Raw genomic sequence first — 72089 nt, 5'->3', positions numbered from 1 at the left:
ATATATATATATTTGAAAACTGTATTTTGTGTTTATTCAGGTTGCCTTTGTTTTATGTTATTTCTCGTTACAATATCTCAAACTATTTAGTATGAAAAATACACACAAAAATAGAATAAATCAGGAAGGGGCAAATAATTTTTCACAGCACTGTATGTTAAATACAGTGTTCACATTCAAATGTATGTATAGTATGCAAGTAAAGAAAACTGTCATTCAGCTGAAGCTTTTATCCAATGGCACAACATTATACAGTGCCCATTACAGGGACAGTCTCCATCTACCAACCTGAGGTTAGATGGTTAGTTCACAGAAAGGGTACAATGGTAATTGCTCCTGGACCACTTCTTAGTTTGTTTGAACACCTGTAACTTTTCTTTATTCAGAACACCTCACCACTCCGAACAACAAATATAGCTACATAGAGTAATATAGGAATATAGTGTCAAACAACAATACAGAGTAATATGGTTGTAATTTTACACATTTTAATTTTTTGTGGAATATATATATATATATATATACACTAATGAGCCAAAAAATTATGACCACTCACAGGTGAAGTGAATAAAATTGATAATCTCCTAACAGGGCCACATGTCAAGGTCTGGGTAGATTAGATGGTACGTGAACAATCAGTTCTCATAGTCAGTGTGTTCAGTTTAGGAGAAATGGCTAGGAGTAAAGACCTGAGCGACTTTGACAAGGGCCAAATTGTTATGGCCAGAGTATCACTGAAATGGCAAGGATTGTGGGGTGCTCCCAGTCAGCAGTGGTGAGTATCTGGCACAAACCAGCAGCAGGATGTTGGGCGCCCAAGGCTCATCGATGCACGAGTGCAACAAATTTCCATCTGATCCAAACTGATAGAAGATCTTCTGTAGCACAAGTCACAGAAAATGTTAATGATGGTTACAGGAGGAATGTGTCACAACACACAGTGCATCGCACCCTGCAGCTTATGAGGCAGCGTAGTCGCAGAGTCGTCAGAATGCCCATGATGACCCCTGTGCATGCTGAAAGCACCTACAATGGGCAGGCAATTGTCAGAACTGGACCTTGGAGCAGTGGAAGAATGTTGCCTGGTCCGATTAGTCCTGTTTTCATTTACATCACGTGGACAGCCATGTACGTGTGCGCCGTTTACCTGGGGAAGTGATGGTACCAGGATGCACTGTGGGAAGACGACAAGCCGGTGGAGGGAGTGTGATGCTCTGGCCAATGTTCTGCTGGGAAACCCTGGGTCCGACCATTCATGTGGATGTCAATTTCACACCTGCCACCTACCTAAACATTGTTACAGACAGGTACACCGCTTCAAAGCAATGTATACCCTGATGGCAGGTGGCTGGGTTTTGGCGGCACAGGGAGGACCATATTAGGTAGGTGGTCAAAATGTTTTGGCTCATCATTGTATATATACAGTTTATACACCAATCAGCCAAAACATTAAAATTACCTGCCTAATATTGTGTAGGTTCCCCTCGTGCCGCCAAAAGAGCGCATTCAATAGTATTCTGAGATGCTATTCTTCTCACCACAATTGTACAGAGCGGTTATCTGAGTTACTGTAGACTTTGTCAGTTCATACCAGTCTGTTGACCTCTCTCATCAACAAGCATTTCCATCCACAGATCTGCCGCTCACTGAATGTTTTTTGTTTTTGGCACCATTCGGAGTAAATTCTAGAGACAATTGTATGTGAAAATCCCAGGAGCAGTTACAGAAATACTCAAACCAGCCCATCTGGCAGTGAGTGTGTGTGTGTGTGTGTGTGTGTGTGTGTGTGTGTGTGTGTGTGTGTGTATGTGTGAGCGTGTATTTATCACTTTGTGGGGACCAAATGTCCCCATAAGGATAGTAAAACCCCAAATTTTTGACCTTGTGGGGACATTTTGTCGGTCCCCGTGAGGAAAACAGCTTATAAATCATACTAAATTATGTTTTTTGAAAATGTAAAAATGCAGAAAGTTTTCTGTGAGGGTTAGGTTTAGGGGTAGGGTTAGGTTTAGGGGATAGAATATAAAGTTTGTACAGTATAAAAACCATTATGTCTATGGAAAGTCCCCACAAAACATGGAAACACAACATGTGAGTGTGTGTGTGTGTGTGTGTGTGTGTGTGTGTGTATGTGTGTGTATATATATATATATATGTGTGTGTGTGTGTGTGTGTATTCTAGTCCACTGTACTTTTATGTATGTGTTTTTGTGGGTAGAATTGAGCCATTTAATATTTATACACCAAACATTGAAATTGCCCATATTTCTGTTATGTAGCTTTTTTTACACTGTCACCCAAAAGTCCTGCTTAATTTTAAAGTGTGTAAACCTGTGAAGAATTTAATGAAAAATATTGATATCAACCATTTTAAATTTAAATTATTAATCAAATTGTCACTACAGTTTCCTTGAGAAATAAGTAGTTTTATTAAGAATTAGCATCTAGAGTTCACCTGATATTTAATAGTTGAATTTTTTAATAGTTGACTAATCGAGCCCATTAGTTCAGTCAAATTCAACTAGTCGACCAGTCTTTAGACACAAGAATGAAACTGTAATTTGGTCAAATGTTTACCTTTTTAACCCCCATGGCTCCCAATGGTCCCCGGACCCCAGTTTGAAAGCCCTCGCTTAGGTGTCTCTGGCCTCAACACTGTCCAAGGAATTTGTAAATCTTCCTTTCATTGAAGCGGCACTCGCTGTACCAACCGTGGATAGCAGAAAGTGATTGCGAGAGTTCCAGGTATGTGGATCAATCCTTCCCTGCATACTGGAAAACAGCTCCAAATCCCCACAAAAAATGATTTACAAGCACAGGCCATCTGTTTGTTTGCTTTTGTCTGCCTTGGAGCGTGATAAAACACTCTCACTTTCATCTGATTCCTAAACAAGACGGCGAGATATAGAGAGGGAGAGAGACACAAAGAGAGAAGGAAGGGAGTGATTGAATACAAGAAAAAAATCATGCCTCTGTGCAGAGAAATAAACTCACCCAGGGATAGGAATACCCACATGCTCACAAATTAGTCGCTCATTTGGAGGAAATGACAGAGTCTATCAGGTGTAATCAGAAACCTTCCTGTTCATATTTTATTAAGCGCTAACCTCAGTCAAACCATAATATTTCAATATGTGGTCAGAAATGAGATGTCAAGTATCACTGTGTATATTTTTAGATGAACGCCCATATACAGTATACAGTGGCCCCAAAAGTTATTCGGACTCTCGGAGCCACAATTAAAGATGGATGAATGTCTTTGCATTACATAACAAAAATTAAAACCAAGTGTAACTTATTTTTAAGAAATATATTGCAAACGAGGTGCAAGTTATGGGGAGAGCAGCGAGGCGATGGTCTGTGTTCCTTGACTGCAATCGGTTGCAACATGTGAGGAAGGGCAGCTGGTGGAGATTCTGGTGCCCCCTAGGATAAGATGTTGCCCCACTAGGGAGTTTGTGCCCTATGCAGACTGAATAATATGCATTTAGTGGGTAGTGGTACTGATCTAATGCATTGACATTCATACATTTTAAGAATAGCATAGGTGTCCAAAAGAGTCCAAATACTTTTTGCATACTGTTTATGATGCAGTGGATACTATGCCAGCTATTACTTAGGATCCCCCCCAAAGTCATGTGCATTTGTTGAGCTGAATCACGTCAAGCAATGGAAACTTGTTCTCCAAAGTGAGTTGTTTGGAGTGGTGTACTTGTGTTCCATACACTGCAGGCGCTTGGGGTTTATCCTTGGCATCACCTCACCTGCAGATAAATAACATGACATTTCTGCACAACAGGGTAGGCACTTTCGGAAACTTTTAGAGGCATGCTGGAGTGGAAAACTGTACTTTCTGGAGAAGGGTTTTATCTGTGCTATATTACTGCAGGAAAAGTGCTGTCTCTTTTTTGCCATTCTGTATTTCTCTATGTTCATTCCAGAGGAACAGCTGCCTATATGGTTTTCTCCTCATTTACTGTGAAAAGTGGGAGCTGTGGTTTAGGCATGGTTGGAGATCGGCCCAATAGCCCCTCATCTGAAAGATTCCATGAGACAGGCACATTTGCCATAACCAAAACGCCATGTGAGGTTCAGCCAGTACACTGTTCATATCATCACCTATCTTCTGTAGTGTTCCTGCTGCTCTTTATAGGAAAGAACCCTCAGATGCTGTAAAGGGCTAATGATGATAATGCTAAATGATGGATTCTATTGTCCATATATAAGTGGATTATGCTCTACTTACAAGTGAGGGATTTTTATAATATTTTATATTGTAAGAGCATGAAAACATTTAAAGCATACACAGTGCTTTAAGTGATGATAGCCATTTCTCTAAATTCCGCCAGACTTATGCTGCCATCAATTATCCTACTTCCCAGTTCTGAAGTGGTTATTATGAGTACGTTGTTTTCAAGTGCTTTGTTGTCGGAAAGAACAGGAAACATGAACAGGTAAATTCATAAATATTTCTATTAGAAAAGACTCTGGATAATTGGAACTATTACAAATGAAAAGAAACTTATATATTTGCCGTAAGCCTCATTCTGCGATTCATCGCTGTCAGATGCTGCCAGAGGCAATGAAGGCAGGGGAGCAGAGCTTACCCCTGCCCAGGATGGGACTTAAGCTGGTGGAGTTGGTGTGGAGGGGGTGAAAACAACGGAAGTATGCAAACAACTGAGACAGGTGTGTAGGCTTATAAAGCAGAGGCTGTATTGTGATTGGATGAGATGCCTGATTGAATGAAAGCATAAGGATCCAGAGTCTTTCTGCTAGAACTACCGCTTACGCTTCCAGTTCTATCCGAAAAACTCTGGATAATTGGAATTATTATGAATGTAGAGAAACTTGTATATGTTGCATTACCCCCATTTGCAGATGGGTAAACAATGCTTGTGATTGAGCCCTTGCTTGTCATTTAGCTCTTGCTTGTCACTGAGCCTTTGCAAAAAGGTGGGATTAATTGTGCAGTACCCCCATGCAAAAGTACAAAACAACATTTTGAGCTTGAGCCCTCGATAAGAGCGACGTCTTCTGTGCAATACTCCTGCAAAAGGACAAATGCTGATTGGGTTTGAGCCCCACAATAGGGTTGATTTGGTTTGTGCAATACTGCTGCAGGAGGACAAAAGATGTTTGCATTTGAGTGTGATAGGGCGACATTGTGCAAAACCCCTAGAAAGATAAACAACGCTTTGCCATGTGAAGGGAAAATAATGATTTCTTTATAAGCCACATTTGCTGTGTTGTGGGACGCTGAGAAGCATGGCTCAAAAGACATGCCACAGTTGCTGCACATAGACAGCACATTTGCGTTCAGCCACTAGCAAGAGCACAGTGGTTGCGGTGTTACCAACACTGCCCGAGGAGAGAATAGAGCAGTGAGTGCCAGGAAGTATGAATGTGTTAAAGGACAAGGAGAATCCTTTCAGCTGCAGAGAGCATTGAAATCAACTGTTAAAGAAAGTCTATCCTAAATCCTAAATGGCTATATAACTATTTAACCTCAGCTAATGCTTGAATGTCTTGAGAAACTTTTATTTTGACACCATAATACATTTTACTCAGTTAGCTTGCTGACAATAATGACATTTTGGAAATCTTTTTCACAGTGTAAAAATGTACAACATGCATCAAATGGCTGCTGACATACATAAATGAATTTGACTGAAACAGCAAGCACTAACAATTAGCTATATTAAAAAACCTGTCATTCACTACGGAAACTGTCCTCTCCTCCACCATGTTGTAAGTTTACAACTCCACCCATCTCAGAAACTCAGATATAAAAATGATCTGCCAGTCATAAATATGACTTCAGGGGTTATTCATGTTCAACTTCCGAATGGATAACTTGTATTTATGATTATTCCAAGAACACATGAAGGCAGCATTAGCCACTAAATCAGGCCACCCCCTTTCTACAAAATTCCGCCCTACAAAGACTTGACAGAAAACTTAAATGCACAAAATGATGAGGAGAGGATGCCTCAATACTGATTAGCTGAAAAATAATGTTTTTTTTTTATATATTGCTTTTTACAAGGGCTTTTACAAGGGCTGTCACAAAGAATGGGACACCTATTTCAGTGATATCTGGCAGAAAATATGAATCTTTTCTGTTTTCTTCCATAAAATAATAACTTGCAAGCACATCTAACCTCTCATTTTCATCAATTTGTTCATAAGAATTTTTCTAGATGTAGCATGATAACATTTGTGTGTTAACTATAGAACTTAGTCAGAGACGACAACATTGAATTTTATGTGAGTGAAAACATAAAGTGAGTTTCTGTTTAATTGTAATTTATGAACCTTGTTGTTGATCTTAATTGGTTGTTGACCCTTTTCACAAGTGTTCATTGAAAAAACACTTTGGAAAACATTCTTAAAGTCGGCATGAAATCAAAATTGACGATATGTATTTTATTAATGCAATGTTACTGGTCTTATTGTGAACAATGCATTCATGCATGATCGCTATTTTTATAAATATTTTTTGTTTACACTGTAATCTTTAATCAAATTTCCATAACTTGCTCTTGCTGTGATATGACTCACCCTTATTTTCTGACGTTTGCAAAGCAGCACTGCAGTTAAGCCTAGTTTCTGTCAGTTTAGCCCCACCCCTTTAAGAATCATGTAAACAAACCTGGTGTCAAAGCAGCCAATGCAGAGATGAAAGGTGTATTTCCAGCTGTTTCCCTGCAAAAATCTTGTTCCCTATGCAAACTACCTTGGTTACTGACTTAAACTTATTTTTGTGTTTGGAGACATTTTGTGCTCGAGACATTTCATGCCTGAATGTTTCCAGAGTTGATCACTACTGAATACAAGTTGGATGCATCTGGAGTTTATTCCTATTTTTTTAATGCAGGTATCTTGGAATGTACAGCATGAGTAAGTGTTCCATTTTCCCTTAACATTAAGTGTAGTTTCCAAAATGTTTAAATATTGTGATATTTCACTTGCTTGTTTCTCATTCATCTGCATTTGGGCTCCAGCCTTGTTGTAAGCAAAGACCACGATGTGCTGTGTGCGTTTGTGGGCTTGTTATGGATGAATGTGGTCAGTTAGATCATTGTTCGGTTTTCAAGTCAGTGGGACATGGTAAAAAGGGTGTGTGTGTGTTGACTGCAAACTCGCATTCAGGTCTGCCTCCTTTCCAGTATGCAATGCCCAGTTTTCACATTCCAATCAACAACCAATGGATAAAATCAATTCCACACCCTCATTTTATTTCATGTTCGATGAGCAGTTTCACTCTGAAATTTGCCACAATATGGAGTTGGTCACAATTTACATTTCAGTTAGGACCACTTCTGTCACATACAGTTATGGCCAAAAATATTGGCACCCTTGGTAAATATGAGCCAAGAAGGCTGTCTTTATTGCTTATCCTTTTGATATTTCATTCAACATATTCACAAGAATATGTGCAAAATTATTGGCACCCTTTTATTCAATACAGCTCTGAGTCTTCTCCTATAGTGCATAATGAGGTTGGAGAACACATGGCAAGGGATCCGAGAACATTTCTCCTTACAGAATCTCTCCAGATCCTTCAAATTCCAAGGTTCACATGGTGGATTCTCCTCTTCAGTTCAATCAAAGTATTCTATGGGTTCAGGTCAGGAGACTGGGATGGCAATGGCAGAAACTTGATTTTGTTGTCGGTGAACCATTTTTGTGTTGATTTTGATATCATTTTGTGTTGGTTTTGGATCATTGTCTCGCTGGAAGATACAACCAGGGCCTATTTGAAGCTTTCTGGCTGAGGCAGTCAGGTTTTGATTTGTTATCTGTTGGTATTTGATAGAGTCCATGACACCATGTATCCGAAAAAGATGTCCAGGACCTTTGGCATAAAAACAGCCCCACAACGTTAAAGATTCACCTCCATATTTAACTGTGGCCATGAGGTAATTTTCTGTATGGCTACCTCTCTGTGTGCGCCAAACCCATCTCTCGTGTTTGCTGCCAAAAAGGCTTTTTTCTTGAAAACCTTACCAAACAAATTGATGTGATGTAGGTGACGTCTGATTGTAGTTTTTGAGACTTTTTGACACCAAGACCCAACAACTTTTTGCAGTTCTCCAGCTATGATTCTTTGGGAAAATTCTAACAATCCTCCTAACCATGCTTGGAGACAATATAGACACACACCCTCTTCCAGTTCGATTCTTAACATTTCCAGTTGATTGGAACTTGTCCTGATGGTGGAAATTAGTATTTTAATAGCCATTTTTTAAGCTCACAACCTTTTTCCGCACATCAAAACCTTATTCTTTTGTCTTACCCATTGTGATAGATGAATTTGGCTTGTGTGTTACTTCATATTTATACACCTCTGAAACAGGAGGTAATAGCTGAACAATTTCATGTTCCTAGTCACCCAGGTGTACTAAAACATCTTTGAAAATATAAATGGGAATATACTTACGATATAATTTACTCATAAGAATTTGTAAGTGTGACAATAATTGCGGCGAATATGTTTTGGAAAAAAACATTTATTTAACATAATATATATAATTTTTATTTTTGTGAATATTTTGAATGAAAGATCAAAAGGATAAACAATAAAGACATCTTTTATACAGCCTTCTTTGCTCATATTTACAAAGCATGGCAATATTTTTGGCCACCACTGTATATGATTTATTGACAATTTGAGGACATTTATTTAAAAAAAAATTATGTTGGTGGTATGGTTCTGTTCTGGGCAAAAAACTCCTCACCCATCCATGAAGCTGTGCATGGACAGAGCAGGGAGAGCGGTGAATATAACCCTCCAGGTTAACAGAACAGAAATACATATAGAATTATATTATAACACAGTAAACAAAGTACAGTAAATAGCTGAACAATAGATGTTAAATATGAGTGTAAATAAACAGGGAACGAGAGAGAGAAACAGAGGGAAAAAAAATCTGATAACAGTATGATTTCCTGAAAGCATAACAAACAAACTTAAACAAGAGACTGGCATACAAGAAGTGGAGCTGGGGATGGAGGAGGGCATTAAGCTAATGTGGTGATGCAACGAAAACAGCTGAGAATGAATGAATGGGCGACCTTTAAATGGAACTGACTGATGCGTGACTGAATCTCAGTTGTAGACGTAGCGATCAGTTGAGCATCAGCTGACTAACGTAATCTAACAGAAATGGATCATTTCAATCACATCATTAGCTGGGTAATTCCTAGCCAATCACATGTAAGCCATTGCTTTATAAGTCTGCTCACAATCTATCACATTGCTGTTTCAGTGTGCTAACACGGCAACCTCCACCACCACCAGTTGAGCCCTGTCCCGCACTGGGGTAGGCTCCTCGCCCCTGCCTCCTATCTCTGGCAGGACATGACGGTACCGGGCGCAACTCCCTCGGACCGCCGGACAGGGCCTACGCCAAAAAGAGAGACATTACTTTCTGTTTTACATTTATCAAATAAATGGCATCTTAAACTTCACTCAAGTCTGTGTGTCTTCCCGATAGAACCGACACTTTATGTGATTTTATGCCAACTTAAAAATTGTATTTCTAAAATTAGACCAAGCACCGTAAAGGAACAGTTTACCCAAACATTTTTCATTTGTCATAATTAATCACCTTCATGTCATTCTAAACCTGATATTTTTGTAATTTCTTCCATTAAATTACATATAACATATGTATATTTATACATGCAATTAAATAATACATTTGTATAGGGACTTTATAAAGGAAGCAAAAGCACCATATTCCAAATCTTCTGAAGCCAGATGATCCTGTAGCTTTGTGTGAGTGTCAGACAGAAATTTAAGTTCCCCTCCAGCTGGTAACCACTGAGAGAGTTAAATCAGTATTTTTAACTAGAGAATCAAATCAGTTTGATTTGTGTATGAATCATTAAGATCATCTGATTCATTGGAAAGATCCAACCCAAATTAATGATTTGTTCAGAAACCCAATAGCCTTACTCCTCATAGCACACAATATCAATATTTAGCATGCTATTTTGTCATTTTGAAACTTGATGCCGCCAGTATTTATTTACTTTCATTATATTGAAAACAGTGGCAAGGATATCCTGAAAAATAATAATAATTATATATATATATATATATATATATATATATATATATATATATATATATATATATATAAAATCACAATTTGCATTCTACAGGAGAAAGAAAGGTGTTGGTTTGTTAAAGGTATGACAATGAAATTATTACAGAACTTTCATTTTTGGGTGAACTATTTCTTTAAATATGGTGTCTACTCTGACAAAGGTGTATTGCAGTGCCAAACTCACTAAAAGCACAAAAGGGACTTTGCTGTTGTCAATAGTACCATGCATGCAACGATTGAGAAATTCCTGCTGTAATTGAATTCCCACTCCAGTTTTGAGATGAGCAGCAGACGACATGTTAATGTGGTGGACGGCTGCCAGGATCTCTCTACAGATGCTCACCAGCCTTTAATAAAGACACTCATCTAGAGTCTGTGCACACAGACATGAGGGTGAAGTAAATAAAGATAGAATTGTATTTTTGGGTGAACTATTTCTTTCTTTCTTTTTTATTTTTTTGCTGGTTTATATTATGGCTTTTTTGAAGAGAGTTCATAGTAATGGCTCATACTGTATAAGCTTAGCTGAAGGTGACCAAGACTGAGTTTTAGATAAGTTTAACTTAACAGGTAGGGGTCATATGTAATTATGTATGTTTCCCCTTAAGAAACCTACATTACACAAACTGATTTGCTTAATGCAATTAGGTAGTGGACAAACCAAGCCTGTGTTTGAGAGTGCATGAATGACAGTGGAGGAATGTCTTAGGGAGGAAATTAATGCAAAATTGCATTTTTAATGTTCATGCCTGCGTCAATGGATTATAAAGCTTATGCAATGGCATGTGAGACTGGCAGTTTGTTCTTCGAGAAGCGCGTTGCTTTGGTAACGTTGGGTTAACCGCACATAGGAGATTCATCCAAAAGAACCTCTTCTTGATTAAGATGGTTGGGCCTGCCAGTTCAGAGTGACAGGCAGTGCCAGTGGATCAGAGTCAGCCTGCCAGTGATGTTTAATGTTCACACATGCAATGGAAAGCCCTGTCCAAGAAAACCATTTCTGAGTGCATTTTGAAAAGACACTTTAAAAAAAGGTAGATTTTCCATCTGTCTTCTTTCACCCACCTTCATCCAAGAGAGAAACAAGAGAGAGAACAGTAGTTAGTTGATCATATCAGTTGGGGATACTTAAAGGGATGGAAAAATTCTGTCATTATTTACTCATACTCATGTTGTTCCAAACCATGATAGGCAAATTTCCAGATGTTAGGCAGAATGTTAGCCTCAGTCACCCTTCACTTTCAATGCATCTTTTTTGAATACAGTGAAAGTGAATTGTGTCTTAGGCTGTCATTCTGCCAACATCTTTTGTGATTCATACAAGTTTGGAAATATACATGAGGGTAAGTGAATGATGACAGAATGTCCATTTTTAGGTTAATTATCCCTTTAAGGGGGAGGTCACTTGACGCCAAAAGCAGACATGTGAGCCACAGCTCTGCACACTTTGCTAACTTTTTTATTATATTCATAACATAATCAGGTGAAATTCGATACACCCAGTGACACATTTGCTCTTTGAACTAAACATTGCAAAGAAATCAAAAGCCTCCAGCTCTGGAGACATTAAAAGACACTTACGTGTTCAAGATGATCGCTCTGACGGTCCTGTTGACCAGGGACTAGATTTTTATGGCGTGGTTGGAGAAATTGAGAGTCAACTGTCCAACACGTTTGTGATGCTGACGAAGGTTGTTGCTGACTTGGAGGATCTCGCTGTAATACATCGATCGATTACGGCAATGGAAACAAAATTCTCTGAGTTGGTTATAAGAGTGGCAGATGTTGAGAAACAGGTCAATTATCTGGAGTCATCAGAGAGGGAATTATCCGTTAATCCACCCTTGACAAAAATGGATGTGGAAGTCATTTTGGAAAAATTAGAAGATTTGGAAAATAGGAATCGCAGGAATAACATCCAAATTGTTGGAATTCCTGAGCATGAGGAGGGCAGAGATATGGTTAATTTCCTAGATAAGCTCTTCCCAAGTCTGCTCGACATAACAGGCCATAAGCAGGAAATCGAGCAAGCTCACAGAGTCCCGGTTCGCAGATCTGCTGAGGGAGATCAATTCTGGCAACATTTTTGCGATCATCCAATAAAGATCTTGTGTTGCACCAGGCTAGGAGCAAACGAAAGCTTTCTTGGAAGAATCACAATATTTTCTTTTTCCCAGACATTGCGAATTCGACAAGAGAGAAACACGATCAGTTCAAGGAATGTAAGAAACTCTTACATCAATGGAAGATCGCTTCTGCTCTGATGTTTCCGGCCAGACTGAGAATAGACACCAAGGACGAGAGGTGGGGAACTCGAGTTACATGACTTGACTCAAGTCGCAAAAAATGACTTGACTTTGACTTGAGATCCAGCAACTCGAGACTTGAATTGACTTCAACTGCATTACTCAACAATGACTTGAATGTTTTTTTATTATTATTATTTTAAATAACTTATTATAAAAAGTAATTAAATGTGTTTAAAAAAATATTGCGACATCAATTTATTCATATGCAAAAATGTAAGCCTGCCAGCACCACTGATCTGCATCTGTGCCGTTAACACTGCGCTCACAACTTGCCAAATAACAGATGATTGTTAAGTTCCCAAAATAATCTCCTTTGGATATAAAGATTTCGAATTGGACTGTGTGAATAAAACAAGTATGAAAATATGCAATGCAAAAATATCTGATACAACCACCACGACCTCGAATTTCATCAGATATTTCAAAAACCACAAGGAAAGGTAAGTAAATCATTGCGTTATCATTTCATTATCCAGAAAGATTAATATGTAAAATTACTGTTCAAATGTTTGAGGGTTGTCAGTAAATTAAAATGATTCATGATTAATCTCATGTTTTGTAGCGCAACAAGTTTGAAATGACCCGACATTGCCTCTAAATGTGTGTGTGCCTTTTCTAAACCTTCTCAACAGTCAACAATATACCATAACCATTTATTGGCAATATAAAAACATAACAGGCAGATTTGCAGTCACAACACATGTAGTATAAAATATTCAGAATGACTCGTGACGAAATCTAAGTGCTCACATAGTGATTATAACTTCTGAAGACTTTAACTAAAGCCCTTGAATGCAATACCTTTATGACTATTTTATTGTGGCAGGGCAGAGGGCGGCGCCGGGTCGATAATCTACACACCCGGTCCCTTATCAGGCTAAACAAGCCTCCGAGAGTGATAAAGGCCGACTGCGGGAGAGAGAGATCATTTACGGGCATGTCCGTCATGTGTGTGTGTTTTTGTCTTTTGTTTAAGTTTATCATTAAAATATTTGTTATATTGCCAAACCAGTTCTCGCCTCCTCCTTTCCATTGAACTGCGTTACACTGGTGCCGAAACCTGGGAAGGAGGAGGGTTTCAGTTGCGGAGTCCTCAACACTGCCGTCCACCCAGGGGAGCGCCGCTGCCATCCGCCGGGGGATGGAGTAGACCGACCGCCCGGACGTGGTGAACGACCACCATCCACGAGGCGAGTGGGGACTGGACTCCACGACCGCCTGGAGCGATGGAGTCACTGCCAGGGGTGGAGGAGAGCCGTGCCATCCCCCAGAAATGCGGATGGGGTTGAAAGAAGACTGCCGTCCACGAGGGGAGGAGGGAAGTGACTCCCCGACCACCTGGAGCGGTAGGGCCACTGCCAGGGGCAGAGGAGTGTCCCCACGAGTCACCGGGAACGCAGAGAGGGCCGTTCTGTCCGCCAGGGGTCGTGGGTCAGACTCCGGTCCTCTCCGGTTCGCCTGAGAGAGTGACGGAAAGATCGAGGACCATGCAATGGTGTATCAGAGAACTGGTGAGTAGTTTTTTTTCATCTCTCTCTCTCTCTCTCTCTCTCTCTCTCTCTCTCTCTCTCACTGCCGCTCTGTATCTCTGAAGGGAACTGACTGTCTTCGATTGCATTTTCTTTTCATCCTACCTCCGTATAATGCCTAATAAAGTATTGTTTATAAGCACAAGGCTGCTTTGTGTATAGGCATTACCAGGGTAACAGCTATATTTCGGCTGTAAAAGCGGCACCTAATGTCAGAGAGCGAATTCGCATTTTCATTCAGCCCGTCTGATATTTTTGTTAGATCAATGTGAAAATCTGACCACATTTTTACACAGCATACAAGCAGTGTAATACATTTTAACCAGTTAATTCTAAAAATCTAAACAATTTGGATAATAAGGTATCTAGAAGTATTCACAGTATTTTAAGTGCCCATGATAAAAATACCTTGCATGTTCATTAATTCAATTTACTAATATATATATATATATATATATATATATATATATATATATATATATATTGTATAACGCATTACTGTTATACAATTCATATAACAAAAAGTAATGCAAAGATATGTATATAAGTTCATCTTTTCAGAGCAAAAATAAATATTCATTTAAAAAATGTACCTCTGTTTATTTTAGTACTGTGGCTTGACTCTACTTGAATTGAAACTCATCAGGACTCGACTTAACTTGCTTCAGGTAAGTCACTGACTTGACTTGACTTGACTTGCTTGATTTGTCCGCTCTGCACTTGAGACTTGACTTGAGATTTGATGGTCAAGAATTGAGACTTGATTGTGACTTGAACGTGTCATGTGACTTGCTCCCACCTCTGCCAAGACTTTTATGTCATTCATAAAAAGAATGGGTGAATAACCATTGGGTGTTTCCCAAGTGAGTGGATCGACTCACTGAATATACACTCAATTGTCGGATGAAGATAGGCACCATTTTTTTTTCCTTTTGTTTTGGTTCCTCCTAGTGGCTGGAGTTTGTTTTGTGGAGTGACACTCCAAGGGACTTTTGCCTTGGCGGAGGTTCACATTTACACTGAAGTTTTCAGCTAGATTGAGAATGGACACTATGGGTGACTGCAAAATATCTACATGCCTACACAAAGGATGTCTTTCATAAAGTTGACAGACTGAGAAAGTCATGGTATATATTTGTATACGGCCTCCGAGTGAACTTGACTCTTGACCATCCGAGGAACCAGGATGCATGTTTTGTTCTTTCATGTTTTTTTGTGCAATAACACTGCTTCAGGTGAGTTGTGGATGAATCTGTTCGTTCCTCGTGCTTATGCCTCCTGTTAGCTGGAGTTTGATTTGTGGAGTATTTTTGGACACTGGAATGATTATGGAATGTCATCTGCTGCACTCATAAGCAGTCGGCTCAATTAACATTAATTTGTCTATCCGAGAAAACTGAATGGATTTATATCAGCTGGATATGTTTTGTGGAGGAACATACCTTCGAGTCAGTTCTGTGAATTAATCTACATGTTCTTTGTGTTTATTCTGCCTATTGGCTTGGGTTTGTTTTACAAAGTATTTTCTGTTATGTTATTCTGCCTTACAAAATTTGTGCAGAAGCACCAGATTTGAGCAATCCGACGGCAAATTTGTCACGGGGGTACTTGTATACGTACATGGACCTTTTGAGTTTAGAGGGATCGATGGTGGTTGACGCTGTCGTGCGTGAGGTTAATGCGCACATTTTTCATTTTTCTGTTTGTTTTGTTCGTGGTTTAATTGTTGCAATAATACTGACATTTGGTCTTAGTAATATTGTTTTTGACACACAATAAATGTTTTCTATTATACCAAAATGTTAAATGTTAATATGAGTGGGTTATCTCTCTCCACGTGGAATGTGAATGGTTTGGGGCACCCCATGAAACAAGGAAGGTTATTTATTTTCTTAAACGTAAGAAATGTGATAAAGCGTTACTTCAAGAAACACATCTTTCCCCGCAGGATGCTGAAAAATTTGGGAAGATATGGGGTTGAGATGTTTTCTTTAGTGCTGGCTCAAGTTAAAGTAGGGGGGTCATTATACTGATAAATAAACATCTACAATTCAAATTTCTCAAACAGATTAATGATAAATTTGAAAGAGTCATTATTGTTTTAGCTGAAATTCAGGGGCAAAGGCTGATTTTGGCTAATATTTATGCTCCTAACACTGATGATCAGGGCTTTTTTATAGATCTTGAAGGGATGTTGCAAGCCGCTGGCACCACTCATGATATTATATTGGGAGGAGACTTAAATCTTTTGATGGATTCAGTCCTTGATCATAATTTAGTAAAAGTGTGTAAGCCCCCTAGAGCAACATTGGCGGTTCACAGGATGTGTAAAAAATCTTGGTCTTACAGATATTTGGAGACTTTGAACCCATCTGGTAGGGTCAATAATTTTTTTTTTCATCAGTCCATTAGATTTATTCTAGAATATATATTTTTTATAACTAAGTGCCTCAGTTCATTTGTTGTGGATTGCTCAATTGGAAACATTTTAGACTCAGATCACACCCTGGTGAATTTAGAGGTGTTGCCACATACGGAGAAAAAAAAAAAAATCATGTAGTTGGCGCCTTAATGTATACCTTTTGCAAAATCCTGATTTCTAACAAATGAAAAAGACTGAAATCAAGAGCGTCACAGCGGCGTCTGATGCCGATGACTCGACTGGGCTGCCACCTCCGGGTCTACTCATCCAGTGTGAGCCTGACATGCAGATGTACGCTATGCTTGCCCGGACTGCCGTGAGTGCGGGGCGGGACTGGAACTCTCAGTCTCCCCCTCACGGCTTGACGATTGGTTCCCCGGGGCCACGAAGGTCACAGTGCCGGCACTCGGATGGACGATGGCCACCGTCGTGGTCCAGGAGCGTCATCTATGGCTGGACCTGGTCGAGATACGGGAGGTAGACAAAGCACGCTTTCTCAAATGCCCCGTCTCCCAGCTCTGTCTATTCGGTGACACCATTGATGACTTTGCCCAGCAGTTCTCAGCGGTGAAGAAACAGACGGAGGCCACATCATGCCCTGCCGCCTTACCAGCGTGGGTCATGCTCAGTCTGCTCGCCGAGGGCATCCCCCTGTGACTTCCAAACATCAGGCAGCTCCGCTTCAATTTGGGCCCAGCTCTCAGCACCGAGCGCCTCGCAGGAAGCACACGCCACCCTGTCTCCCGAACGTCCTCGAGGACCCGGAAGGCTACAAAGCGTTCTTGAGACGGACAACCCAGGGAACGAGACGTTTGCTCCTGAGCTGGTAAGCAGACAGCTCCATCCCCCGGTGGAGGGCCGCGAGGAGAACCTTCAGTTAAAGGTATTTTCTTTGCCGCACCCCCTTTGGGCTGCAGTTCACACATTCTCAATAATAGAGCAATTTCCTCCCTGGGTCACCTGGCCTGCAAATGACATCCTCACGGCAACCCGGTGCCACACTTCAGCAGTCCCGGTATCCCGGACATGGACCCCCCACCTCCAGACCCACGGCGGCTAACCCCGGCCAGCCGGTTCTGACGAATCCAGAGGACGCCTACATGGGACCTTCTCCTCAGTGACTACCTGCCCCCTGCCGAGTGTGGGGAGCAAGGTGAGTGCTTGAGTCTTCTCTCAGCACCAGAGTCTCGGGACGTGATTTTGCTTCCTGAACCCACACTACCTGCCCCGCCCCACTGCGAAGCAGGTACGTCGAATACGATCGTCCCCTTAGTGCCCCTCGCACGGAGCTTGAACATGTGGCTTTCACTTCACAACCTGTCGTGCTAGTTGGACAGGACCATCCGACTCGTGTACGCAATTCAGTTTACCAGGCCCCCACCACCTTTACCTCGATGCACAGCAAAGACGCCAACACCCTGTGTGCCGAGATTGCGATCCTTCTTCTTAAAGACGCGATAGAGCCTGTCCCTCCAGCTGAGATGACGAAGGGTCTCTACAGCCCTTACTTCATCGTCCCTTTCAAAATGCTCATGCAAAAACACATCTTAAACTTGCGTCCGGCATCAAGATTGATTCACAGCAGTAGACCTGAAGGACACGTATTTCCAATTCTCTATTTTGCCTTGACACGGACCCTTTCTACGGTTTGCGTTCGACGGCCAAGCGTATCAGTACAAGGTCCTCACGCAGGGGAAGTGGGCATCCGCATACTCAACTACCTCGATGACTGGCTCATCCTGGCCCACTTCCGAGAGTTACTGTGCGCCCACAGGGACCATGTCATAACTCGCCCGCCATCTCCTACTTTGGAGCCAGCAGTAACTCGGATCGCTGCGTGCCACTCACATCCCGGGCAGCCTCAACACAGCAGCGGACATGCTGTCGCTACAAGGTATGCTCAGCAGAGAGCGGAGGCTTCACCCCCAGTCGGTCCATCTGATTTGGGAACGGTTCAGCAAAGCACAGGTAGTCCTGTTCGCTTCCCAAGAGACCTCCCACTGCCCGCTCTGGTACTCCCTAATGGAAGCTTCCCTCAGGACAGACGCGCTAGCACACAGCTGGCCCCGGGGGCTGCGCAAGTATGCATTTCCCCCAGTGAGCCTTCTTCCACAGGTACTGTGCAAGGTCAGGGAGGACAAGGAACAAGTAATTCTGGTGGCCCCCTACTGGCCCACTCGGACTTGGTTTTCGTATCTCGTGCTCCTTGCGACAGCCCCTCCCTGACAAATTCCCGTGAGGAAGGACCTTCTTTCTCAGGGCAAAGGGAACACTCTGGCATCCACGCCCAGACCTCTGGAAACTCCATGTCTGTCCCCTGGGTGGGATGCGGAAGGTCTTTGTGGCCTACCACCTGCCTTCGTAGACACAATCAACCAAGCCAGAGCTCCCTCTACCAGGCATCTTTACGCCCCAAAGTGGCGTATGTTCACAAATTGGTGTTCTTCCTTGTCTGAAGACCTGCAGAGATGCGCAGTTTGGTCAGTGCTTTCATCCCTGCAAGAGAGGTTAGAGGGGAGGCGGTCCTTGAAGTTGTATGTAGCCGCTATTGTGGCACACCACGACGCAGTGGACGGCAAGTCCTTGGGTAAGCACAACTTTATTATCAGGTTCCTTAGAGGCGCCAGAGGTCGAATCCTCCCCGGCCAAGCCTGTTCCCCTCCTGGGATCTCTCAGTTGTCCTCTCAGGCCTTCAGAGAACCCCCTTCGAGCCGCTTGACTCAGTTGAGCTCGAGGCCCTCTCCTTGAAGACGGCCCTCCTGATCACGCTCACCTCCATCAAGAGGATTGGGGACCTGCAAGCGTTCTCTGTCAGCGACACCTGCCTGGAGTTCTGTCCGGCAGACACCCATGTCGTCCTAAGACTGTGACCGTTAGAGGGTCCTACAACCCCCTTCAGGGATCAAGTAGTGAACCTGCAAGCGAAGCTGCCCCAGGAGGAGGCAGTCCCAGCCTTTTTCGTTGCTGTGTCTGGTGTGCTCGTTGCGTATTTATGTGGACCGCATGCAGAGCTTTAAATGTTCTGAGCAGCTCTTTTGTCTGCTTTGGTGGACAGCAGAAAGGGAATGCTGTCCCCAAACAGAGGCTTTCCCCCTGTGTCGTTGATGCCATTGCATTGGACTAACACACCCAGGCCATGCACGCCCCCTTATGGGTTTGAACACCTAGTAGACATATGCAGAGCAGCGATTTGGGCAACACCCAATACCTTTATGAGATTTTACAATCTCAGGGCTGAGTCGGTCTCGTCCCGTGTTTTCTCAGGTCTGAGCCGGTAGAACTCGGTAATGTGGAACAACTGGCTGGATGTACTACTTGCACCTAAAGCCTTTCCCCTCCACTGAGGCAATCACATGCACTCTTATCCCAGGAGATCCCACTGACTCGGCTCCCTGGATGACTCCTCCCTAGCCCTCTTGTCCGCAAATTCAGCGGAGGAATTCCCCGACCAGACCCACTACGACTACTAAAACTACTCTGTACTGGAACAGGGAGCATGTACGTGGCTTAGCGTGCTGGGAATGGGATGTCCGTGGGGCTTTACCCGGTGGAGGTGGTCCCATTGTGGTCCCTGAATCACCCCCAGTGCTCGCCGCGCTGGCCTCATACCCGTAGGTAGGAGGATCGAGGCGGGAAGCCCCTGGGGTGGTGTGTTTTTTAACGAAAGCGAGCCTCGACCACAACGTTGCCATGGTCATGTCTTCGTAGTGAGGACATGACACATTCAGGAAAGATGTCTCGGCGTGGGTGGCAATAATATTGTTATTTGGTATTCACATACAGTGCCTTATCAAATGTATGCAACTTAGCACATTTTATTTAGTTAATGCCTAATTTGCATATCAATGTGGCGATTGTGATGACATTAGTAGACATAAATTTTACTATATTCACCTGTAGTGTCTCCATTAAGTATAGTACATTAGCCTATATGGCCTTGATATATTTCCTTAGCTAAACTTTAGCTAATTTATTACATTAGCTAGTAGCTCATGAGTCAGGCATGTTAGCAAGACACAAGTTAACTATATTTGTATTTTGGCTAATTAGCTGTGAAGTTGAGGCACTGGTAGCTTAGTCTTTTGTTCATCACCACTCACCTCCACACAAGCCAAGAAAAACACAACTGGGATAGGAGATGGGAGGGTCTGTGTGTCTGATCTGACGATGTGTGCTGCTCAGCTGCATGGAGATGCGGAGGGAGGGAGAGACCTAATATTTTTATTTTTTATTCTATAAATATATAAAGCCCCCTTTGATGTCTATGTGTGCACGTGCCTGGTTCTAGGCAGGCAAACAGAAGCAAGACAAAGATGAGATGATGTGTAAAAAAAATTCAGTTTATTTACAAGACGTGGAAATCCAAAACGTCAAATCAAAACAAAATGAACATAAACGGCTTGACTGTAACAAACAACATTACACCAGAAATACACGACAAAGGACTAGAGAACATGAGGGCTATTAATACACAGACTGGAAAAACAAGTTAACAAGACAACCAATGAAAATACAAAACTGACAACAAATTAACAAGACAATGAAACATGAACCAATAATAAAACAGAACTGATAATGAGATAACTAAACACATGAAATGATACTCACATGACAAGGACACATGACTAGAAACAGGTATGGGAAGTAAACTAATTTCATAAATAAAAGGCATGAAAATAAAACATGATCAAAAAACACATTTAAACGTGACACTAATCCTTTAAAAATGTTACAAAATCATGCAAAAAATCTCCTTTCCATTTACAGTCTGAAACACAATTGTCCTCATGTTCCATCACCGGACAGCAATTTTGAGTAAATATTCCATTTGCCTTTGTATAACCTTCATATTCAATCCTTCAAAGTAATATTTATCTTTAACAATACTATCAAAGTGAATAGCAGACACAACATAACTACAACATGGGCTGCTATCTTGATTGTTTTGGGTTGAATTGATCACATGACTGTGTAACATGACAACAAATATATCATAATTTTCTGATATATCAATTTACTCTGTCCACACAACAAAGCGAAGATGGCATTTCAAATGTATCCACTTGGGAGAGTGTTTTTTAAAAGCTCAGTGTGGACAGATGGCCAAAATGTAAAGAAAAAGATGTTTTAAAAAAAAACGTATTGATGTGGATGTGACCTGAGACATTCAGCAGATGTCACTGAGATAACTTTTATGATTTACAATGTTTGTAAATCTGATCCTTTTAAGATGTTTAGCAGATGTTAATTAGATTGTGATGCTTTCCAGTTGAAAAGATCTAGGACAGACATCTCGGAGATGTACAGTACATGTGCTATCTGGGTTTAGTTCCGCAATCAGTGTATTTATGTGGCAAAAAATTAGGATATCAAGTTGGGTGACCAAAAAGTAAATGTACTCAAAAACAACCTAACCCTATTTTGCATCTAAAAAGAAGATGCAAGGACTCAAATGAACCTCGGAGTCATGTATTTGATCGGCCATATGTTGATTTACAAGACAAAGACAATTTGTTAAAATGATTCACACTTCCCATCGCTATTTGAGAGGGTGAGTACTCTATAGGAAAGTATTTGATTATTGCCTCAGTTTGCTTTGCTGTTGAGCGCACAATACAATGTGACATAAACAGCAATGTAGCAATGTGTAATGCTACACTGCTACTCATTGGAAAAAGTAGCTCATTAATGAAAAAAGCTACTTGGTCTTGAAAAAAGATGAGCTTCTGTCAGGCTACTGAAATATATAGTTAAGGTTAGATGCATCACAAAGTTTTGTTACTCCCCAACTTTTGTTTTTCAGCAGAGAATAAATCTTAGTACTAACGTGTGTCAGTATGACAATAAAAACCTTTATTATTTCCATTCATAGTCAAAAACTCCAAACCAAAACTGCTTGCTTTAAAGTTAGCCTCAATAAATGGAAACTTATTTAGGCTAATTTTGAAGTCTGGAGAAATCATAATAGTAAGCTCCACTGCTGCCTTTACCCCACATGACTGCTTGTTCATATTTGTTAACATTCACAGGTACTGAAGAGTTTGAGGTGTGTTTACAAGGACAATGATTATGTCCATAAATCTGTCTGTCATGAGAGTAGCCTTGGGACACAGAAGTTTCTTAGTGTTCATGGCATTTGCAAGCCCTGCAATATCAGACTCTTTGTCTGCAATAAGCAGGTGTGAGAACTAAAGTGTGAGAGTGTGCTGGATTTGGAGATTGTCCCAGACATGTACTGTACAGTCTAGTTCTGTATTTTATCCATCTACACTACCATTCACCCACACATTCATACATCTACTTTTGAATTTCCCATTGGTTGTAATACAATTCAATCATTTAAACACACAGTCCTGACAGAGAAAAGTGGAAATTTCCATGACACCTCTTTGAAATTCTATACGCAACCAAATGTGAAATGGTTTTATGAAATGTCATAACTGGAGATCAAACCAAATCTAAGAAAGAGTAAAGAATTAAGAAGAAAAGAAAAGGGATTTGCGCAATAGTGGTCAGATTGGTTGTCATCATATTTTGGGAGGGGAATAATTGCCATAATTTGGTAAGAATAGAGTAAGAGAAAAAAATTGTTTAAAAGAACTTTATTGTGATGAATGATACCACTGGCATCTGTAACTGGAGTTACTCAATGATGTGATACACAGCTCACCACAAATTTGCCTTACATGATATGTACTGTTTATTATATCCATTACAGCATATGGTAGCAGATATATGTGTAAGTGTGTGAACTAATTAAGTTTCTTAGTGTAACCTAGCTATATGTCCTGAAGTTCTACAGCTTTCAGTATACTGAAAAGTATACTGTGTGAAGGAAATCCATGACAATTGTCTATTCCATATCTGGAATATTTTATTTACAAAATATCAATTAATAACATTTAAAAAATCATATGTATAATGTACCATAATCTTGTTAAAGACTAAAATTGAGGCAATACTTGTGCTATGTAGACAGATCTGCTTGTCACCAGCAAATTATAATAATTTGCTTTTTGGCATTCAAACTACACCTGGCAGCAAATTAGGGTTTGTCAGTTTATTACATTGTATTATGTAGTATACACTGCATATCGAAAGTTCAAGTTCGGTGTACTCTGAACTGCAAATCCGTATGACAAGAAGACGTGTGACCAACTGAATATCGAAACTTCGCACCCTTAACATGTGCTATCTGGACAGTTATAGACGGACAAATTGGCTATGCTTAAAAAAGTTTGTTTAATAAAGTGTCATAATTTTTAGAACAGCTATGAATGTCACCTAGTTAGTATAAGGACTGCTTGTTGTCCTTGAGTTGTCCTAGTGCTCCTAATCAATGATGTTATCAATGCTTTGGAATCTGGCCTGCTTGCCCCAGACGTACTTACAGTGGAACCTCAATAGAGACAGCTCCTATTTCCCAGACCTTTGCTTTATGACAGAGTGGGCCCATGAACAATGCTTCTCTGTGCAGTTTGTTTTCTCCTATGATCAACTTGTTTTTAACATCTCCTGTGTTGAGTGGTGGCAATGGAAAGAGTGGGCAGGGCCCTGGCCATACTCTGGTTTTCAGTTCTGCTGCCTGAGCCCAGTGGATGAGCCTGACAGTTCCGAGGGAGCCCCGTACCCACTGGCACCAGCGCCAAACTCTGAGCTCACTGTTTTGACTGGTTATATGTGTTGGGTGAGGGGGAACGTACTTACTGTAGCTCTGAGAATGGGAAGTGGCAGAGGGGTAGCTGCCAGGCTTATTTGATTTGCCATTTCCCAAGACTCCTTATTTTAAAGTCATTCCGTCAAAGCCTGGCTATAATGGTTTTTGTGTTCAATCAAGGGCAGCGGCAAGCATTGGACAAGGCATGTTGGGAAAGTGGACTTGGAAGCGCTCTAGGTGAAGTGCCAGGAAGTGATGACAGCTGTGCGGTTTGTGGAACGTCACACCACATAGTCTCCTGAAGAAAAGGTACACTTTTCCCGTTCCTTGTTGCGCAAATAGAGTTGTTTTCTCAAAGAGAGGAAAATATGACAGCTTATGCATCTAAACTACCATATGCACACACACAAACACATTCACACCCCCTTCCCACCCACCCATGAAATTAGATGTTTTGCTTAAAAATTGAACTCATTTTTGGGGTGGAGCACATTGGGTCGCTTTACTTTGGTGCTCTGGTAAGGGACACCGAAGGTTTAAACTGTTCTTATACCACTTAAGCCGTGTTTTATGATGTTCTCCACTTGAGTGGACAGACTACAGAGACCAAAGTGGTGAGAACACACCCTGGGAGAGCAGGATTTGCCTAATTCTTGCACAACGGACCTATGCTCAATCTGGACGTGCACTAAGCGACGAACGTCAGAGTGTTTCCGTCAATACCATTTTGCTGGTTAGCTCAGCCTTGTATAGAGATTATGGGAAATCTCTTGGTGACCCTGGAAACAAAAGCATGACTTCATCAGCCTGTAAAAACAGGCAGTGGCCAAGTCAATAGATTCTGCCAAGAGCCTTGCTGTATATAATATAATTGATCTATTGTCACACATTATACATACATTTCTGCATATATACAGTGAAATATTTTTTTTTTTCACATATCCCAGCTAAGCTGGGGTCAGAGTGCAGGGTCAGCCATGATACAGCATCCCTGGAGCAGATAGGGTCTAGGGGCTTGCTCAAGGGCCCAACAGTGGTGTCTTGGCGGTGTTGGGGCTTGAACCCACAACCTTCTGGTCAGTAACCCAGAGCCTTACCCGCTGAGCAACCACTGCCCTAAACGTATATACTACACTGCTTTATGCTAGAGAAGGAAGGAAGAAGGAAGGCAAGAAGGAAAATAAATAATTTATTAACAAATATTGATTCATGCTTAGAAGATGTAATGGATAGTAGATTGGGAGGACTACCTAGACATACTTTTACACAACTGGTCAATGCATTGCCAATGCGGTATTCAGGTTAACCATATTAACTAGTTTTCCCCAAGAATTGTACTTTTTTTAAGTAGTTTCAAAATGTTTAATAGCCGGAGCTGTACTTTTACTGCACTATTTTCCCACCATCTGTGTTTGCTACTACCCTGTCCTGATTTTATTTTTATCTATCAGCATGATTGGCTAGGGAGAGTCTCGTGAAAAAAAAAAAAATGCTGCAGATCTGGCGCCAACTGTGGAGAATGCCTCAAGCACAGTTCAACACCTGAACATCACAGCAGCACCTGAAAGGGCTTCTTGCAGTGAAAAAGGCCAATTGCATAATCATGTCATGTGAGTTTAACTTGCTCATGCCAGATGTCAGCATTAATACTGCCTCTAATTTGAAGAAACATATCGAGGTAAATTTAATATTTCTTTTTACTAGATTCTGTGTGCCTATAACGTAGCCTGTAATTCAACTCTCTATCACTGAGATTATTGGGCTGCTGTGAGAGATTAATGCAATGTTATCAATATGGCTGGCCAATAAAATGATCTAGATGTTTATCGGATAAAAGAGGTATGTCCTTGATCAAACTTTTGAGTAGTTTTCTATATTTAGTCTATGTTCTACATCTAGAACAGGGGTGTTCATTACATCAATCACGATAGCAAGAGCACCACTGGATGGTTGATCTAGATTCAAATTAAAAGATTTACTTTTTATTTCCTGATGTCTGTAGCTGTGCTGTTTGATTGACAGGAGGCTAATGTTTGAGCGCTAATGCGGGTTAACGCTTAAATGGTCAAATACACTTTATAAGACTACTTTTATGTTGATTTATGTGATTTGTGGAGCTTCAATATTTTAGTATCGATTCACTTTCATTGTATGAACCAAAAGAGCGGAGATATTCTTCTAAAATCATAATTTGTGTTCTGCAGAAGACAGAAAGTCATACACATACAAGATGGTATGAGGGTGAGTAAATGATGAGAGAATTTTCATTTTTGGGTTAATCATTCCTTTTTAAGTGTGACGTACCAAACAACTTTTCCCTTGCCTGCTCTACCTCCTCTACAGTGGAGGACATGACGTGCCAAGTGATCCTGCTTATTTAGCATTTTTTTGCATTCCTTGCATTGTTTGAACAAGTTTTATGCACAACAATAACGCTCTGTCAGCATTAAGGGAAATTTACACCCTACACATAATCTGATTTAATGTAATTGTTTCATACATTACGATTTAAAATGGTGATCATTGTATCGAAGGTAACTTTTTCATCTTTTCATTTCTGTTATCATGTCTCCTTTTTATTTTTTGGAATCAGATTAATGTAATGTTTATCATAGATAAGTGATGTATTTTAAAAGTTGGCATACAGTGTTCATTATAATGGGGCATAGATTTTGCAACTCGGTACTCAATACTCACTACTCATGAGTACATTTAAATGAGCTACTCTTTTACTCTTACTTGAGTAGTTTTTAGGACAGTTACTTTTACTCACACTACATTTTCTGGGAATTAACAGTACTTCTACTTGAGTATGATTTTTCAGTACTCTTTATACCCCTGTCGCATACTTATGATATTATGAATTGTAACAAAAGCATGCCAATTTTTTTGTCTGTATTTTTGTCTGCAATAGCTTATCATGTGGAGCTAATGTGAATCATGAACACGGCTTCATGATTCATGTTGTACAAAAGTGGATAGCTACAGTCTACCTGCAGATTAATATTGTGGAGGATAAGAGTTTATGTGTTGACTAATTTTTTCAATTAGTCAAACTCCCACTTAGACTTTGGGAAATATTTAATATTACTTGGATTAGTGCTATTTTAGAGCATTTCTATCTTTATACTGTGGAAGGCTTTGTTTGGAAAATGTTAATACAGCATTATATTGTTATATATTTTTTTGTTTTCTTTCCTTGAAAATAAAAGCAATTTGACAGGAAAAGAAGTATATGCAGTGTCAGATTTCAGTACTTTCAAAATGTGTGATTAATTACGATTACCTATAAAAATTATGGGATTAATCGCAATAAATTTGTTAATCAACTGATGGCACTATATTTTTCATAGATTGTTTTTTTTTTTCCAATCAAAGTTTTAAAAATAATGTCTATATTTCCTCTTTTGGAAAAAGTTTTTTGTTGTTGTCCCTTCAGCTGTCACAGAAATACCAATAGATGTACATATGAATGTAATTCATATTTAAAATAATATTATTTAAATAAAATATGTATAACTTAAGTAATGTTCTAAAAAGTGATTAACATTGAAACTCAGTTTATGTAATCAGATTGCAATAATTTAACCCTTTATACATACGTCATACATATGTGACAGTTAATAACTGGGAAATCTTTGTTTCTGAAACAGCCAGTTACGTTACAAGCCAGATTCAAATTGGCCTTTATGCCAACACATGCTGCATTGGTCAAGCGTCTATAATTTATTTTGCTCAAACAGTTACTCATACAGTATTTTAAACCACATAATAAATTTATTTTATATACATACATCCAACTCATCACCAAAGTACCATGATAAAAAGTTTACAGCTCTTATACTTATATCATCAAATGTAATCTTCCTCTGATGTGTGCTGCCATTTGTTTACATTAGTAGCGATTGTCATTCGACAATCCAAAAGCTACTCAAAGAGTCTTTTCAAGCGCAAAATATGTTTATTTTATATAACAAACCATATAAAATGCCACCAAAGAACTACAATAATTGTTCACAGCTTGCATATGCACAGCCATTATATCTAAATGTAATCTTCCCATGCACGCAGCCATGTCTGCTTATTATTTGCAGATGCAATTTTCATTCACACCAACAGCAACTCAAACAGTATTTTCAGGCTATAATATGTTTGTTTTCCAAAACAGACAGTCAAACTACCACATAAACACAACGATAACAGTTTAAAACTTTTATACGTGCAGTGAAAACAAGCTTATCGAGCGGGATTATCCTATGCATGCAGCCAAGTCTGTTTGCATTAGTGCTTGTCACACACGAGTGCGCCCGTGTGTGCATATGCAGGTTTGGGTGGTTTATGAGGACATTTTCTTAGGATACAAACTGGTAATTATAAGGTTATTATGCTATAAATGTGGTTAATGAGGACATTTCTAGTGTCCCCATAATTCTAATTGCTTAAAAAACATATTAATTTATGTTTTTTTAAAAATGTAAAAATGCAAAAAAATTTCTATGAGGGTTAGGTTTAGGGATTGTGTTAGGATTAGGGGATAGAATCTATAGTTCGTACAGTATAAAAATTATGCCTATGGAGAGTCCTCATAATGAGAGCCGCACCAACGTGTGTGTGTGTGTGTGTGTGTGTGTGTGAGTGTGGGCATGTTTATGTGGTTTACGAGGACAATTTTTTAGGTTACAAACTGGTAATTACAAGGGTATTATGCTATAAATGTAGTTTATGAGGACATTTCTAGTGTCCCCATAATTTAAATAGCTTAAAAAACATTTTAAATAATGTTTTATTGAAAATGTAAAAATGTAGAAAGTTTTCTGTGAGGGTTAGGTTTAGGGGGTTGTGTTAGGTTTAGGGGATAGAATCTATAGTTTGTACTGTATACAAATCATTATGTCTATGGAAAGTCCTCATAATGATAGGTAGACCAACACACAAACACACACAATGTCTGAGACGTCAAAGAGTGCATATAGGCAAATCGAACTGCTGAAATTATTTGTTCCAATGTTTTTTAAAACTATAAAAACAAAATAAATAAAATAAATACAGTACAGCAGACATAGCCTATTTGTGCACATGTTATATCCAGTATTTTATTTTGTATTTTTTTTTAATGAAAAGAAATCAAAACTTTAATTAAAATAAAAAAATACTCATCTACACACTGTCCCCCTCTTGCGGCTGTGCAGTGTCACATGCAAAAATAACTCACTTCAGGGGCACTGCAGGGCATTTTGACCGTACTCATGAAAAGGTTAAAATGCAATAAGTTACACTACTTTTGACCACAAAGGTAATTAGAATAGTAAATAGTTACTTTGTAATCAGATTACACCCAACACTAGATCTTACACATTATGTAACAAAACAATGCATGAAATCGAACTTGCGAAGCTAAGCGTCTACATTCATGTAGTTGAGTAGAGTATGTTTTGGCCGTAAGGGAAGAAGTTTAGAATAGACCAAATGAGCCTCAGGTGAACTGGAATTGGAATTTGTTTATTATATCATGGACCTTCCTTGGAAAAATTACATATGGAGTCTGAAAGTGAGGTCTCATGCTTACTCTAGTCTGATTGTGCACAGGGATATGTTGCACATTAATACATGTGAGGAGTCATGCAAAAACCTGTTAAAGGCCTGTTAATCATTTTTGGAAATTCATTTCCTCTTAAAGCAATAAAATCCCACAGAGACATAAGTGACACATCAGGGAGTGGCTTGGACATGACTTGTTTGATGTCAACAAACAAGTGCAATGATGTCATGTTCTATTTTTAAGACGTGACTTTGCACATTCACATTTGCAATTCAACTTCACTGACAAACTAGATAATGTTTTACAAAAACCCATCTGCGCTGTTACTACAATTGCTATCACCACACCAGGAAATCTCCCATGAGTTTGGAAATAATTAATGAAGGACCCAAAACATGGTCTCTCTCATTTTCTCATAGCAGTGTACAATGACTGCTTGGCAATTGAGTGGCGGTAACCAGCAGACCATTAATAGGACGCCAACTCACTTACTGTCTGTGGCTGGGGTGACGCGGTGTTTTTTGAGAATTGATCTGGCTTAGGCTAAAGCTTGTGTGAAGTGGCTCCATGAGGGCTGAGCCAACAGCATCCAAAACTATTGAGGTTGCAAAGGCAGTCTGACACAAAATAGCAGCAAGGGGCAGTCAATGCAGAAAAGCTTCAAACAAAGAGGGTCTGAGCAAATAAGAACACACACCGAATGTATACACACACACATGCATAAACCATAATATGCTCAAGGGGGTTTCTGACAGTCGTAGTTCACCAAAAAAAATAGCTGAGGGTGAAAAAATTATTTCAGAACTTTTTTGTGAACTACCCTTTTAAGCACACTTTATGTCATTCTGACTGGGTATAGATCCCATTTACTTCTGTTAAGATCCAAAAAGATTATTCTTACATTATATTTGTCAGTTAGCTATTAATCATTCAGAAAGGCATGCAGGGTGTTCAGACCTTATCATAATTATATATATTTTAGATGGTAAACCTCAAATGTATAATATACATGCTGTTGTATTAGCTTCAAATGAAGGGTGGTCTCAGTTGTAGTAAAGATGACACCAGAATGGCTAGTCAGAGCATTAGCACAGATGTAGTTACAGTACAAATATGATGGAGCCAGTGAGATGCAAAAAAAGTCAAAGCAAAGACAGTATGGGCTCTGACATGGTGTAAATGTAAGTTAGATGTACTCTCTCTCATCCAAGATATGGTCAGATGTCTTTATCAGCCCAACCCCTCAAGGAAACTGCCCCTTAACCCCGAACACTCCAAGAATTTGCTGTTCATCTCTTTCATTCTGATATGCAAACATCTGCTGTACTTCAATCTGAGGTAATCTAGTGTTGTTCCACTCACTTCATATACTTGTAACTGGGTTTATTCAAGCACTTTTAGCACTGCAGACTTCTAGGAAGTAAAGTCTTTAAAAAATTTTTGTCTATTAACAATCTCCAACAGTATGCTTGAAAGTCATGAAAACTCTCACACAGTGTGATTTCTACCACATCTCATATTCTGTATTGTGTTTAATAGCATTATGGGGTGGAAATGAAATGTTTGAAGTTTTTTGAAATAAAAATAATTATTTATCAACATTAGCAAAATTGTATGTACCCTAAATAAAACACAAGTAAAAAATAGTTTCACACTTTTTGGATAATTCCAAAAATGTATAATTTGAACCCCCATCCCCCACTCTTCCTCATTACCAGACAGAGCCCGAATTCTGCCCTTAAACCCAAACGGCCTCTGCTTTGGAATCGGATCAACTGCAGATCAGAGAGTAAGTGTCAGGGCTGCAGTCCAACACTAATGGCAAATAACAGGATAAGAACCATATGACGAGCCCAAAACCCTCAGTTCTTCTGCCACACACCTGGGGAGAAGTGAGGACTCTTGTTGGAGCACTTGCTAAAAGAGCCCCAGATCCAGCTGCGGCATTACAGAACATCAATGCACCAATTCTGGACCATGAAATTTCACAAGGTGACAGGACACTGGAGAATGACATCATGTGAAATGGTTTTTGAGGTCTTAACCTAGATGGCTTGGTCTTGACTTGACTACTTAAATCTCCTAAGTCTCCTTTCAGCCCAGCCCTCACATATTTTTCACATCTTCATGCAGAAGGGCTTTTATATGTTGGACTCATTCACAGGTTTTCCTTGATGGCATTTGTTTCCCTATGCTCTTTATTATTCTCAAGACGACCGTTTCAAATTCTTTTATAGGCTGCTCAAAATGGTAATGATGTGAGATCCCAAACCGCCGACTGATTTTGAAGGCTTGAAACCTTGCAGAGTTGGTTGCACAGAACACCCAAAGCCTCAAAGGTGGACTAAAAGAACCAAGCATAAGAGCAGTCTTTATTTATCTACACTGCCTCCCCTCTGTTTTTCCCTTTCTTACAGCACTAAGTGTGGGTTGCACCAACAAGGATTAATTTTACATTTATATTAAATCAAGGTTTATCTGATTATTTTGTTGCACCAAACTTTAAACCTTGTTTAAAAATAAACAGGGTTACATTTTTTGTCATCGATTTGATCCTGATTTTAATTGTACAGTAAATCTAAATGAACTTTAATCCTGTTGCTCCAATACTTTAAACTCTTATTTAAATATCAGTTAAGGATTCACTTTAAACTTGCAGCAGTGGATGTGCCGTCAGCCCTCTGAGAGACGTGTATCATATTATTTATGTTTATTATGGTCCGAAATGTTCTTCCAAATTCGGTGTGTGAGTGCGGCGGCTCATCATGGTGGCAGTGCGATTACCTACTTTTCCATCCTTTAATGCGGAGACAATGGACAGAGATGGGTCTCTCGAGAAGCGAGAGTAGAGCGTAATTTCGCATTTAACAAAAGCAGTTACAAGCAACAGGTGATCGTTATTGCTCCCCTCCTCTCTTATACTCATTTAAGTTGGCAGCATGGACTGCACATTTCTGGCCACAATAGTAGCATTGATGAGGGGAAGTGGTTGATCCAAGACACCTGTAGTCCTTATTTCTAAAATTATAATGCCATATTTTAAAGCTTGTGACACTGTAGACACTGCTGCAACATTTTCCTTGATCGCCCCTGAGTATGAAGGATCTACAGCTAGGCTCAGAATCCATCATGGCGGACAAAATGAATCGCAGGTGACCATTTTAATCACAGGTTAAAAGTTTAATCTCTTATTTGTTAAACCATATTTAAAATGAAGTGGTGCAACACAACTTAAATTAAAATAAAACTTGGATCATCAAACCCTGTATTAGTTCTAAACTCTTCTTAATTTAATCCTTATTGGTGCAACCCACCAAAAGTGTTTCTATGGCTATGTTCAGACTGCAGTCAAATCTGATTTTTTTCTCAAATCAGATCTTTCAGGCAGACTGTCCGCACTATTAATTGCAAGTGATCAAATCAGATTTGCGCGTTCAGACATATCTAACCTATCTGGATGGGTTGCTTTGTAACGACGTAGACGTACCCAAGTGACGATGCTTTCAAAACAGATGCAGGAAAAATGGAGGTGCATCATTTTGCTCTCCAAATAAGCACTCTGTCCAGTCGCATAATACCTGCGTCTCACAAGAAAAACTCAGCAATGGAGGAGACAGATAAATATTGTGATATTCCGTGCTGCAGTCACCGATTTTGGCGTCATCATTGTGTATCGGATTAAGAGTGATGCAAAAGACCATTTGAAATCCGAATTGAGTAACCAGAACTTCTGGACTGAGATGCATCTGAAATAAATTAGATTTCAATTTAATTTGAAACCACTTCCCAATGTGGATTGAATCAGATTCCGAAAAATCTGATTTCATGTGTTTTTTTGCTATCCAGACTAGCAAAAACTCATCTGGATACAATCTGGATATGCACATTTTTTTTATTTTTAGTGGTAGGGTAGATGCCACATCATCCTGCTTTTTTTTTTCTGAAACACAACAGTCCTCCCCTACAAAGAATTCATGTTTGTGATTCTGCATGAGCTCCTGCACTCTCCCTCTACCTTCCTTTTAACATTATTGCTCAAGACAATGATTTCAAACAGGGCAATTACTTTAATGTTGGTGAGCGGCTGGCATATACGGATGTTTCCTATTAAAATCATTGTTGGCTACAGCTTTTGACTAGAGAACTACTTTCTCTCCTGGCCATGGAAGCTTTCTTGCAAATGAGCTCTGTGAAACCCAATCCCCCACTGAATTCAAAGATGTTGTATCACTCTATGCAGAGTAAGTCCAGATGAGTTTATTCCTCAATTTGGAGGCGATTGCCAGACCACTGAACTGTGGTGAAGGTCTGGTATTAAGGACCGTAACAAGTGACTGGCTTTCTCCTTGAGCCCTCTGATATTCTGAGCCAATTTGATAGAACTCCACCATATTAAGTCTCAACTAGGTTCCTCCAAATCTGAGGATGAATCATTATGAGGGCATAATCCAGGTCAGTAATTTTTATTGGATTGCAATTGACTTTGTATACTCAGTTTGATAAGGTAGCTTTGGGTGTGCTCCAGCATAATTTTAGACCCTAAAGTTAATCTCTGCCATCTGTGAGTCAGTCACGTCTTTGGTTGTTGCCAGGCAAGGCTTCACAAATCATGCCAAGGTAATTTGCGGATATTGAAAATGGTCTTTTCCCTGCTCCACTACGTATATTAGAATGTGACTTAACCATTGAAATAACTCAAGCATAACATGGTCAGATGGTTAGATGAAAGGCTGAGGAGGTGGCCGCTTCCCAAGATTTCCTCATAATCATAACATGACAGTGATAAACTTTGAAATGTAAAAAGTTTGCTGCATAGGTGAATGAAATTTGAGAGGCCAAAAGAGGTACTGCTGTGTAGATGCATTTGAGAAAAGAATATGCTTTAGGGTGCTTTTTTTCTGCAAATTGTTGTAATTACAGGTGAATCTGGTGGCTTGAAGTTGGAGGATGTGTGTCGTTGTTTCCATTTTCTTCATCTATATTTCATCTGAATTCAGAAAATGCTGGAACCTCCAGGAGGGTGCGGCCTGGTTTCTCAGTACTGACAAGTCATCATCCCCTTCTGAAACCAACACACGGAATTCTCTGTCTCCTTTGATAATCCTCAGCCCTGCTCCCCCAGCCGTTAAACTTTTTTCAAAGCCTGGAGAGTAGTGGGGTGTCCTCAAAACAAGTGGGGATCTACCATTGTCAGACTGTTGGAGTGTTTTGATTAAGGGTTAGGTGTACGGTGGTGATTATTTGCCGTCAAGGGGAGTTTGAGCAGAAGCAGGGGAAGGCCTCTCTGTTTATTTGCACAGGGAATATTGGTGTTTTGTCATGGGAAAGAACGCCCTTGACTGCTTATAAGACCATCCTAGATTAAGACCTGGGGCTGTGGTGCCAGATAAAGTTTCTTTTAGTTAATATCCACTGTACATACCTGATAATCCCAATAATGGAAGCAAAACATCCACAATAATGACCTCAGCTGTGAGGCAGCCCTCAAATATTGGGGCTCTCCTAAATAGTCTTCATCTGGAGGAACAGAGTAGGAAGTGCAGAGGAATCTCCCAGAGTCATCTTATTTCCACTAGCGTGTGGTGAAAGGGTAATGTGTGGAATGTATCCATGTGAGAAAATCAGAAGTAAAGAGAACACAGGGGCACATCTAGGACCAACCTGACAACATAGTGCATATGGAAGTGATCAGTTTGCTGGTGGCTGGCATGAAGAGGTGATGGAGCTGGGGGTACACATATCCTGTATGGCCTGTGTGCGTGGCCTGTGATGGTTTGTGAACCCAACTCAATTAGATTGCAATGGATTCCTGAGAGAGTGGAAATGATCAGTGTACACTCACAGTAGTTCCCCACAGTAATCAAAACTACTAACAAACCTGCGGGAGTGCTGAAGGAGGTCCACTTACCAACAGAGATACTACTCAAGATGTTATAAAGAAAGTGAGAGACTAATGCGGTGAAAGAATGTCATGAGGAAAGGAATGTGAAGAGACAAATGGATTCCAAAATTGAGGGGACAACCCAATGTGTCAGCTGAAAGCCCAAAGTTCTGAAGTCTACATTTAGAATATGCCATCCAATGTGGCTTACAATGCATTCCAGGTATATATTTTATGTGTGCTGGATTTAATGAGGTATTAAATCCATGACCTTGGCATTGCTACTGCCATGCTCACTGCCATGCTCACAGGGATTCTTGAAGTTTTAGTAGTCAAATCAAGTCATTTTTATTTGTATAGCGCTTTTCACAACACACCGATTCAAAACAGCTTTACAGAGAATCATGAATTAACAGAAAATTAAACTGTAATATCTACTGTATAATGTCTTAGAGTCATCATTGTGTAGTTTGATTCAATATGATTGTAATATGCGTGTATAAAAATAAATAATTAAATAGTAATTTAGCATCAGCAACAGAGAGCATGTGTCGGAACTTAGCAATATTTCTGAGGTGGAAAAATGCTGTTCAACAAACATTGGAAATTAGATATTTAAAGGACAGTTTGGTATCAAATATAACACACAAGTTATTTGCTGTAAAAGACGATGTAACAGTACATCCACCAAGAGTCAAAAAATATATTAGCGGCTTATTTTTAGAGGTTTTTGCTCCAATAATTAGTACCACTGAGTAGAAGGAAATCTCTGGCTATCCAATCTTTGATTTCATTGATACACTGCTAATTTGAAAAATTGTGAAATTCTGTTGGGTTTTGAAGAAATATATTATATATTGGAAACTTATTCCACGATACCTGATAATATCTCCCAGGGTAAGCATGTAAAAGTAGAAAAGCAGAGGCCCTAAATCTGATACTTGTGGCTCTCCAATCTTAACTTTTGTTTGATTTGAAAATGGCTCGTTTACACAGACAAAGTGGTAGCGGTCTGCTAAATAGGACCTAAACCATAGTAATGCAAGTCCACTAATGCCAACATAATTCTTAAGCCTATTCAAGAGAATGTCATGATCTATGGTGTCGAAGGTTGCACTAAGATCTAAAAGCACTAGAAGATAAATGTAGCCATCATCAGATGATAAGAGCAAGTCATTTGTAACTCTGATAAGTGCAGTCTCTGTAATGTGACAAGTACAAAGGCGCACAATTTGAAACAATCACAGGTCAATCACAATAACATTGCTAGCTCCATACTGAGCTACAAGAACTCTATGTTTCAGAATTCAACCGAGGCACATAATCTGAAACAATCACTGGTGTGTGAGAGATTAAGGGGTTTATTCTAAAAACTGAGATTATGCAGAAGAGTTAAAGGTGCTGTTTTACTACTGTCATTTTTAACGAACCTTTCTGCTCTCAATAAAGCTAATTTTGGTATCTTTGGTATCTTTGGTTCAGGTTTAGGAAAGAGGGGGTGTGGCTAATCCAATGGCTCAGTCTCATGGAAGTAGAATGGCTGAAATTGCTTACAGAGCCTTTAACTGTCAGGGCACAGGGTATCTGAGTAATCACAAACTAGCAGATGGGAGTGCTCATGTTTGAATGAAAAGAGTTTAGTGTCATCTGGTCTCACTATTACACTACAAGCAACCACATGCAATAATCAAATTGCTATTATCATTATGATAGAAAAAACAATAAGGTTTTCAGTAAGGTTTCTCCTCATTTCCTCTTTAATGGATTTCTGACCATCTTTCTGATTGTATGAACAGAGTATAAGCATGCTTTAGAGTCGAAAGGAGAAAAGGAATTTAACATCATATTCTCTGATCTGTTGGTTGACAAGCTACCAAGTTACCAAGTTATGCTTCTGAACAGCATAGCTAAGATTGTCCACCAGCTTGATCAGCAACAAACCAATACAAACTGGTCTTTTCCGCAGAGTAGGAAGAAGCCACATACTTTTTTTAAACCTCCTCACAGGGCGATTCAATGCGTTCCTGTAGTTCAACTGATTAAACATACCTCTAGCAACAGCAATGTTATGAGTTTGAAACCCACGGAACACTAATACTGATTTAAAAAAGTATGCATCTTAAATGCATTGCAAGTTGATTTCATGTTGCTTGTAAATAACATGTATTTGTAATCAGGATATGGAGGGTTACTTTTGAAATGTATTCCACTACAGATTACAGAATACATGCTGTAAAATATAATTTGTAAAATATTGCGTTAGATTACTCAAGGTCAGTAACGTATTCTAAATACTGTCGATTACTTCTTCAGCACTCGTAGATTTTTTTCACTTGTTTTGACTATAAAAACAATAAGACAAAATACACATGTTAAAAATACATTCTCTGAAAAAGCTAAATATCTTATGCAGTGTTTTTTTTTTATTTTTTTTTTATAGATTTTTAGATATTTTTACAGGAAAACAATACAAAACTTATTATCAAGAATATGATTTTTGCCCTAATATCAAAGGTCTTACTAGAAAAAAATTAATTATTATCCAACATGAATTTTCTTGATAAAAAATATGTTTGTGCCTGGTAACATGTGCATGTAATATGGCTAGGAATAGCATTTTAGTTTAGCATAAAGCTGACAATTTACACAAGGTTTATTTCTATTTCTTCTGCTCCAAATGTACTTCTCTGTCTGCTTGCATGAATGTAACACGTCATAAGAAAGTGTTTCACCGCTGTTCAAATGCACTTTGGATTGCATAATTTATATGTATAAATGTTATCCATCTAAAAGGACTAAATATTAAATGCAGGGTTGGGGAGTAACGGAATACATTTAATGGGATTATGTATTTAAAATACAAAATATAAGTAACTGTATTCCACTACAGTTACAATTTAAATAATTGGTAATTAGAATACAGTTACATTCAAACAATGTTTTGATTACTGAAGTTATACATCTGGTCTAGAGCCTTTTTTTTTTTTTAGCCTTAGAGGTTACCAAAGCACATTACACTGTGTCCCATTCACCCATTCACACACACACATTCACACTCACACTCATACACCAATAAGATAACCAATAGTATACCACAAAACATATGTGTTCTAAAGAAATTATTTTTGGTTTAAAGTTTTATGTAGGACAAACAGTTCTAGCAAATTGATATTTGCCACTCACACAGATAAAACACAAATTTGGCCATCTGTTTCAACAATGGTAGCTTCTCTGGCTAAAGTGCATGTGTTGTTGTGTCTAGAGTGCTGATGCCATGCTATAAAAGCTCATTCTAATGGATATGACCATTATTGAGAGGGTTGCTGCTGAGGTCATTTCCTGTCAAAGATGTGGCCCGCCTCTCTGAGGGTGGTCAGTGAGAATGTGGGCCTCAGCATGTGGGCCTGTCTGGACTGTCTGGGCCCCTGATGGATCAACTCCCATGTCAGCTCTTCATTCATCACATGGAGCACCAATACACACAGACATACACAGGAAAATTATCTGTTGTTTTTTAGAGGTCTGTCTTGTAATTTCTTTTGACATCTGAAATTGACACTTGTTCCATCCAACAAAAAAATAAATAAAATCTCAGTGAGTAGGAGTCACACTATCACATCATTGACAACCATGTGTGTTTTGAAAAGCTGACAATGATGAATGTGAGACCAGTAGGGGGTGATGCAGCATTGTGCCTAATATTCTGTCAAATTCAATGATGAGTATCTGTGGACAGAGCAGCACAAAGGGGAGGAAAAGGTTTGGAGACAAACACACAGACTGTTGGATGGTGGATGGACAGAAGGACAGTTGGATGGATGGCTAAATGGATGCATGGATAGTTGGATTGACAGAGAAGTCTGATTTTGATTAATGACCACTGACAGCACATTAACAGCACAAGTAACCCAGTGTTACTTATGATGGGTATGAAATCTTCATGTCTTCTTTCTGGTCCTCTACGACAGATCGCTGATGTCTAGTTGCATTGTTCTGTCTGCTCACCATAGCAACCACATAGGCCCACAAGCTGCTTTAGTGCTGTCATATCTATGACACTGAGTGTAACATAGCATTAGGTGGCCTTCATAACTCATGCTAGAAGGTGACATTTGACAAAAGATGGTGTCATAAGCTCTTCAATAAGCGCTGTCTGTCAAACTATGATATGTGAAACAATCTATAAGGACATTCACACATAAAGTTTGGCCTATAAGTTCAAGAAACATCTGTAGTTTTCCAACTGGTATCACTTCAGATGCTGAGAGGCTTTCTATCATGTCATCATCCTGCTGTCTTCTCTGAAGTAAATCTCTCTGTTGCGTATACGCTATAAATTTGAATTTGGCGCAATCTAAACCGTAGATTATTTCAAGATGAAAATGATCACCACAGTGTTTTCAAACACCTTTGAGGCATTTAATTTGTGTTAATGTGGAACAGATGTATGCACATATGTGCATGAGTGAGAGAGAGTGAGAGACTAATGCATTGCTGGGTCTCACAGCAGTCTGTTTGCCAGGTCTTCACAATGTCCATCATGTTCCTACCAGTTAGTCCATCTCTAATCTAAATGGATAACCAGGCCACGTGCAGATATGTACTCACACAGGCTCTGCAAAAGCCAATTTGAGAACATGCTTCATATTTCCTGTTGTACAATGGAAATTGTGTTAGGGGACACAGAGCCAGAGAAACTTCTGGATTTCATTATTTTTTCAAATATCAGAAACACTTTGCTCAAAGAAACTATTTATCAGTGATCCAGATGCAACAGAATATCCCTTTACTTTCTTTTCAAAAATATTTATGAGATATTTCATGCTTGGTCTTGTATTCATCTGTCCCGGTCTTCTGTCAGCCACATGTCAGGCTTTTGGATCATGTCTCATTTTGTAAGTCAGAAGCAGGTGACCTTCTTCTCACCCTCTCTCACTGGACTTAAAAGACCCCCCAACACTCCACCAGACACCCTTTTCACTGATTGATGGATGAATTGGGAATGGCATCCACCCTCCTACCCAGATAGAGGACATCTTATTAAAAGGGGGTTGGCAGAGGGAGTTGCACACGTGGGATGAAACTGAACCGGGGAAAACGAGTGTTTGTCACTCATCCCAAGCTCCCTCTTACCAGTCAATCATTATGACAAATGAGAATTACATCATCAATGTCCTGATGAGTGACAAGAGGAAACAAATCCTCGGGGGTGCCACAAAGTCACATGCTCATGCATGTGTTTGCTCATGCACATATGGAACGTTGTGTGTTTGCGTGCCTCAGACCTCTTAGTCTGTCGCAAGTATGTGGCATTTGCAGTTTGATATGTAATCTAACAGTACCCCTTCAGTTTTGTATTTTAAGACACATTAGAAGAGGAAGATATGGGTCCATTTGTATAAACATTAATGGGCAAAATTTTAATGCTCAAAGGTATAGTTTGACTTTCTTCTGCTTAAATAAACAAAGAAGAATATTTCAGCTCTGTAGGTCCATACAATGCAAGTGAATGTTGGCCAGAACTTTGAAGGTCCAAAAAGCACATAAAGGCAGCATTCAAGTTATCCATAAGACTCCAGTGGTTAAATCCATATCATAAGAAGCACTATGATAGGTGTGGGTGAGAAACTGATCAATATGTAAGTCCTTTTTTACTATAAATTCTCCTCACTGCTCAGTAGGTGGTGATATGCACAAAGAATTTGAATTGCTAGAAACAAAAGCAGAATAATGTGAATGTGAAAGTGGAGATTTACTGTAAAAAAAAAACTTAAATATTGATTTTGGGGTGAACTATCCCTTTAATATGGTGGCTGTAGTCACGCCATCTTGAGAACCAGTCACATTGTTGACTGAAGAATGGAAGACATTTTTGATAGAGGCATCGCCTGTTTTTACTGTAGAACACATATCTGAATTAACTGCACCGGCAGTAAAATTCTCACTGACCAAAGCTTGTATTGCTTGTCTTAAAATTGAATACATAGACAAAAAGGCATGGTTTTCAATTACATTTTTCAATGAAACTGCTCAATGGGGACTTTAAGACATTTAAGACATTAGCCATTACAGCATGATTTTCTGTAAAGTTGCTTTGATACATTGTGTATTGCGAAAAGCTCTATACAAATAAAAATGACATGTCAGTTAACAAAAGCGTTGGTACACATTTTGTTTTTCTGATTTTAATGTTATGAGTTTTTGGGAAGCAACTTTGAAACTGTAACTTCTCAAACTACAAGCTTCTAATAACTTAAAGTAAATATTCTTACTGTATATGTTAGTAAAGCTACTCTTTAAAAAAAAAAAAAGAGCTGGGTACACTAAATGTTACTAAAAATGTAACTAACTAGCATAGAGCTATGTAATTAGTATATAATATATTCTGTATGTATGTGTGTGTGTGTATATATATATATATATATATATATATATATATATATATATATATATAAAATATACTAAAATCATAAGATACAGTATTATTTATATTTATTGCCTAATAGTTATGTGTACATTAAACAATTAGGGTGACAACATGAAGTTGAACATATACATTTATACTAAATATAAATGAATTAAACTAGAAAACATCCTATTTTACATAACTTATTCAGAATACAGATATACACAGATTTAACTAAATATTTATCTTTAAAACAGAAGACATTGAGTAAGGCTCTGTAATGGTAGCCAGCTGGTAGGTAACTGTGCTTAAGTGAATCATGCATGTGAACTCATTTACATGAACCATCTGAACAAACGATTTAAGTTTCTGCAACTGTAAATATAATTGAATAGTTTATTTTATTAGTTAATTTACATGATTCACTTGATTACACAGATTCACTTGAAATGATTTGATTTTCCAGTACTACATATGAGAGAGAAAGAGGTTGGTTTAGGTGAGTGTGTTTTGATTACGTTTGCAATTCAATGTGACAAATGTAAAGTTTTGTGAAGCTAAACAGCAAAACACGTATGAAAAAGAAGGATGTTATTAGAAAAGCTACACTCAGCTACTGTCATGCTACTGAAAAATGTAGTTAAGTTTGTAGTGTCGCTACTTTTAGTTAGTTACTACCAAACACTGTATGTGATTGGAATCTTGACAAACAGTTGTGGAGATTTTAGTCTTTTCCAATTCAAGCAGATTGAGGCTGTACTTGACTGGCTAAGATGGCCGCCTAGTGAACCGACTTGCCAATTCTGGTTGTCCTTGAAACCCCTTGGTCACTGTCAACATTTAAAATGAAGTAATATTGAATGTGATAGCATAATCGATAGACCGTTAGAGGAAAAACGAAATTGCATAATGGGAGTCACAGTGTGTAAATTTATCCAAAGTAAATACCACTTCATGTTTCAAAGAGGAGCAAAATATGACAAAGCTAATGATCTGAACTGTTGTCAAAATGAAGACTCTGCTAGGTCATTCAGAGTTTGAGTGGACAATATTTTTCAGACATACTTGTCATTATTGGAACACTCAAATTGATCAAGTTACCGTCTGCTAAAGCAGTGTTAAAGAGAATAGTCCTGCACAGAATGGCAAAATGGTCTGCCCATCAAGCACACAATGTTCTTGTGTGTCTCCAAAATATTGATTGATTTTCAGCTGCTTCTTTATTAATATCAAATGCTTTATGATTGTGGTGCCTAGTCTGTAACAAGATTTAGTAACTTCAGATTTTGCCAGCTTTAATGCACTGATCTGTGAAAGGATATCCTTTTTCATTCTAAACTACTTTGGATGAGTAATCTGTCTTCTCTCTTAATTTTGCAGACGTTCCTTGGTGCTCTTTTTTGTGTGGTGTTTAAGCATGGGTGAGGTAATCAAGGAAACGTTGGCTAGGCATGGGTTGGAGAGATGTTGGATGAGAAAAGTGTAAGGGAGGTAAATCTGGAGACCAAATGTTGCTTTGGTCATGTTTTGCTAGTTAAGGGGTGAAATTACAAACATAAGAAAGCAACACTGAGGTCAGAAATAGGAGTGTTGGTCTGGGCGAGAACAAAAGAGAAAGGAATCAAGGAAAGAGAGCAATTAAGTGGTGATGCAAATCAGTAGAGCACAACTGTAGTGTCCCGGAAGTGAAATCCCATTAATTTGCTCCATACAGATTGCTCGAGGGTTGTTAAGCTATGGTATATGGTATATGTTGTAGCGCCTCTAGTGTTTATTTCACCAAAAACTGCCATGATACCTGTATGAAATATAAGCCATGTTAAAAGTTAGTCTCTTAATGACTTCATGGAACCTATGAATGTCAATATGTTTTTATTGTACTGTCATTTATAATGCAAATGCAATGTGAAACTTAGAGCAATTTGGGAAAGTAAACAATCATCTTGTACAACAATCAGTGTCTTGCTGTACCAAAACAGTTAGTGGGTCACTAGCTTTAGGGGAAAAGACAAAGATAAGTTTGAAGATAAGTCCACTCTCTTAATTCTCAGCTCATTCCTGCTGTCCTTCTACGGAATTTTAGTGGGTTACAGAAACTCAGTGTTAAATGTTAAAAACAGACCTGAATGGTAATGCTACCCTGTCTCAGCTAACTCACCTGGCATCTTTTTTACTTTCTTTGTTCAGCTGTTGTGCCTGCACTGATATATTATGTCTGTATTTATTGGACTTATGCTGAAGACTCCACACACTCACTGAAAGACCATGCTTCATTTTTATAACTAAGCAACAATTTCACTGACAAATGTTACGTAATCTTGACCAACATTTTTTACAATTTTGGTCTTTCGCCATTCACATAGATAGTAGCTTTCCTTGCATGAGGAAATAGCTGCCTGGACAGACCTGGTTGAAACCATGTTACTATACCTATTTTGGCAGTTTTCTGGTGAAATCAACACTAGAGGCACTATAACGATGATTTTTATTTCCTTTCATACAAATCACAGGTAAAATGGCAAATTATCAGTTTATTAACATTTAGTTTCATGTGAGTCGGCACATGAGTCAAAAGTGTCATAGAAGCACCATAATGATGTTGTTGCCTCAGCCACACAGTGGATATTTGATCTTGGAACTGCTGCAATACATGCAATGAACCACGTCATACCATTTTGCAAAACTGTCGCCACAGTCACATACTTTTCATGAGATCAGGCTGGCCCAGACGCATTACCAATATGGCCGCCGAGTGAACTGACATCTCCATGCTTATCTCATGCTTTTTTCATCTTCAGTGAAAGAGCAGTGTGTTACTGCAGCCAAAGAGCCTCAGGTGATATACAGATAAGTACTATTTGATGTCTGTGTGGGAATATGCTTTATGTCTCCACTCCTCTGGTAAGTGCTTAGTCACCAAGGAGGCTATAATCAGTGTCAAGTTTTCTTCAGAAACTCATCTCCAGGGAAGCTAGCGATGTGTCTGGCCTGACTCTTGGTGGTCTCTGACAGATCTCTGTGAGGATACCAAGTTGTGGTTTATGAAATCATAAGAAGTTATTATTGCCCCCATCCCCAAACCACACACACACACACACACACACACACACACACACACACACACACACACACACACACACACACACACAGATGTTGATCTACCTATCATTATGAGGACTTCATAGACATAATGATTTTTATACAGTACAAACTATAGATCATAACCCCTAAACCTAACACAACCCCTAAACCTAACCCTCACAGAAAACTTTCTGCATTTTTACATTTTCAATAAAACATTGTTTAATATGTTTTTTAAGCTATTTAAATTCTGGGGAAACTAGAAATGTCCTCATAAACCACATTTATAGCATAATACCCTTGTAATTACCAGTTTGTAACCAAAAAAATTGTCCCCGTAAACAACATAAACATGCCCACACACACACACACACACACACACACACACACACACACACACACACAATGTTGTGTTTCCATGTTTTATTGGGACTGTCCATAGACATAATGAATGTCTATGGTCTATCCCCTAACCCTCACAGAAAACTTTCTACATTTTTTAATTTTCAATAAAACATTGTTTAGTATATTTTTAAAATATTTCAATTAAGGGGACACTAGTAATGTCCATAGTAATATGTAATTACCGTGTGTAACCTAAAAAAAGGCCTCATAAACCACTTAAACCTAGCACCCCCCCCCCAACACACACACACACTTCCCAAGAATATAGTTCACACTATGCATCAGGTGGTAAAACATAGTGGAATTGTGTGTGTGTGTGTGTGTGTGTGTGTGTGTGTGTGAGTGTGTATGAGAGAGAAAGAGAGAGAGAGATAGGAAGAGATAAAAAGTGACGAATTGCTACATCTGTTGGCTATGCAGTGCATGCCTCTGTTAATCTCTAGTGATATATGTACCGTCAAGACATAAAGCCTAGCAACTTGTGTGGTTAGGGAGTGTGCAAATGTGTGTGTGTGTGTTTGTGTGTTCATGAACAAAGTAGGTCACACTTCCAAAAGGGCTGTTTCCTTATGTCTCTGTCTGTCAGTGAAAACCCAAGAATCACAACACAAGAAACTCTTAAAAAGGAAACCTTTTTTTTGACTTTCAAAATGTGTGTTTAACTCACACACAAAATGTTGTGCTAGACATAAAAAAAAAGATAAAGTACAAATAATGTTTGCTCTGATGCTGTGAAATTATGGTTAAAGTTTGTATCTGCCGGGGCTGCAGTTACTCAGTGGAGTCACCAGCTGTGCAAGCAACTGTCTCTGTGCATATGGAGGTCAGGAAATGATAACCCTCATACGGATGAGTTATGTTTGCTTACACATGTTTTTCTATGTGTGTGTGTCTTTCTGATTGTTAGATGTCATCCTGATTGTATGATTAGAAATCTGTGAAGCTCCTCTGCAACAACATTTGTTTCTTGACATTTTATTGGTGGTGTTCAAATGGGGGTTCTCTTCGAAGAGGCTAAGGAAGGCAATGCTGATTATATGCAGATGAGAAAATAATCGACAGCACAAAAGAAAAACATACAAAAATACATTTTACAAAATATGCGACTAAATAGTTTGTAAAACGCTCATAAAACAACACTGTCCAAAAGTGACACCAGTGTAAATTTTCAGTGAAGGGGATTTTCATTGAGGTCTTAAATCAAGCAACAAGTGTGAGGAGGGTAGCGGGTGAAATATACTGTATGTGAAAAGTCACATAGGAGGAGACAAGGCCTCTTTGGCACTATGATTGGCAGATTATTCTGTCAATAGAATAATGCCTACCTGGGTCACACTGGTGGAAATGGATAGACGAAAGACAAAGTTAAAGGTGAAATATGTAATTTCCCAAGAACTCCCCCTGTTTTCCATTGGTCAACAAACAGATAGTCCTTCCCCAAACTCATGCCACAAAATGACAAGCTCATGAGTCTAGCTAAAACAGAACAAATAAGATAAACAGTATGTAAAAACTGAAAATAGATTGAGGTGTCATTGCTGGATCTTTTAAATAAGAATTTGAGACAATAACTTTTCTCAAAGGACATCAAACATTTACCTGAAGTGACTCATCCAGATGTGTACCAATATCTTGTTGACACTGAGCACTGAGACACTGATCTACACAAATGAGGCGATGAAAATGTATCATAGTTTAGATGCTTTTAATAATTTCCTCAGCAGAAAGTTTGGGATGGGGTAGTAATATAAATATAAAGCACTAATTCTCCAATTCAAACTTGCACTATATTACCCTATTATGCTTTAAAACCAGTGTAAAAATGTGCCATTCTAATATACAAACTTTAATCAAATTAAAAATGTATAAACAGTCTTTGAAACATTTCTACAAATAGATTTAGATTTGTGGTCATAAAATATATGAAAACTGTTATAATTTTATATAAAGAGTATACATTATTAGATAATATTAGTATTTTCTTTTTAGAAGTTATGGTGTTGTTAATCTTTTTACAGACTGTTATTAATTTTCCGTGTTTTAGACATTTGATTGGTGATCAGCTCAGGTCACGCAGCTAAAGGTGGAAATCCCCAACACTGCCTGGATTATTTATTACATTCTTTCTTAATGAATCTTTTTGAAAACATTGTTATTGCACTGTTGATGCCTTTTAGTACTATTTATTTCATGAATAACCAAAATTCTTGGTATTATTTAAAATTTCACAACTTAGTCCCATTGTCCACATGTGAGGACATACATTTTAAGGAAAACTATTTGCTCTAGGTTTCTTTTTAAGTGATATTTATTTTTTGCATGTTTATTAGGTGCTACCATAGCCGTGGGAATTAGGGGTGCTGAGGTTGTTGAAGCACCCCCTGTCACCATTCCATTTCCATAGTAATGGCCAGCATCATCCATTCACAGCCAACCATGTTAAAATAAACATTACATTATAATACATTATATTACATAAAAATACATTATAAATTCTGAATCTAAGTACTGATTACCATTGTCATATGTCTGTTAAACATGTTGAGTGGTTCAAACATCATCTGCAGCTTGAAACTTAACTTTTTGTCGGATATTTGGAATGAATGCACTTGGCTGCATAGAAAGGCTATAGGATACTTCCTTGCTCCCTGTCTGTCTGCACTGGTCTCATAACTGTTCAAAATGCACATTATGTACATCCTAATTTCATATAAACCCTCTGAAAGCAACAATTTATTTCTCAGTGTGATAATGCACAGTAAATATAGGATTTCTTATATTAGCGCTATGGTCCACTATAGTGTACACAGAGTGTGCCGTTTCACGATAAATCGCTTAAATAAAATGAAATAAATGCTATTTGCAATGAAACGAGAGACTCTAATATTTTGACTCAAACAAGTTTCAATGTAAACATTTGATTTGGTTTCTTACCAGATGTAGCTTTGTTGGTGTTTTTCCCAAAGACAAACTCCATTGTGATTTTAGCCATGTTGTTTTGTCACATGTCTCCGTGTGTCCAAAGTTTAACCCTTCACTGGCAGCCCAGAGTGTCTTGAACTGAGATCAGTCGGTATAGCGAAGCCAAATTACTATGTGGACGTGGGGTGGCAGAAGAAAAGGGACACTTTTTGAGCCTTTTCAAGAAATACTCTTAATTAGCCAGCTAGACTCTTCCTATAAAATGTATGTTTAGTTGGCAAACATTTAATTTACTTGCCAGAGATAAAAATGTGTACTAAATATTCTACAGTTGTTAGTACACATCTGTGATGTGGAGGAAGGCGTGAATAGTCACTGCCTGGCCCCCAATCGGGCTAATCAACCGAGGAGAGGGATAAAGGCAGCTGTAGGCGGCAGTTCGAGAGAGAGAAATCCACATGCAGCTGCCGTGTGTGTTTACGTTTGTGTCTTTTTGTTTAAGTTTACATAAAATATTACTTTGACTTTTCAGCCGGTTCCTGACTCCTCCTTGCCCATTTGAACCCTGTTATATTGGTCCCAGGTTTCGGCAGCGGTGTGTGGCTCTCTCTCATTCAAACTCCCACCTCCGGCTGCTTTATCCCTCTTTAACCCGATTGGCGGCTGGGCGTGCATAGTCACAGCCTGGCACCCACCCTCCTCCTCATTACAGTATCTTTTCATCTCGCTTTTCATTCTGCAGTCCAGACATCCATTTCTGTTTTGTTTTTCATAAATCTAAACACTTCATTTTGCGGTAAATCCAGGGAGCATCCAGCCACCAAAAAGCATGTTGAAAAGCAAATTTCTATGTTGACATTTTATGACAATCAGGATAACGTCACCGCCACGTGTCACTATGAATGAAGCACATCCTGTTGTTGTTTTGAATGTGTTTGACAACCAACCTGAAATATTCTAGGAAAGAAGAAGTCACTTCCCAAACAAACAAATATTGTTTGAAATGGTCTATTGGTTGCTTTTTGATGGTCCCAAGTGTAAGGTAAATAGTGTGTGTTCAAACTGTGACATGCATTTTACACTGGACTAAAAAACAACAACATCCAAATGTAGAGAGGGGACTTTAACTCTCTGTCTTAGAAGTCCAACACACTGTTCTCAGTCTATTCTTAATCCTAAATCTAAAGCATTATATACAATAAAACGCTTCATTGTCTTTCATAAAGTTTTATTCAAACTGAATCTGTTATGGTCCAGCTTTGTTTTAGTTATGGCCCTGCCACACATTTAGCAATAACACAGGCATGTGTATCAGATGGAAGCTTTGCCTCTGCCCCAGAAGGCCATAAAAAACCCACACTGGTCATGGTAAAAGCCCCTAGTCCAAACAACTCTCCTCCAGTGCTCAGTGTCCACACCTTTCAATGTCACCTCGGTAGAGCCTGCTTAACCTTTCGCTACTTTATCTCTCTGGACAGCTCAGGTTATCATGCCTTTGTCGCTACATTTATACATGCAATATTTTCTAAATAGCGCAGACGTGTGCTGAAAACACTTTTTTCTACTATCCAAACTTCCAGCAAAGTCGTGAACCCTGAACCCAAACCCAGACGTGCAGTTCAGTTGTTTGAGACTTCGTAAGTCTCTGACTTTGAAACTGGCCTCTCAATGTAAACTCTGTCCACCCACTGAATTGGGCTCAGTTACCAAGGAGGTATGGACTGTGTGCTGTGTGTATTTACCCTGGTTAAAGATGTTATTTCTACCACATGAGCTGACGCTGGGAGAGTCTGCGTTTAAATGTAATCATACTTAGTGAACTGATCATAAGCGATCTACTGTTATGGGATACGTGTATAGTGGCGTAAAGATAGTTTCTGCTCTGGAGGAGTGGAATGGGAAGATATGGTGGATGGTCAGGCTTTATTTGTGTAGAGATATGAGATGGAGGTGTTGTCCATGTCACATGTGTGCTGTCTTACCCACATATCATCCGCTCTGTTCAGAACATGTGGTTTGCAGTCAAGCTCCACAGCTGGGTTACTCTTGAATAATTTGAACCCTTCAAAATATCATTGATTAGTGTGAAAGCTAGTTCGTATGTATTAATGTGCTGAAGGTGAAGTAATAACACATGACATTGTTTTGCATTTGGCTCAACGTGCATGTCAAATGCACTGCTTGGGTTCTTGTTGAGATAACACAAGGTTCATTCATTTGTGTTATTTCTCCGAACTGCAGTGGTTAAATGCCAAATAGATACAAAGAAGTGTCCTCTTACCTTGAAACCGCTTCCGTTTCAGGATTCTTTTGAATAATGAGCCATTGAAATGCTGCTTTGGGAAATGGGAGAGGAAGTGAATGCAATGCACAACACAATTAAATAACCCAAACTTTGTTGCAGATTAACTGTTTGATGCCTACAGTTAAAAGCTCTTTAAAAGCCATTCTAACTTTGCAGTGTGTCGGGTTACATCAAAACCACCGTTAGTCATTTTGATCATTACACATCATTTTATTTGACTCTCCTCTTTAAGTCATAGGACTTTTTTTATTTATGACAACATTTAAAGATTCTCGTTGCGATGCTGATTCCTCTTAAAGATTCCTATACCTGAACACTGTCAGAATTTCTAAGAACAGTGTCCCATCCGCATACTCGTCGAGTACTCGAGGGGCAATGACATGTACATAACTCTATATACAGTATAATAACATGTCTGATTAATTTATTTGCCTGCTGCAGTGCGTCTTGTTGTTCCAGTGTATCCTCTATAAATAATCTGTTAAAAAATTTACAAATGATTGCATCATCAAAATATAATGCATCATATTTTGTCATTATGTGAAGATTCGCTGTCCAACTCAATGAAAGAATGTGCACAATGTGTGTCTGTCTGTTCTTCCTTCAGGTTACCATATTAATTATAGTAAGCACTCACTAGTTTTTTTTAGTGACTATCTGAATCATCTATTTTCAAATTGCGGTTGGCTTAACAGGAGACGCCATAACTACCACGTTTTTATTATGTGTTAAGTTGAAGTTTTAATTTGAAGTTTTGAAAACGCTGCATTCTGTTCCAGAATGCTCCGATTGTTGGCACTGTGATGATTCATGAAGCATTCCATTCAACTAGGAGAGTCTGAATTTCCACCTTTCAACTGGGGAAAGTGCAACGGAATGACACTTTATGTCGGACATCTAACTTGGAAACTCCTGCAGAGATCTTCAACTCCCATTTCATCGAGATGCAGGTGTGTGATACTTCACGCAAACATTTCGGCATGCAGGGCAGGGAGGTTTACAGTCAGTGACAAACATTAACTTTTATTAAATAATATCCATTAACGAGTCAAAGTTTATACATTAAATGATAATAAAATGTGTTTAGCAAACGTTTTGCAAAGATAGGTCTTCAAAATCCTGTTAATTACACTGTCTTTTTATTATCATAAAGATAGCATTGCAGCATTGAATATCAGTTTGGTTGCTATGAGATGTCTCTGAAAATCAATGTACCCCTCAAAATCACAACGTGATCAATCTCAAATTTTTAAATAAGCTCACTCTTTCATTTGTGTTTAGTTGTCAGGTTATTGTCACTGAATTTCGAATTTAGTAAAATCATCATGCTTGACCACCATCGATCATAGTTTTCATGATCGAACATTACTGCCATGTCCGAGTACTCCAGTAATCATGCCCATCCCTAGTTCAAGAACAGTTAAAATCATATAATTAAAATCATATGTTTTTCTGATTAAACTGGTTCCGAATGAGAACCGATTCTCGGTTCCCAACCCTAAATATTTACTGCTATTTTCCATTGTAATGGACAGATTTGTAACTCTCTTTATTTAAAACAGAGAGCAGTTTCCTCACTCCTTGGTCAGGTAATCAGTGTCCACAGCCGGCGTTGTCTCGGCCGCTGGACACCGAGCACCCGCAGCCAGTGCCCCGCAAACGTGGCCTCCCCGTGTTTCAAGCCCAGCCGCGCCGTACCTACGGCTCGCCGGTTGTGATGAGTCTCGAGGACGGCCCAAGAGGCCCTCCTCCTCAGTCACTAACCCCCCACCGCTAGGCCCCATCCCCAGGACACGAGTGGCACCATGTGCAAAGGGCAAGCAGCCGTAGGATCCTGGTCAGGACTGCAACTGGGTTGGCACATCAACTACCTAGAGTTGCTGGCTTTTCCACTCGCCCTGCGGAGGCTATTGCCAGTGATCCAGGGCAAGCATGTGTTGGTCCGGTCCAACAACACAGTGAAAGTAGTATATATAAATCACCAAGGCTGCTTACGCATCTCGTCACATGCCATCTCCTCCTCTGGAGTCAGCAGTGGCAGAAGTCGCTGCGGGCCACTCATATCCCGGGCAGCCTCAAAGCTACAGAGGATGTGCTGTCATGGCAGGCAACACTCAGTGAAGAGTGAAGACTCCACCCCATGTTGTCCAGTTGATTTGGAGTCGATTTGGCAAAGCACAGGTAGACCTGTTCTCTTCCTCGGAATCCTCCCACTACCCGCTCTGGTATTACCTGACGGGAGCCTCCCTCAGGACAGACGTGCCCTCTCCCTCGTGGTCCCATACTGGCCCACCCAGACTTGGTTCTTGGACCTCAGATTCCTCTGAGGAAGGAACTTCTTTCTCAGGGATGGGGCATAATCTGACATCCGTGCCCAGACCTCTGGAACCTCCACGTCTGGCCCTTGGATATGACGCGGAAGATCTAAGTGACCTACCAGCAGTCGTAGACACGATCACTCAAGCCAGAGCTCCCTCTATCAGGCTGCTGAAAGCCCTCTTCTTAAAGACGAACTTCATCGAGTGTGTAGGGGACCTGCAAGCGTTCTCTGTCAGCAACTCTTGCCTGGAGTTCAGTCTGGCAGATTCTCACGTGATCCTGAGAACCTGAACGGTCTATGTTCCCAAGGTTCCCACGAACCCCTTCAGGCATCAGGTGGTGAACCTGCAAGCACTGCCCCGGGAGGAGGCAGACCCAGCCCTGTCGTTGCAGTGTCCAGTGCATGCTTTGCGCACCTACTTGGATCGCACGCAGAGCTTTAGACACTCTGAGCAGCTCTTTTTCTGCTTTGGTGGACAGTGGAAAGGGAATGCTGTCTCTAAAGAGAGGCTTGCCCACTGGATAGTGTACACCATTGCATTGGCCTACCAGACCCAGGCCATGCCCACCCCCTTGCGGGTTCAAGTACACTCTACAAGAAGTGTGGCATCCTCATGGGCACTGGCCAATGGCACCTCTCTAGCAGACATCTGCAGAGCAGCGGGCTGGGCAACACCCAAAACCTTCACGAGAACAGGTAGAGTTCAGTAATATGGAGCAGCTGGCCAGGTGTATAGATTGCGTATAGCGCCTTTCCCCTCCCCTGAGGTGAAAACTTGTGCTTTTATCCCAAGTCGAGTTCACAAAGTCATGGACCCTGGACCATGGATCCTTCCTCCCTAGCCCTATGGTTTGCGAACCCGGCAGAGGAGTTCGCAGCCAGCGTGTGTAATATGCCCTGTACTGGGATGGGTGGTCCACAGGTGCCGATTACTCCAGTAACCCCTGTAATAAATATTCTGCTGTACGTCTCCCTGTCGGAGGACCCGTGTCTCCCTTGGGCAGAGCTATTTCTGCCCCCGGTCGCTGTGTTTGTAGATTTCCCACCTTTCGTGGCGGGACCTACCACCGTGCCTCTTCCATGTGCGGCTGCTGAGCCCATGTGTCGTATTGCCACATGTTGACCTCTCCTTTTGGGCAGGATGTGGTTTCCGTGGGGTCTTTTCACCTCGAAAGAATAGGAAATGAAAAGAACACCTTCCCTGATGCGTATGATAGCGTTAGATGGCCCCAGCCGAATCTAATACTCTGAGGAGAGAAAACATTGAGAGAAAACGCTGCGGCTCCCCTCAGGGATGTGGGGAGCTACATGACATGTATTTTGGGGCCTTGGGGGAGGCTACATGCAGTCTGATGCACCTGCTTCAGCAGTTCATGTAACACGGTTCAGCTATTGTGGTGTTTTTCTATAGGGACCCCTAGTGTCACTACATCGACACAACGACGAGTGAGTGACAGAAAGGGAACGTCATGGTTACTGTTGTAACCTCCGTTCCCTGATGGAGGGAATGAGACGCTTCTTGCCACAACAATGTACTAGCCGCTGAAATGGCCGGACCTTGTCTCAACTCTTCAGCACAAAACCTGAATGGAGTGGCATTCCAGCTCCTTTTATACCCGTATTTCCAGGGGAGTGGCATGCAAATTCCACTTGCCAATTCTCATGGGCCTTTTCTCAAAGAATGGGAGGTGTTCGGGGCTCTCAAAAGTGACCCCTAGTGTCACTACATCGACACAGCTACTCGTTCCCTCCATCAGAGAATGGAGGTTATGACAGTAATTATGACTTAAATTTAGTTATTTTATTTATAAGTAAATTTTACTTAAATTAGTGAATAAATATTACAAGGTTTTCTACTTTAGGATTGAGACATGATGACGCATTTTAAAGATAACAAGCAATCATAAATAATATTTTCTCATAAGCTAGAGCATTCATTTTTACATGCTTGAATTGAGTATAAATTAAGAGTTTACTTTATATTTTCATGTTCACTCTTTAACTTATTAAATGTATATTGTACTTAATCTTTTCTGCTATATTTACTTCACCACAAGATAAATTGTTTCATCATATGCTGTTACAATAATAAATCGTAGGATGCAACCCCAAGTGTCTATTAAACTCAAGGTCCAAAGGAGTCATGCCACACCAAACTGAACTGTCAACTTTCAACTTCCTGTGCTGGAGGCGTCAGTTGCTAGGATACAAGTGGCCCACTCTGTCAATTTCAGCTTTGGCGAAATGGAAGTGTTTTTCTTCTGTTTTTTCTATGAGGTTTGGCTGGCCGTCTTTTATTGATGTACAGTTTCCCTTTGAGTCAGAATGAGACTTTCTTTGGGCCAGGACACTTTCAAAAGAGAGGAAATGGGGGTGTGTTCAGAGGTCAAATGGTCCTTTTTGTGAAGCTCCTGAGGGACAATGACAGTGGGGTGATGTTATGTGGGGGCGAAGGGGTGAGATCCTTTGGGACCAACAGGGGTATAACAGGTCTGGGGAGGGGAGATGCTGCATGTTGCCAGAGTCAATGTATAAAAGTCGAGTACGACTATACAATAGAAAAAGAGAAGAGAGATACATTGAGAAAGAGGAGAAAAGTAGTAGGCCCATAAGGATCATAACATTTTAGCTAAGCTTCATACTGTATTATTTTTAAAACAGCATAAGCAAACTAGTTTGTCCTAGGGGATACAATTTGAATTAGCAAATGCTTGTTCCTGATGTTTTTAATGAGTCCTGTGCAACTCTATATTGGCTTTTTAATGGCAACGAAAAATGAGGCCACAAAATAATTATGTATTAGAAATAGAATATTTTCTTGATTAGTGCATTGTTATTCAGGGGGTGTTTTTGGAATGCAGTGAAACTCACATCACTTTATTATTAAACAAGGTTAACTTAATCAAATGCTGTATTTTCCCACATATATTAAATACTAAACCAACCAAAACCTGCTGCTTTGGTCATGTATGTATGTTTTTATGTTGATAGCGCTTCAGAATTTTCATGGTTGCTTTGTTTGTGAAGTGGAAAGTTGCCAGATTTCTCTTTTTTTACCCTTATTTTGTGTTGTTGTTTGCATTTGAAAGGACCACCCATTGGGCTCCGAGGAGAGAGATTCCCTGCACTCCATCTCTTTGGAATATTAATGGGCTTCTCCTGGGAAAACTGCCCACTGAATGGGCCACTCCATTGCTGTCTCTGTTTCCGCTCAGCTGTCCTCGGGGTATGTGAGGGTGTGCACTCCTTTGGTCCAGTCCAGCCTGGTGAACTCTGAAGGACACCTGAAGCTTTTGTATTGATGTTTCATTAAAGAGCACATGAAATAAAAATTGTTGTTGCTTTTAGTCCATGTATGTTATTTTTGAGGCCATCCATATGCTAATGTACTCCTTAACGTTTACAGGATTAACTTTAAACAGAAAACATCTGAAATGTACAGTCTTTCTCTTCCTAGAAAACATCCCCAAAATATTGATGATTCATCTTGCATCTCTACACAGATTTTTTTCCAATCCAATTCTTTCTCAATTGAAAAAATTACCCTCCCCCTATAGAGGGCAACAGTGCCTTCCCACTTTTTATTTATGGGAATTCAGGTATCGGTATTGGTGAGTACAGAAAAGGGAGTATCAGTACTCATGCATTTGTTCTCAAAATAAATAAATAAATAAATGAAATAAATGTTTATTATGACATCAACATTATTTCCATATATTTTTCTTCCATAGGTATTCAGTGCAATCCTTCATAAAAGAGTCATAAGCAATGAACCAAACCAGCCAGTTCCAAAGTGAATCACAGCATTACAAACTTTACAAAGTATTCTGACATAAATCGGACAAAAAGATGGTACAAGATTGGGTCCTTAACGACTTTAATAAGGGAATGAACTACACAATACCCATGAAGCATTGTGAATGACGTAATCGAATAAAAAACAATGGAAAAATGCAAAACAATTTATTTAAATTGGTTGTTTAGAAGTATATAACAATTAGTGCTGTCAGGCGAGTAAAATTATTAATCGTGATTAATCACATACATTTTTTATTTAATCGTGATTAATCGCAGATTTTTTAAAAATCTAAAATTTTACAGCATATATGCATTTTTACCTTTCAAAATGCATTTATTTTTGACTTACGAAAGAAAAGAAAACAATATAATGCTTTATTTACATTTTACAAACAATGTGCATTTAATCTCTGAAACTCTCATCCTCCACAATATTAATCAGCTGGTAGACTGTGGCTATCCACTTTCCTACAGCAGTCGTGAAGCTGCGTTCATGATTTGCATCAGAGCGGCAACGCCAGTGTCAAACGTCGCTTTGAACTCCACTGGAAAAGCACTTGCAGTCAAAAATGTCTCATTTGGCATTTTGTGATAGATAAGGACTGATGCCTTCAGAAGTAGCATTTATCGTTGATTAACAAACTCAGAGCTCACATTATGTCTGTCTTTGAAGGTTTAAAAGTCATCGTTATAATCAGTTCCTATATGGAAAACATTTTTATAGGATTTTTACTTCCGGAACCAGACTGATGTGCTCTATACCTGCAACTGACTAGTAAGAGGCAAATTTTGTTCCATAGCAGTGATGTAACTAAAGCCTATTGGCTAATTTTAAATAAAGTGTCATCCCCTTGTGCTCGTCAAGCCATTTCATGTGGACATTAAGAATTCTGGTAACTCAAACCTTGAAGCTAAATGTTTCTTTTTTGTTTTTTTGTTTTTTCCAGACTGTCTGTAAAATATATTGCCGTTTTTATTACACAATAAAGAAACACAGGACCAGCGACATTTATTATGTCAAATTCCTTAGTGTCAACTTTATAACTGTAATCAATAATAAGACATATTGATTGAAATGAGGTGGCCATTAGCACATGGGGATATGGGAACAGCTCTTTCGAACATTGAGAGAGGTGACAATGATGGCGATCACCACTGGTTTTCATCACCATAGCTGCATAGTTCTTTCCCATTCAATTGAAAAACCTCATGCAAGGCTGCACGGCATGCAAGACATTTCATCTGTCAGCTCCTGAGTTTCAGCATTATGAGAGTGATCATCCTAATAGCTTTTACAGATGGTAGAGTTTGCTGAAGTCATTGCTCTTTTCCTTCAATCCCTTTCACATTCTTTATCTGTATTTGACTCTGTCCGTCACTTGCTTTTAATCATTCCTCCATTTCCTAGTCTGGGTCTCTGAGGTGAGTATTTCATTTTTTGCACACTAACAGTGGCCCCAAAAAGTATTTGTACCCTTTTGGACGTGCATAATGACATTCAAACATTTTGGTTAAAATGTATGAATGTCATTGCATTAGATAACAAAATATCAAACCAATGATGCTAGACTTTTTCTCAGAAATAATTTAACTTTTCTGAGCCATTTTTGCAATGACTTTTAAAGAACTGGTGTCAAGTTGATTTTTAGGCTCGATGAAGTCAGTTCCCTTAAGTTTGCACTGGTGACCTAGCAATAATATATAATACATGCCACCTGGTTTTATATTTTGTTATAATGCAAAGGCATTCATATATTTGAATTGTCTGTTCATACAGTGTAAGTGTCCAAATGATTTTTGGGGTCATTGTATGTGAAGAATCCAGTCTTTACTACACTGCCAAGCTGTGAATGAAACAATGTGAATTTTAAGTGATAAGGAACAGCAAATGAAATTTTTGTTCGAAGGACAAGCTGCGTCACTGAGGTATTCAAGGACACATTCCAATCTAGACAGAACTGATGAAGTAAATAACTTCTAAGTTTGCACTTATTTAAAATAGAAATGTTCCTATCCTAGATAAATGTTAGTTTTGTGGGCAAAATTCCATGCATATGGTAACATAAATAACTGCGCCTTGCACTGAAACAGCTGTGACCAATGGACCCCTGACCCACCACTGGATTGCCTTTTATTGCTGCGTCTGTGCATATACAATTGACCCAACAAGTATTTGGACACTTTTGGATGATTAAATCGTTCTTAAGAATGTACAAATTGTATTCTACCACGTAGCATCTGCAAAAAGATGATGCGCAAGCTTTTTGTAAAATCAAATTAGTTGACCTTAGATTTTAAGCCAAGTTTACATGCTTTTTTAAGGAAACATACATATTTTGCTTAAGTTTATTGAACTAGTTACAAGTAAATTAATCTGTGATTAAAGTATCATTGTTTTACTTTATTATTTTAATTGAGTTATAGCACGTCTTATACAGTATATGGGAAATTATGATTGGAATCTATGTTAGCTATATGGCACATTGGATTCTCCACAGTACTTCATAAATCTGCATTTTTGTAAAGTATAATTGAGTATAGAAGAATGGCTTGAATTTAACAGGCTCCAAGTTTACCAGAGGTAACTCTAATTATCCTATTTGTGACTTTTACACAACTATCAACCAGCTACAACAAAACAACAACAAAAGTCATAAGAATGAAAATGATATACATTTTGATATAACAATTATTATTTTTCTGCATAAGTTTTCTTTTTTTCCCACCAAACAGCTGCAATTTTTGTACTTGATAATTTTGAGGTAGTCATACTTGGAGCCAAAGTTTAAAGAATGTATATATTTGAGTTATGATTCCAAAATTTGACATTTCAAGTACTGTTTCATTAGGACCATTTCAATGTTTTTATTAATGCCAACTTTAAGGTTTAGAAAGTAATGGATATTTAATTAAAAAGTTAGAACAGTAAAAATTAAGCTTAAGTTGAGTAAACTATGTTATTGTTTTTTTTTTTTTACAACTAGAGATGGTTATTAGAATTTGCAGTATATTCATTTTTGAGATTAGTTTAAACGACTGATTTATGATGTCAGTGCTCAAATGAACACAGGTGTTCTAGCGGAGTAACCAAATCTGTATATATCAATTGTTTTAACATGTAAAACCTAAAACCTTGAATAGTGTTTTTATTAAAATAAACATTACTTGGTTTGATATTTTTACAAATCTTGTTCCGGGCATTCATACATTTTTAAGTGTGGTTTAGGTGTCCAAATACATTTTAGGGCCATTGTATGCCCTTTCATTACAGTAACTGAGAAATGAAAAGTCTCTGCCATCAGAGAGAAAAGTCTTTCTGAATCAAAAAGTATCAATCACAAACTAGTGCTGAAATAATACAAATCAGTGGAACATGATCTCTTTGGCATGATGGACTCATGTGTCAATATTTCCCTTTGCCGACTGTTTAGAGGAAGAAACATAGAGAACAGGAGAAAAAGGAGTACAACTAAAGATGGAAACACATGGACCGAGCAGAGGCAAATTAAATGATATTTTTCTTTCCTTTCAATGATATGAGTCTTATTATGTGCTGACTATAGGCCCTCCTGTTGTTTCATCTGTAAGAGGAGAGAATGAGAAAGGGGGTTACATGCTTAAATAAGAACAAACTAACATTTGTCATTGCTTAAACATTTGTACCCTTAAAGCTATACATATTCATCCTTGACGTTATAGATGTATCATATCATTTGAAAATATTAGTATATGGAGATGATTTTGAACAGAACAAAAAACTCCTAGGTCTCTGGTTTAAGTTTTATTCTTGCTTTTATTGCAAATACAATACAAAAGATGAGCTTCTTCAAAGGCAGTAACATGTTAAACTTTTGAAAGACATAAAGGATCATTTGTTCAGTTTGTGTAAAAAACAAAAAGATATCAACATCAGTACTGAGATTGCTGACATGGAGTAAAGCATAAATTTGAGAGGGAAACAATTTTAAAGCAAAGAAATAAGCCAACTAACTAACTTAAAAAACAACTACTACTACTAACTTTCAGACAGAAAGACTACTCTTCCAGTTTAATCAGCCTTATTTTAGAAATTGCAACAGTATTTTGTGCATTATTACACAACTGGTTAGAAATAAGGACAAATAACCATTTAAAATAGAAAAATCTACATACGATAAATAAACATGATGAATACAGAATTTTACCATATTAAGTACCAGCCCTCTATCGAAATGGCCCATTGGATTATATGCCACCATATTCAGAGGCGCAAAATAATAATATTTTTTTTTGTATAAAGTATTAAAGAATAAAATGCAAATAATTTCTTTGAAATAAAATTAATACTAATAAATAAATTAAATGGGCTGAAAGGTGACACTGGCCTTCTGCAGGCTGCTAATGACAAGCAGAGGTCATAGGGCACTTCCTGGAGCTGTGACACATGCTGTTATGCACTCAGTAATTTCTGCAGCTGCCACGAAGGTTTTCCCGCTTTAAACCTAACTCGCATACACTTCCAACATATGACAGACAGTGATGTTAGGCGGGAAGACAAACAAACAGCTTTACAAGATCTAGTAATACCTTAAAATGTATTGAGTTTTGTGACTTTTGGAGAGGGATGGTATTTTAAAGGAACATAAATAAAGGAAACAAAATCAAACTAGAGATTAAAATGCACAGCATGAAAACTACAGACAATAGAAGGTAAGAGATTGTTATTGTTGATGAAAAAGACGGGCTTGAAAAACCAAGGTTGTGTGTACTACTGAAAGTGGTTTAGTAAAAATAGACTTCTCTACAAGAATCACAGAAGGCCTCTCATGACTGGCAGAAATACAAAAAGAACATGTTAAGAAAACATACACAGTACATATTAAAGTATCAATAATCAATAAGTCCTCACAGAGGATTAATTTCTCAGAAATGTTTCTCTTTACTTGCAATCAAGGCTGAAAATATATATTCTAATCACTATTTCAGGCAATTAAAAAAGGCACGTTGGGAGCCATTTTGAGTTAAATTCTTTTTTTTTTTTTGAAGTCCAGCTTTCTTTCCTACATTTCAATGTTTCTTTATGTGTGTGGGGAAAATCAAGTGTGTGTGTGTGTTTTAAAGAGAATGGAATGTGTAATGAGTCTCTATGCAGGCCCATCAGTCTTCTCTTAATGTGTGTGTGTGTGTGTGTGTGTTGTGACGGAGTGTATATAAGTGTCCTTAGGGTCTTGAAAGCTGTGTGTAAACAGGCTGCTGGTCCCAATGCTGGGGACTGTGGTTTGACTGGGGGATAGAGGGAACCCCTGTTGAGTCAGCGATGGGGGTGTACATGGGCCTCTGGCTGGAGCTCATGTAGCTGAAGGTGGAGTACAGGCCGGAGTTCTGACCCCCTGCATGGCTGTAATAGGAGGTGGGGCCACCCTGGTGGTCGGAGTAATCATACTGCGCACGGCTGATGGATGGGAATGAAGTGCTGTAATGCTGGAGGTGCTGAACGTTGAAGGAGCCATAGCTGACGTGCTGTGGAGAACCCTGCTGCTCGCTGTAGTGACTTGGACTCAGCTGTTCAGTCTTGATGTGCGTCGTTCTCGTTTGGTCCTGCTCGCCACCACTACCGGTCCCCAATGGGGTCAGGGTGTGCTGCTGCCCACTTTGGGGGCTCCCGTTTTGGGGCTTCGCCATCCAGTTGTGCCCTCCGGTGCCCCCTGTCACTGGGCTGATAGAGGCACCACCGCTGATGCCATAGCCGCCTGTGTAGGCCGTGTTGGTCACACCCACGTGCCCGTTTGGCGGTAGGTACTGGTCAAACTCGTTGACGTCAAAAGTTTCGATGTGTGAGATGACGTCACTGCTTAGCTCTCCAATGTCCACATCGCGGAAGTCGATGTTGAGTTGGCGTCCAGTGCCCTCCTGAAGTGGACGGGCCTCACGCTTCAGATCCACTTTGCCTGGCTGCACATCAGTTTTAGGGGTGGTGGGGGGAGTGGGCGGCCCTTGGGACTGGCCTGTTTTGAAGCAGAGGAGGAGGGGAGAAAGTTAGGGGGGGAGAGAGAGTTAACCACTATGTACATATGACGCAACAGCAAGAGTGAAAAGAAGAAAACGTATATGGCCCAAAGCAAGAACTTTTAAGAATCCGCAACTGCCAAGTGTATTACAGCCATTAATCTAATGTATCACATAATGTTCTGACAGCAACCTCAAACAGTTTTAAGTGTTCAATAGCCAACACATATTATATTTAACAGTCATTTTTGAAGGCTTTCTGCTCACTGCTCACCTGAGTGTTCGCTGGGTGAGTGCACCTCTCCCATGCTGGAGGCGGGTGAGTCGGCTTGCTGGAGCGCTTTGAAGATGGCATTCGGGGAGATATGAGTCTGCTCGTTACCGTCCTCGCACTCGCTCTGCCCGTTCTTCACAGACTTCCTCCGCCGGGGCTGATATTTGTAATCGGGGTGATCTTTCTTGTGCTGAACCCTGAGTCTCTCAGCCTCCTCCACAAAGGGTCGTTTTTCACCCTCGTTCAGTAATCTGCCCGACAAAAGCAAAAGACGCACCACTGAGCACACTGATCTTGAATCTTATTAGATTAGTAGCCATTACAGCGCTATACTATTATATAAGATTATAAATTATATTCTAAAAAGTGTTAATGAATGATAAATATGATTTCGAAAAGGGTAGCTACATAATATTGACCAAATTATTCATTTTCTATTATTTTGCACCATTTTTTTATATTAAAAATAAAAGAAATATATAGTTTAATTCGATTTTAAGTTTTTTTAGGACACTAATTAATGCGTTTTAAATACTTAAAATGAAACATTTACCTCCAAAGTTTGCCCAGAGTTTTGCTGAGCTCCGCGTTGTGAAGGTGCGGGTATTGATCGGCCAGTTTTCTGCGCGCAGCTTGCGCCCAAACCATAAACGCGTTCATCGGTCTCTTCACGTGCGGCTTGTTTTTGCTGGAGCCGTTCACTCTCACCGGCATGGGCACGAGCGTCCAGTCGTATCCCTTCAACACCTGAGACACCGCATCTCTGATGCAAACCGGGAACTTGTCTTCTTCATCCTTCTTGAACTCGCCGAGTTGCCCGTCCGGAGCCATGAGGCTGTTCTCGGTCGGTCGGGTGTTCTCGGTGTCGGAGCCCGAACCAGATGGACACGGGGACCCCGCGGAATCCTCGGACATGCTCGGACTGGGGGCATCAGACAGACACTTCTCTTGCTCATCTGTCATCTTCAGGTAGGGATCGAGTAGATTCATGCGAATACTGTTGATGCACAACCTCAGAGAATTTTTGTAGCTCTTGCAATTCAGCCGGTGCAGGCTTTAGAGAGTACAAAAAAACAAACAAAAAAACAACAACGTATGGCAGTCCCGACTCAAAGTGTCGACTCCAAAAATACTTTCTATTATTGCTCCAACTTTTAATTCCTCCAAATCTCTGAAATCCACTGAATCACGGCGCAGTGATTGACTCTTTCAAATTCAAATAGCAATCATCAGAGTGTTTCTTGTGAACTGCTGCTGTCTCTGCAAAAGCAAAGAACTTCCTTTTCGCTCCCGTGTAGTATTTCCAAGAGAGGGACGAACTTTGATTTGTCAGTAGAGCGCGCACGGGCTTTTAAAGTCCACGCGCTTGTGACGAAAAGGAAAACGATGCCTGCTCGTGCCCACCCCCTCTCACTCTCAATAATTATCAGTAACAATTTAACATTTTCTTTTAAGAAAATTGGCTTTAAGTCAGTTTTAAAAGAACTGTATTTTCGTATAAGAACTTATTAAAACATCACACTTTAGTAAGCTACATTTTCTACAATGTCAGCAAACTTGCCACCGACTGTGAAACTCCTAAACATATTTTTAGAACCGTACATAGTGCGCGTTAGCGACATAAGTGAAGGTGTATTTTTTTTTACAAGTAAAAAATAAATCAATAAAGTAGCCTAAAATATCCAAAACCCCTGTCTTTTATCCATTTAGCTATTTAGTGATTAATTGTGGCAAGGAGGTTTTAATCAGTTTTACAGTCAGTGACACAGCAAAGTCGGTGTCAAAGCTTTCCACTTTCACTAACTTGGTCTTTTTCACAGATGTACAGAAGTTGGAAATGTATTACTCAAGTTCATATTCTGCTGGACAGGCAGCCTAGAGATGCTGTCTGTCCTGGTCCGGTTGGTGTTTTCATGAAACCTACCGATAGGGGGAGACAACGCTCTGTGCTCCGCACAGAAAACTTCCGTTCCGAACTGTTCCACTGCTGAGGTGTAGACTTTCAGACTTTATCTATATAATAATGATCTATCAAATACGTGGCATGAAATGCTAATAAATAATTTGCAACATTTAGATATGATTGAAGGAACCATTAAAAGGGGATTGAAAAGCGCGCGCTTTTTCATGAGTATGCGCAGCGACTTTTTGCGAACTTTGTCTCCTGTACTTGTGTGAGCTAGAAAAGGAAAATATAACAAACTAATACAGGACTGTATAAGTAATTGATAAGTTATTTTTACATATGAAGATCGACCTCTCTCTCTCTCTCTCTCTCTCTCTCTCTCTCTCTCTCTCTCTCTCTCTCTCTCTCTCTCTCTCTCTCTCTCTCTCTCTCTCTCTCAGGCAGTGTTCTGGATGTTGTAAAGCTGTTTGTTTGCGTTATATCAAGCTCTTGCAATGCACAACCAGTCAGTAATCCTATCTGCCCAGCAGTTTAATTAAGGCTCAGCTACAGAACGTGAACTGTGAGCGTTTTGATTCTTCCTCGCTTCGTCACACAGCGTTTATTTACACTGGATGCGTTTATTTAAATTATTCACTTCAAGCATAAACAGAACAGAACTCTTCGGACCTTCGTCAATAGTACTTTCCCTCTTCTGTTAACAGCACGTCGCTAATAGGAAGGAGAGGCTCTGTTTATTTATTGTAACACAGCCTTACGCGAATGCTGGGAGTGAATGACAGCTTTTCAACTTTACGTACTTTCCTATCAACTGATCTTTTGACAACTGTTTCATTTTTTTGTGAGCCTGAATTGAAATAAGCTCCTGTTGCCATGATTGCTGCTGGCAGTGGCTATTATAGATAATATTACCTACAGGCAATTAGATAAACGTTGCCACATTTGTGCTATAACCAATAACTTCTCCACAAATGCCTTTAAAAATTACATTTCAAAACCACTGGTTTATGGATGTTTTTAAGAAAAATTGCAACTTTTATTTTGATTAACTTAAATCAGCTGTTAAAACTACTCACATCTGAGTCACAGATACCAAATGGGACAGACAGTTGGCCTTCCAGCAATTTCTGATGAGATACACCTACGCCAAATCCTGTCAAAAACTAAATGTTTCAGGACCAGATGGCAAAAATGGTTCTTTTTTAATTATTAATTTACCCCCATATGCTAATTTGATATTTTTTTGTCGTACTGAATTTTTATTTTGTTTTTTGATTAAAACTCAAATCAAAACTAATGACAGCCATGTCTTTCACAACTAATCAAAGGAGAATAGCTGTGAATAGCTGCATCAGAAATACCCCATAATTATTTAACAATTCACCAAATCCTATAAAGAAACAGCTCAGAAAAAAATGAAAATTTTGTCATTATTTATTCACCCTAATGTTGCTCAAAACCCATTACCTTCTTCCATGGAACTCAAAAGGTGAATTTATAAAACATCTGCACATGGGTTTAATTGCAATAGTCTGTCAAGTTCAAGAAAGGACAACAATAAAACTAAAGTCAAATTATTCTATTAACATCATGTTCTATATCTCTAGTCTTCTGAAGCCATACAATTACTCTGTGCGATAAACATAATTTAAGGTGTTAGTTACTCTCGAATCAAACCATATTATTATATTACATACCATATTATTGTTGATGGCATCAAACCACATTGGTTCTCATCGTGTCTCATGGCCAAACATATAACAAGCTTGATACACCAGACTAACTATTCACTTACAATATGGCCAACAAACCTTGTAAAGGATTTTACAAAAATAAATTCTTGTGTTCCATGGTAGGAAAAAAAGAAGATATTCGAGATTGGTATTTCCTTAAACTCAACCTCTTACATTTAAAGCCAACTAATTTTCCAAGGGTAAGTGATGATCCTACAAGAGGTCTTGGGAAACTTCTCATCTTTTCTTAGAATAGTGGTGTGAAGACATTGGGCAAACACTTGAGGTAAACTGGCAAATCATGTTCGCCATTCCTTTCTTCATCTCTGATGTGTTTGCGTCAATTTCTCTTTTATCTCCATGCTGTTTAGATGTTCTGTCTTTTGCCAATGCAACTTACCACAGCTGTTAATTAGAAAATAAGAACAATCTGCCATACAGCATGCTGTCAGTAAAGGCAGGTGCTAGTTAATCAAACATGACTTTATCTCAAGAATGTAATCCCATATTCAGAACGTGACCATGTTTAAAGGCACATCATTTCATAAATACAGTCCATAGGAAGAATTTTGTAATTCCAGCCTCAAACATGGTTGTGCATTGTTTTTATTATGTTGTATTTGAATCTGCAAAGATTAGATTGAACTTTATTGTGCAAAATACAAGTACAGAGCCAATGAAATGCAGTTAGCATATGTATCAAATAGCAATATGTATATATATATATATATATATATCTGGAGTATATACAATATGTTTTTTTTTAGAGTGCAAAGTTATGAGGTAGAGAAGCAGAGACCAGCTCAATGCAAATGTCTATGAGTACAGTACAAGGTGCAAATGAAGAAGTATAAAACTGAAGGTGCATTGTACAGAATGAAGTATAAATATGTAAATATATTTATATGGCTGGTGACCATAACAGTGCAAGGAGGTAGAAGTCTGAATGGCCACAGAAAGCCTAGATGGAATAGTCTTAATTCAGTGACACCTTGCTGGTGATGTTAGTTCTGGGTCTCAAGGCACTGTTGAGGTCAGAGGTTCTTCCAGGCACTAAGTCGTTATCTTTGATATACAGCTAAGTACTCAGTTGCTGCAGATCAGAGAATTTAACTGTTTGCTAACACACGTCACCCTGCTCTAAGCAAAGTTTAAATGGGTGTTGTCTGATCCAGATGTTTCTAAAGTGTTACACTGCTCAACCCCACAGCTACTTCCGCTCCTACCGTAGTTCAATAAATCTGTGTCTTTTTCACTCAGAAATACATTTTTTGTCTTCATTCACTTATCCTCAGTTTTGAAAACCTGTATGATATTCTTCTGACTTTCTTTGTTTCATCTCCTAACAAAAGGAGATGTTAGGCAATGTTTTAAGTACTAAAAAAAAAAGATGCAATGTAAATGAATGGTGAATGAGACTGAAAAACATATTAGTTTTTAGGTGAACTGGCCCTTTAATTTAGCTTGATTGCATGGTAACCACAAATGGCCACAAAACATATTTTGTCTTGCATGCAGCTTATATATATATATGTGAGTCATGGTATCCTTTTCAGCTGAGCTGACCAGTTGAGCTGATTAAACAGGTAAAGCACCTCAAAAGTAGGCAGGGAAACAGGCTACATTGAGCAGGCTCAAAGCCACGGGAATCCGCACATGTTCCAAAGATACAGCTGGTGCAAACACTGGCTCTTAAAAATAACAATGTGCTTTTGCGCCAAGCTAAATGTGCTAATGACAGATCCACACCTTTATGGACTCTTTTGGGCTGTTAAGGGGGTGGTAGTGGGCGGGTTGAGGCTTAAGAAATTGGTTTGTCAGCGGGAGGGCCCAGCCAGTGGAAAAGCGGACGCTCGCCATGCCCGCGTTTTTCACAGCACGAGAATTCTCTGATGCAGCGAAACGCTAGTCTTTCTGGCTGCCGGTCCAGTCATAGCACAGCACATTTTTAATTGAATTGTGCCTTGCAGACAGTGGTGCTAGGCATGCAGTTGGATTCGATTTCAGAGAGCTGGATGACTGATAGTAACCTGCAATATTTCAGGCCCAATCCTGCAGTATTAAAGAACATTTCATGACTGTTGGTCAGGGCAACTGGTTTCCTAATATACTGTTATTGAATATATTAAATCTTATACAGTGGACCCAAAAAGTATTTGCACATGAAGCCAGATTTAAAAATGTCATTGCATTAGATATAAATGGAAATTATTTGAAAGAAAGTTAGCAAAAGAACACTTTTTAAGCAAAGCATTTGACAAAAAAAAAAACAAAGAAAAGTTTTTGTTAGGTTTTAAATGATAAAACAAGACATGAACTTCTCAAAATGAAGACAAAAAGTATTTGGACACTTTCTTTAGTTTTTTTTTCTTTTCAAAATGTGTGGAACATTTCATTGTTAATGTGATGAGCTACACCCATGGTTACTCAGCTAGGTCACATGTGCGAAACTGAATTTGTGTTACCTAAAAATAACCTTGGGACTAGAGGTCTGCACGGACCTTAATGGCCCCGACCCGATTGGTATCGTAAAATTTTAAACCCGACCTCAAAATCACTATTTACAATAATTATTTCTCCTGGCAAGTAAATGTGTTGCAATATGCTGTATTTAATTTAAGCATGGTAGGTAACATTCGTAACAGTATAGTAACAGCAAACATACACAGAGATGCTTTTATAAATATTGAAGTTCTTTTTAACTTGATACCGTGTCTAAAAAATGTGTGGTCCTGCAAAAGATGCAGAAAAAAAAACTGCAAGATGTGACGCAACATTTAAAGTCCAACTCAAATTTACATAAAAACAATCAAAAAACATGAATGGACAGCCAGACAGAAAGCTAGATAGATATCTACAGCATGCTGCATGTATTTTTAAACATTAACATTACTAAAAACATTGTAACACTGCTTCATGTTCGTATCTATGACTCTTTTGTTGTGCTCTCTGACCCAGAATCTGATCCGACTGGTCCAACAGCTTTTGTTAATGATGTCATCGGTGGTCTCTGTCCAACAGTGACATTCATTCAGACATGTTCAAGTATGAAGTTTTTGTCATAGTTGTGTGGTTTAAGCAGGATAATATTTAACTATTTCCTGTCCCAGTGATGATTACTGTATCTTGTGTGTCAGCCACAGTCAATGATAACACTGCATTTTATTGCTCTACATTATCAAGCCTTTCATATGACAGAAAATGTGCTTTGATGGAGTCTGTGCATATGTAAACCGCAATCTGTTGAGGTTGTAACTTTCTTTTTCTCTGGCACTTATTTCTACTGACTCTCTCTCTCTCTCTCTCTCTCTCTCTCTCTCTCTCTCTCTCTCTCTCTCTCTCATCTCTCTCGCTCTCTCCTACCCTCCTTTTCTACCCTGCAGGCCATGCTAAATGAAAGGGCCTATTCTTTTTGCAGAGTCAGTTTGATTCCTGGACATGCCAGCGTAATGAAGGAGTGATGAGATCCATTGGCTTGGGCCACCTGCCCAGCTCTCTCTAATTCCTGCCCCTGCTCTTTCCACCTCATACACACAGGTAACTGTGCACAAACGCCAAGAAATTTGCTTGAAAAATGATGGCAGCAGCAATGACTGCATAGATAAACACTCCCTGACTAAAAATCCACTTTTCAGACCATAACTAACCGTCCTCCACCAGTAATATCCAAGCTTGACCACAACTGGACCTCAGAGGTTCATAAGTAGATCGAGCAGCAGCTTTGCTGTGTATGGTCAGAAACGACCGTCTATTTCTTTCCCTCTTCTTATTTGATGGAGTAATTAGAAGGGAACAGAGACGCTGTGTACACTTGGGTTACTTCCTCGTCAGTGTTATTGAAGATGTTTTTGGAGTAAGGAGCAGGGACTACTGGGACAACATTGGCACTGTGTTTGAAGCGTTGTGTGCTAACTGCTGGAAGCACTGTAAATCAAAGTGGAACACAAGGAGAGGTTGACTGAAATCTAGGATGAAATGGTGGCACACTCTCTCTCAAAAACACACACTCATATGCACACACGTCCGGTTATGGCCTGGGAAATTGAACTGGCACAGCAAGACAGGAATTTTCTAGAAACAGAAACTGCCTCTTTAGACGCATGTAAACGCACGCATAGACATACATGCATAATAATATCATATCTACACATGAGTTTCATGTCATGCAACCCTGTGGACTCTCCTCCCTGCTTGTGAATCTAATATTACATTCAGAGGAAATTGTCGATCTTTATTTCCTGAAATCTTTTCCCTCAGGATGCAGGCATGTGACTCAAATTGAAAAGAGAGAGGACTTAAGTGATAATGGAAAAAATGCTGCTATGAGATATTGTAGGGTGTAATACTATCTTTTTGCGTTTTTGTGGAGTTGGAAGACAATCTCATTCTCTCTCTGTCTTACAACTTTTCTCCCTCTTACTTCCTCAAGCTTTCATCCCAGTGCCGGGTAATGGACCAGGCCAGTGGGGCTAGTGCCCTTTAAACCCTCAGGCCATGCTGACAGATCGTACTGTGAATTTGGCCACAGTAGGTCAAAGGTTCTTCTGCTGAAATCAGTTTGTACTTACCCAAAATGTGAATCATTGCCCCAGTGTCTGAAGCTTGAAGTCCTGCTGAACATATGGGCATGTGTGACCTTCAGTTTTCAGGTGAAATATCCATAGAGTGGTGCCAAAAGTGAGTTGTATTTTTAGTTGTCAATTTTGTAATCCAGTCAAACAGGAATGCATATTTTATAAGCCCTACCCACCTAACCCAAACCCCAACCCTAAACCTAACCGTCAGTTAGAACTGCTGCAAATATCCAATGGGGAACGGCGCTTGCATGTTATTCCACTATATGGGGTTGATTGGGGAGTAACGAAATACAAGTAACAGGAATACGTATTTAAAATACAAAATATAAGTAACTGTATTCTACTACAGTTACAAATGAAATTATTGTTATTTAGAATACAGTTACATTCAAAAAGTAATTTGATTTCTGAAGAGATTACTATGCAGCGTAAAGATGAGATCCTTTCAGATGGAAAACATTTATATATATCAATGATGCGATCCAAAGTGCATTTGAACAGCATTGAAACAATTTCTTATGATGCGTTACATTCATACGAGCAGACAGAGAAGTACGTTTGAAGTAAGTTTGGAGCACAAGAAATAGAAATAAACCTTGTATAAATTGTCAGCTTTACGCTAAGCTAAAATGCTATTTCTATCAATTTTACATGCACATGTAAGCATGATCATATTTATCAAGAAAATTCACATTGGATCATAATTTCTTTTTTTCTTGTAAGACCTTTGATATTAGGGCAAAATTAATATTATTGATAATAATGTTGGTATTGTTTTCTTGTAAAAATATTAAAAAATCCTTAAAACAAGATCAGTTTGATTAATCTTGTTTAAGAAACGATGTATGTGCATGTATTGTGTAATCTGTAGTGGAATACATTTCAGAAGTAACCCTCCCAATTGATTTCAATTGATTTC

At 39.2% G+C, this 72089-nt stretch overlaps 1 protein-coding gene and 1 long non-coding RNA gene across 2 annotated transcripts; one reads left to right on the top strand and one right to left on the bottom strand.

The window, feature by feature from the left end:
* The first annotated feature begins 24013 nt into the window (after nucleotides 1-24013).
* Nucleotides 24014-56442, top strand: LOC127627263 (uncharacterized). Its single transcript, XR_007968538.1, has 3 exons — nucleotides 24014-24347; nucleotides 51357-51527; nucleotides 55987-56442. It is a non-coding gene; the product is annotated as an uncharacterized LOC127627263 (long non-coding RNA).
* Nucleotides 56443-60443: 4001 nt separating this feature from the next.
* LOC127626799 (transcription factor Sox-9-A-like) lies at nucleotides 60444-64262 on the bottom strand. Its single transcript, XM_052102850.1, has 3 exons — nucleotides 63508-64262; nucleotides 62955-63205; nucleotides 60444-62679 (listed from the first exon to the last, which is right to left on the bottom strand). The coding sequence occupies exons 1-3, from the start codon at nucleotides 63942-63944 to the stop codon at nucleotides 61895-61897; spliced, it is 1473 nt and encodes a 490-aa protein (XP_051958810.1). The 5' UTR covers nucleotides 63945-64262; the 3' UTR covers nucleotides 60444-61894.
* Nucleotides 64263-72089: the final 7827 nt, after the last annotated feature.

Source organism: Xyrauchen texanus, chromosome 33, assembly GCF_025860055.1.
Source record: "Xyrauchen texanus isolate HMW12.3.18 chromosome 33, RBS_HiC_50CHRs, whole genome shotgun sequence".
NCBI lineage: Eukaryota > Metazoa > Chordata > Actinopteri > Cypriniformes > Catostomidae > Xyrauchen > Xyrauchen texanus.
This window is presented reverse-complemented; position numbering and strand designations above follow the sequence as displayed.

Bases quoted from the DNA above. Each gene is read 5' to 3' on its own strand.
- LOC127626799 (XM_052102850.1), bottom strand. From the start codon at position 63,944: ATGAATCTACTCGATCCCTACCTGAAGATGACAGATGAGCAAGAGAAG. The intron at 63,206-63,507 runs GTAAATGTTTCA...TTTGTCGGGCAG, and splicing joins ACTCTGGGCAAACTTTGGAG to ATTACTGAACGAGGGTGAAA. The intron at 62,680-62,954 runs GTGAGCAGTGAG...GCTTCAAAACAG, and splicing joins CTCACCCAGCGAACACTCAG to GCCAGTCCCAAGGGCCGCCC.